The following is a 72,089-nucleotide window of genomic DNA, read 5'->3' as shown; positions in this document are numbered from 1 at the left end:
CACAGTATTCTGGATACATGAATCATACTGCTCCGAGAGGCTTCCTTTACTGCCCCATCTTACGGCTGTGGTCAACCTCTCCAGTGTCAGCAATTTTCTTCGCTAGACCCTATGTGTTACCTCAGAGCCGAAATGAGGCCATAAGATAAGTTACCCTTTACATTTCCAGCAGCCTCACCTTGTCCCTTATCTACTTGGGAGGTTCTAAGACTGGAATTATGGTGCTAGGTGAGCAAATACAACCTTTAATTGGTAGCTGTTCCTCTGTTCTTTGGGAATCTCTACTGTCTTTCGCCAAAAGAAAAATTGATGAGCTTTGTATAGTTGATCAGACACAAGTAATGCTGAGTTCACAGTTTGACAATTATAATGGCTGCTTGCTAGACATATGTTACCAAATTTTGTTGTTTCAAAGTAATTGACATTAGTGTGAGGAAGCCAGTTTCTGTTGAATTATCTATTTATTTTATATTGTTGGCAGGAGCTCCATAATTGCTAATTTAATCAATAAGTCATTTGTTGTTCATTCACTGAGAAACTCTAGTCTAAGAATACTGGGGATTCTTATTCTAAGAAACTTTAAAAATATTTTGTTTATTCATTTATTTATTTATTTGAGAGGGAATGAGAGAAGCAGAGAATGGGCATGCCAGGGCCTACAGCCACTGTAAATGAACTCCAGATGAGTGTACCACCTTGTGCATCTGGCTTTACATGGGTACTAGGGAATAGAACCTGGTCCTTTTGGCTTTGTAGGCAAGTACCTTAACTGCTAAGCCATCTCTTCAGCCCCGAAACTTTTTTTTTTATCTTGGGAATTTTTTTCGAAACTTTTTAAAGTCAAATTGTACAGTTAGTTTTATTTAGTATACATTTTTTTTCACAAAAAGAACTATTCTTGGGATTCTGTGTGCATTTGATTGCTACATCATGGATGGATAAGTGAGAAGTTTTAGCAAAGGAAATGTTATGATTTTTCATATTAAAATATGTACTTAGACTATATAGTGATTCTTCTAAGAGAAATGTGGTTCAAATGCATAATAAAAATCATCTCAGGGGGCAGAAAGATTGTAAGAGACATAGGTTAAGACATCATACTCAGAGGCATTCCCTTCCCCGCTAAAATATCTGCTGCTCCCACAACACATAACCCATAACCTCATAGGGAATACCTGCAGCCCCACTGAGGAGGGGCCTCAGCAGAATGGGGGCAGGGAGGAGGGAAAAGAGGGTGCCAACACATGATGTGTCCATACAAAATGTTAATAATAATAATAATAATAATAAGAGAAAAGAAATCATCTCAAGGAGAAAAAGTTCTACTTCCCTCCGTAGTTTAAAACAATCCCAGCACTTGGGAGGCAGAAGTTGGAAGATAGCTGTGAGTTCGAGGCCACCCCGAGACTACACTACATAGTGAATTCCAGGTCAGCCTGGGCTAGAGTAAGACCCTACCTTGAAAAACCATATATATATTTAAAGAACATAGGGGCTGGAGAGATGGCTTGGTAGTTAAGTCACTTGCTTACAAAGCCTACTGGCTTGGGTTCAATTCCACAGTACCCGCAAAGTAGCTCATGTGTCTGGAGTTCATTTGCAGTGGAAGGGGGCCCTGGTGCACCCATTTTCTCCCTTTCTCAAATAAATATTTACAAAAAAAGAAAAAGAAAAGAAGGCTGAGGTGGCGGAGGGTGCATGAAAAGAACAAAGCCGAGAACCCGGTGCCTTTGGTGTCTTGGCAATACAAAATTTTCTTATGCTTTTGCATATCATCATGCCAGGCTGCCACTGATTAATTTTGAATAGTGCAAAATCTAATTAGCTTGAGGTTTTTCTTACAGCAGCTTATATGCCTATTGGATATTTGACTCTCTTTTGTGGTGACTTGGAGGCCATCAGTTATTTACCGATGAAACCAAGTGTCTCTTTTCCTGCTGGTTCGCACTCTGGGTGATGAATGGAAGGCTTGCATGGTCCGTCTAAGAGTCAGCGGTGGAAATGTCAGCAAGGTTTGCCCACTGAGCAGGGTGTGTTGGTCAATATTCTTTCTGCTGAGTGAGGGGAGCTACTGTTATGCACCAAGCAGAACGGTAGACAGTGCGAATCTGAGGTTGATCTTTGGATGCCCATCTAAATGTTTTTATTGTGGCTATTGCAGTGTGTGTGTGTGTGGGGGGGGGGGGAATCCCAACTCTACTACATCATTTCTTCACCAAGGAAGTAAGAAAGTTAGTGGAATCTGCAAATTTCTCAATCTTTCTAAAAAGAAAGAAAGAAACAACAACAACAAAACAACCCCAGGGCTGGAGAGGTGGCTCAGTGGTTCAGGCACTTGCCTATGAAGCCTAAGGACCCAGGTTTGATTCCCCAGTACCCACATCAGCCAGATGCACAAGGTGCCACATGCACCTGGAGTTCATTTGCAGTGGCTGGAAGCCCTGGCATACCCATTTTCTCTCTCTGTCTCTCTCTCTCTGCCTCTGCTCCTCTCCCTCCCTCTCTATCAAATAAATAAATAAATAAAATATTTTTAAAAAACAGCAACAAGAAAAGGATGCCTTCCAGTATGTTATTTAAAGCCAGGCATGGTGGTACCTGTCTTTTTTCCTAGCATTTGAGAGACTGAAGTAGGGGGATTGTCATGAGTTTGAGGCTAGCCTGAGTTACAGAGTGAGAGTATTGGACTAGAGTAAGAACTCGCCTCAAAAAGTTAAAAAAAAAAAGTTCATGAAGAACATAAGGAAGACTTCGCCAAAGCTTAGCAGTGGCCTTTGGCTGAGCTGCCCTCTGGCAGGGCATGGTGTTGCAGAATGGCCCTGGGCTGCAAGAGGAGGTCACAGGGCTCTTGGGTGGAGCTACACTTTAGTGATGAGACCCGAGAGCAATGTTCCAGCCTCAGTTTCTATTTATATTGGTGACATGGAAAAATGTTGCTGATGTCCTGCACAAATGTGGGTAGTCCCAGTAGCTCCAAGAGTTCTCATTGTGCCTGCCCACTTCACAGTCAGGATACTAATAGATCTTCTCAAAGGGACATGTACAACGTAGAGAGAGGCGGGGGAGGAGGGGGGGGCAAAAAACCCAGCTATGGATCTGAATGAGATTATATTGAATGAAGGAAAGAAGTTGAAAGTGTTGAAAAGGAAAAGTCAGATTTTTTTTTTTTTTTTTGGTACATGCATGGTGTAGAATGTGATGTATGTAAAAAAAAAAAAGTATTGTAAAGGAAAAGTCAGATTTCTTTTTTGGTACATGCGTGGTGTAGAATGTGATGTGTGTAAAAAAAAAAGCATTGCAAAGGAAAAGTCAGATTTCTTTTTTGGTACACGTGTGGTGTAGAATGTGATGTGTGTGCGCACTCTGCAGATATTTGTGCATGGTTGTGCACACATGCAGAGCCAGAGGACGACATCAGGAATGCTGTGCCTTGTTTCCTTCAGACCATTGTCACACTGAGCATAGAACTCCCCATTTTTCAGCTATACTGGTTGACCATCAAGCCCCAGCAGTTCTTTTGTCTATGTCCTTCTCAGAACTAGTGTCAGAAGTGTGTGCGGTCACTCCATTTATTATGATTTATAGTCATTATTATTATGTTGTTTGTTTTTCCAGGTAGGATCTCATTCTAGGTCAGGCTGACTTGAAATTCACTACGCAGTATCAGGGTGGCCTTGAACTCATAGTGCTCCTCCTACCTCTGCACCCCAAGTGCTGGGATTAAAGGAGTGCACCACCACACCCAGCTTTTATTGGTAGTTTTTAATAAATATTTTATTTACTTAGTTGAGAGAAAGAGGGAGGGAGGGAGAGAGACAGAGAGAGAGAGAAAATGGGCATGCCAGGGTCTTCAACCACTGCAAATGAACTCCAGACGCACGCGTCACCTTGTGCATCTGGCTTACATGGGTTCTGGGAAATCGAACCCCAGGGTCCTCAGGCTCCACAGGCAAAGTGCCTTAACCACTGAGCCCTCTTTACAGCCCTATTGTTTTTCTTTAATGGGGGTGCCAGGGATTGAGCTCAGTTCCTTATTCTTGGGCAGCAAATGCGCTTGCCCATTGAGCCATCACCCTGGTCTAAAAAGTCAGATTTGATTCCAGATTGACCAAGACTACCAGAAAATGCCTCCCTCTCCAAGTGAGAGTAGCCCACCGCTACTCTCTATGAGCAGCACAACCCATGAAGGAAGTGGGCAGAAGCTGTGAGCGGAGGTTCTCAAGGTCCTCCTGCTCCCTTGTCATCTGCTACTCTTGAAAGGTCGGAGATCTATACTGGAAGGCATCTGACAACCCCCCCGCCCCCCCAGCACCTTTTGTGAGGAATTGGATCCGACTTGCTCACATGGAAAGGATTTCTATCTGAGCTGTGACAGCAAATTGAAGAGCTATCGTGACCACTTGTGTTTACTCGTTCTGTAAATGTGACGGTCCTAATTTAGTAAGAGGAAAGAACAGACACTAAAATCATGACCTATAATTATATCTATGGGATCAATTAATAAGCATGTCAGATTGCAAGCATTTTGTACTTAGTTATCTTTGGATATTAGATAGAAGTTTTATAAATAAATGTAATATACTAGTCATGAGGTAAGCCATACTCAAATTAGCTGCAACTTTAACTTAGTTAAAATACTTTTTAATTCATTTAAAATGTTTAAAAAAATTTTTTTTTGATATTTTAGTTTGTTACATAAAGACAGAGAGAGAGAGAGAGAGAGAGAGAGGGAGGGAGAATAGGTGCACCGGGGCCTCCAGCCACTGCGAAGGAACTCCAGATGCAAGCGACAACTTGTGCATCTGGCTTACTTGGGTATTGGGGAATTGAACCTGGGTCCTTAGGCTTTGCAGGCAGGTGCCTTAACTCTTAAGCCATCTCTCCAACCCTTAAAAACATTTTTACTTATTTACTTGAGAGCAGAGAGAGAAACAGAGGGGAAAATAGGTACACCAGGGTCCTTGCCACTGTGTATGAACTCCAGATGCATGCACCACTTTGTGTATCTGGCTCTACATGGATACTGGGGAATCAAACCCAGGCTGTCAGGTTTTACAAGCAAGCATATTAACCACTGTGCCGTCTCCCAGCTCCTATATTTCGTTTTTATAATACTTTATATTTCCAAAAGAATGAGTAACATTGGTATTAAAGTCACTATGTTGGAGTTGGGGAGGTGGTTCAGCAGTTAATAGCATTTGCTTGTAAAGCCCAACAGCCTGGCTTCAATTCCCCAGCCATCCACACAAAGCCAGATGGGCCTTCATTTGTAGTGTCAAGAGACACCAGCGCACCCAAACATACGCGCGCGTTTGTGTATGCATGAGCAAATGAATTAAATAAACAACTAAATAAAACCTCTGTGTTAAGGAAATAGTCCAAAAGGAATATTGTGGTCTTAATCATAATGCACTGTAGAAAATATAACTTGTAACTTTGATGGATGCAGGGTTGTTTTTTTTTTTTGGCCACTCAACTATATTAATGGCTATGAAGTAATAAGTAGAAACCAGCGTTATCCGCAGGGTTCAGTGTCCAGATCACGCACTGCGCGGCTCTGGCTTTTGCAGCCTGAGGACTCCCTCCCGTCTGGATGTCAGCTCATCACCTGGGGCGGGCGGTATCGGCTTTCTCGCATCTTGTACTCCTCATCACTCAGGATGGCTGGCTTGAATTTCATTATTTGTGCTTCGCTTTTTCTTTTCCTATCATGTGCATAGTGTAGTGTATGTAGTAGGCATGTGTTGTGCATGCACATGTATATACGCTGATGCGTGTGCCCGTGTACTACTGTGTACAGTCCAGAGGAAGATGTTGGGTGACCTCCTCCAGCGTTCTGCTGCCTTCCTTCCCCGAGGCAGCCTCTCACGGAACCACTTTTCTGGTTAGACTGGCTGACCAGTGAACCCCAGCGATCCTCCAGTCTGCACCCTCTCCTGGGTGGTCATGACTGGCTTTTTCTGTGGGTGCTGGGATTGAACCGAGCCATCTCTGCAGCTCTGTGCTTAAGTTTCGTGTCTTCTTGTTTTTATTGGGAGTGTTAAAAAAGATGAACATACAGGAATTTGATCGTGTTCCCGTGCCGTCATCCTTTTTCATTTTTTTCCTTCCGTCGTCTTTCAAGGTAGTCCTTCCTCGGTTTTGTTATGGCTTTTCTCTTGTCTTCCTCCCTCTACGTCGGAATGTTGATGGGCTCTGAACCTCGGTGGTCTCTCGTGCGGGTGTCAGTAACCAAGGTAGAGTCGTGAATACAGTAGTCAGTTCATGTGGCGACGACAGTGTTTTCGTGTCTTCTTAAAATCAGCTTTATTGCAAGCAAATCTTTGTCTACTTTACAGATTGGAAATGGAAAAAAAAACAAACCAAACAACAACAACAAAAAACAAGCCTTTTCAAGGTCAAACAGGAAAGGAGAGAGGGGGAAATAGAGGGAGCGATGGTGGAAACATCTAACATTCTGTCTTGCTTTTCTTCACTACGTGTGTTAAACGTAAGCCCAACATTGCTCTGAAGAAGCAGTGTTCTCAGATAAGGGAAAGTCTCTGCCATACTTTTAGCTAGGACTAGATCTCCAAAAAAGGGGGTGAAGGAATACTTCTGTATTGTCCCAACTCAGCCAGCAAAGGGTCTGTAAATAGTGCAGACACCTTAAAAATAAGGGTCTTTAAATAGTACACATGCCTTAAGCATAGTTTTAGATCGATGACCTCACTGAATAAAAAGGCAACAGTAAGTCTTGAAAGTTAAGGGGCTGAGAAGATGGCTCAGTGGATAAAGCACTTGTCATTCAAGCTAGAGAATCCAAATTCACTTACCAGACCCTAGGGAAAAATCTGGAAACCACGGTGGGCTGCTGGAATACCAGCACTCAGAAACCGATGGCAAAATGGGAAGCAGAGACAGGAGAATTTCCTGAAAGTGAGGACCGATCTCTCCGACCTCCACACATGCACCATGACGCACCTGCACTCAAACTCATGAGCACACATGTAAACGTGCGCACGCTCATGTGTGCGTGTGCACACACACACACACACACACACACAAATAAATAAAATAAAAAGTTATTAAAAAGTTAACACTGGGCTGGAGAGATGGCTTAGTGGTTAAGGCGCTTACCTGCAAAGCCAAGGGACTTAAGTTCGATTTCCCAGGATCCATGTAAGCCAGATGCACAAGTGGCACATGTGCCTGGAATTCGTTTGCAGCAGCTAAGGGCTTTGGTGCACCCATTCTCTCCCTCTTTCTTTATCTGCCTCTTTCTCTCTCTCTCTCTCAAATAAATAAATATTTAAAATAAAAAGTTAACATAATACATTATACACATGTATGATATTGTCAAAAAAGAGAAAGCTAATTCGAGTGAACCTAGCTTTTGGTGACCTTTGAATTCAAGAAAGGAACAAAGTTTTAAGTTAGCACCATATTCATTACAGATTTCCCCCAGGGCTTCTGAAACAGACATGCACATCATCGAAGGGAAGAGAACAAAACCAAACCAACCCCCAAAGACCTCTCAGTCTCAGAAAGGAAAGAAGTTGAAAGCATCATTGAGTTAAAAGATAGTTAAAAGCACTATCCATGGGGGCTACTAGCAAAAAAGGACCGATGATTAAAAAAAAAAAAAAGGTAGCCGGGCATGGTAGTTGGGACCCAGGAGTAGGAGGATTGCTGCGAGTTCAAGGACTCCCTACAACTACAGAGTGAAAACCATGTTAGTCTGGGCCAGAGCAAGACCCTACCTGAGAAAAGCAAATGGCACATTCATCTGGAGTTTGTTTGCAGTGGTTAGAGGTACTGGTGTACTCATTCATTCATTCATTCATTCTCTCTCTCTCCCTGCTTTTAACTAAGTAAATAAACTAAAAATTAAAAAAGGAATTGGTGACCTAATGGAGACAAAGTGGCAACCCTGTCTTTGTATGACAAACGTGTACTGTGAGCATAGCCTCAAGACAGAGAGTGGAAAAGACTGGCTGGAACACATGTTCAGTTTCACCATGAACTACAAAGTGTCGGGTAAATTAAACGTCTTGATCATATTTATAGATAATTAAGCTCTACTGTTATCCATTTTCACTACACAGAAATTTGTTCTGATTGGATCACAAAACTCATGCAAAACATTTCTTGCTCTGATGTTTTCAGATAGTATCATATTGGAAGAGCAGTTCTGCACATCAAACTGTCGCACAATGGCTTCTTACTGTTCATTATTTTTGCATTTGTAGAAAGCACTCTTCAAGACTTAGCACTATGGTCAGGCGTGGTGGCACGCACCTTTAATCCTAGCAGAGGCAAGAGGATCGCTGTGAGTTCAAGGCCACCCTGAGACTACATAGTGAATTCCGGTCTGCGTGTGCTAGAGCGAGACCCTACTTGAAAAACCGAAAGAAGAAGAAGAAGGAAAAAAAAAGAGGCCGTTTCCCTAGATTCTTTATATGTTTATGCATATAAGGAAAATATAAACAAAATTGTTGAAGTTGTTACAAAACTTGACATTCAGCGCTCAGCTTTTGTGAGTCACTTGTTACCTCTGTCTGTCGTTGATGTCTGTGGTGCAGCAGTATTGGTGACGCATCCCATTTTAAGAGCTCTCCACTGTACAGTCCAGGATTTTCTTCCAGCGAGCAGACACTATCTATTCTGCAAATTCAAGCACTTTAAAAAAAATTAACCAGATAACAATGATTTCAGATGACACCCAAGCCTTTTCCCCTTCAATAGTGTTTTATTAGATTAAAGCTTTGGAGGAGGAGTAATTGCTGAGCAGTCACTAATAAAATAACCAAATTGTTGCAGGAGAGATGGCTCAGCCATTAAAGGCTCTTGCTTGCAAAGCTTGCCAGCCAGGGTGCAGTTCACATAAATCCACCAAAAATGTATGCAAAAAGTCGCACAGGCATCTAGTGTTTCCAATAGCAAGAGGCCCTGGGTGCACTCCCTCCACCCGCAACACGCACAAATTAAAAAAAAAAAAAAGTCTGATTCTCTGACTCCCGGTTTCCCTCCTCGGGGCTTTGAGAACCAAGTGATTAAACCACCCCTCGCGCACCAGCCAGAGCCCGCGACGTGCAACCACAGAGGAACTGGCAGATGCACACGACCGCTGCTTCCAGGGCGAGCCTGACAGCCTGGGCCAAGGAAGTGGAGACAGACACCCAGGATATTCAAAATGTACCAAAGCAGAAATCCAGAAGCTGCTGGGTGAGTCAACAGTAAAGTAGACGTAAAACACAGTCACCACAGCGCAGGGGATTTTGTGGAAGAGGGGGCGGAAAGATTGCCAGAGCCACAGGGTGGGAGGGAACGTCCAGAGGCATTCCCCTTCCCCGCAGCCTCACGGCTCAGAACCCGCAAGCCCACGATGAATGCCAGCAATCCCACCGAGGCGGGCACCCCGCAGCTGAATGGCGGCTGGGAGGCGGGAAATGACGGTACAAATACTTGATGTGTCCATACAAACTGTCTATTTAACTAAAAAAACCCCAAAAAACAACAACAAAAAAAACTGGTCTAGAGAGATGGCTCAGACCCTGGCCTGTAAAGCCTAATGACTTGGTTCAATTCCCCAGTATCCATGTAAAGCCAGTCGCACAAGGTGGCACATTCTTGCGGAGTATTCATGCGGTGGCTAGAGGTCCTGGTGTATCTATTCTCTCCCTCTCTCCTCGCAAATAAAATATTTAAAAATTAGCATACTCGATTTACCATTTTCAAAACAAAATAAATAACATAATGACCAAATCATTCAAGGTTGTGGATTTTTTTTTGGGGGGGGGCGTGGGTTGGAGAGGACTAAATTTATAGTTGTTTTTTTTTTTTTTTTTTTTTTTTTTTCTCGAGGTAGGGTCTCACTCTAGCCCAGGCTGACCTGGAATTCACTATGTAGTCTCAGGCTGGCCTCAAACTCAGAGCGATCCTCCTACCTCTGTCTCTTGACTGCTGGGATTAAAGGCATGCACCACCACCTCCGATATAGCTTTTAAAATTTTTTTATTTTATTTTAAATTTTGAGATAAGATTTTGTCATGTAGCTCAGGCTACATTATGATTCTCCTGCCTCAGGCTGCTGACTGGGGATTGCCAGCATATGCCCTCATGCCTAGGATTGTAGTTTAAGCAGGCATCTTTAATCCTTAGCCATAGCCTCTCCAGCCCAGGATTGCAGTTTGCTACTTGTAGTTCAAGTACAGATTCCCAATATGTGTCAAGAACTAATGTTCTTGGCGAGTAACCAGGAGTCTGGTAGCTTTTACCTCGTTCTAACAATCTCTATTCAAAGTGCTGGGGAATCATTTTGGTTCTAGAAAATTTCTTAAAAATATTTTTATTTGCTGAGAAAGAAGGGGAGAGGAGAGAGAGGAGAGGAGAAGCAAGAATGAATGGGGGCTGCTCGGGCCTCTTGCTGTTGCAAACAAGCTCCAGATGCCTGTGCCACTTTGTGCATCTTGCTTTATGTGGGCACTGGGGGACTGAACCCAGGGTGATAGGCTTTAAAAGCAAGTGCCTGTAACTGCCTAGCCATCTCCGAAGCCCTAGAAAAAATACGTTTAGAAAAATGTCCTTGAGCTGGGGCATGGTGGCTCACGCCTTCAATTCCAGCATTAGGGAGGCAGAGGTACAAGGATCACCGTTGAGTTGGAGGCCAACCTGGAATTACAGAGTTCCAGGTCAATCTGCGCTAGAGTGAGACCCTACCCCCCAAATGGCAGCAACAACAAAACCTAAGTTGCCTCTGTTTCCCTAGAAAATTTCTTTCAAGTTTTAGTGCTTCTAATGTGACAGTTCCCTTCCTCTAAAGTTGCCGGTTTCATTAAACAATGCACAGTGCACATTCGCGCTGGAACCATCTGAACAGCTGTACCCATCTTTTGTACGTGGAAGCTATACTGCCACCTGGCCAACAGCCTCAGGAGACCTGACTTTGTATGGTACATCGTGATTCCAGAGAATGAAATAGAGGAAAAGAAAATATGCCTGAGCTGAAACACATCGTCAGTGTTACGGGATAAAAGGATTTTCTTTGCTAATTCCAAGGCTGGGATGTGGAAAGTGATTGCCTTAAAAGAAATCCTCTCTGTCTTTCTCTCTCTCTCTCTCTCTCTCTCTCTCTCTCTCTCTCACACACACACACACACACACACACACATATAGTAAGCACTGGGAGTATAGCTCACAGACTAAAGCGCTTGCCGGCGTGTGTGAGTTACTCGGATGGGTACACAGCCAGGCAGTACCAACAGTGAAAAGCAAAGCAGCTCATTCTCAAGCCAAGATGGTTGTTGTTGTTGTTATTATTATTATTATTATTTTTAACCAAAAAGCCCACAGTTCTTTAGCCTGTTGCGGTGCTGCACACTCCAGCACTCAGCAGCCCGAGAGAAGCGGATCAGAAGGCTTCAGAAGTTCAAGGCCAACCTAGGTTACATAGAAGAAACCCTCCCATCAACAACAACAACAAAAAGCTTTCCGGTGGAGGAGGCTATCCATTCTAGATAACTGATCATCTTCCTTATCACAGATTGCAATCCTGTTTAGTGGTGTGATCGATTTACATTTGTGTCCCTCACAACTCTTTTTTTTTTTTTTTAAACTACTTGTTTTTGCCCACCACTGGTTAGGAGGTAAAGCAGTACATGTAATTGAATGAGAAGTTACATATATATTTGTTACTTTTCGTAACCCTTTCCTGTGCAGTTGTAGCTTTGAAGAAATCTCTCCTTTCAAGGAGCTTCAGTTTTCTCCTTTGTCAAGTGTGGGGGATTCTTTCGTGAGATTCATTGTACGTTTGCTCCGAGGTGCAAAGCAATATTGCAGCCTTCAATCCAGCGGCCCCCGGGGAGTCTGCGTTTGAGAGGGAAGGTGGTGGTGGTGGTGGTGGGGGGGGTGGGTGATGGACCTCAGTGCAGGGCCCGCGGGGCGCTCGGTTAACCCTTCCCGGGCCGCTCTCTCGCCCGCATTCACATGTTGCTTTGCCCCTGGTAAAGGCATTTTTCATGTGGCCATATGTATCTATGCATAGTTTGGTCTGATCCAGCCGTTCGCTAACGTCTGTGCCTAGCTGGGCTCCCAGTCTCGCCCGGCCCCCCTTCCCTGTCTCCACTCCCCCTCCGGGGGGGAGCGGGCTGGAGCGGGCGGCGGGGGGCGGGGCCGGGCGGAAGTGTGTTCTGGAAGGCCGGGGAGGGAAGGGGCTCGGGGGCCGGGCGGGGGCCGGGGGGCGGCGCCGGGCTCGTGCGTCATTCGGGGGCCCTGTTTTCGCACCTTCCCTGACGTCAAGCCCGCAGTGGGGCTGCGGCGCCGTGGCCGTCGCTGTGGCCAACCCGTGCCAGCCAGCGCGAAGTGCGGTCGTGCCAGCCTGGGAGAGAGCCCGCGTCTAGTGCGGACTCGCTCGGCGGCGGCTGCGGCTGCGGCGGCGGCGGCGGCGGCGGTTCCGGGCGTGGCAGCGGCAGCGGCAGCGGCCGGAGCGGCGACGGCTCGGGGGGTCCCGGGCAGAGCGGCGGAACGGAACGCAATCGTCGGGGAACGGCGTCCCGGCCGGCCCCGCGGTCCGCAGCGCGGCCCGGAAGGAATCGAGGCGGCCCCCGCGGAGGTGAGTGCCGCGGCGGGACGGCCCGAGGTCGGGGGGCGCGGGGGTGGGGACCGCCGCGGCTTGCAGCCCGCTCGCCGGGGCGGGCCGGGTCGCTCGGGGTCTCCGGCCGCCGGGGAGGGGCCGCGGACGGCTCCGGACTCCCGCGTTCCGTTCCGCGCCCTGCCCGGGCGGACCCAGCGTGGATGCGCGGTGTCCCGCGTCCTTCCCGCCCGGGCCCCGGCCGTCGGCGAAGGCGCTGCGCTGCGCTGCGCTGCACGCGTGCGGGGGCCGGGCGCGCGTGCAAAGGGTCGCTCTGCCGTCGTGCAACAGTTGTGTAAAATGTGGCCACGTACGCCTTCGCCCCGGCTGGCTCCCGGGAAGGCCCCCTTTCCCCTCCTGTGCTCGGTTATTTGACACGATCGAGGTCCAGGGCCCCCCCCCCCACCACCCGCGAGAGGAACGCCGCACGTACTAGGACGCAGGACGGTTTTGGTCCCCAAATGTAAATGTCGTTATTTGTGTGTTTTACTGCGGTTGCACACTCGGGGAGGGGGAGTGAGGGGGTGCGGCGAGGGTGGGGGAAGAAAGCCCACACTCTCCTCTACTGGGGTCTGTTAACAATTTCGAGTGTATTGTTCACGACCCCCACCTTTTTTTTTTTTTTTTTTTGCGAATGTGTAAGTTTATAGATGTGGTTTTATATGCTTGTTTTCTATAAGCGGGGTGTTTTCTGTTCTCACTTAATAACCTCGAGGACTTCTTCCCAGTTATCATTTGAAATCAAAGCATAGGAGGGTAGGAAGAAACTCGTTAAAGATTTGATTACGTATCACTGCAGTAGCCAGCCTATTGGCTGGAAGAAAGCTGAATTCAGGGTAGCAACCGGTTTCTATAAAATATTGTTTATTCTGCCAATTAATTCGGGGCGCTGTTAATCACCCTGCAATTTTCAACCAGCTAATAAGTTGTGAAATAAATATAATGGTTCATAATGCATTTTAAAAAAATGAGATAAGAACGTAGAAAATATCGGAATGCATTTTAACGGTATTTTTTTTTGAAACCTTACGTTTTTAAACTGTGTGCGTGTATGTGTGTGTGTGTGTGTGTGCTGGTTGTGATATAAAAATGGTATTGCTTCCTATGGTCTCATGCTAAATAAAAATTTGTAGTCACTAAAGTACTCAGCACTCGGAATAATGATGCAATTAAGTTAACCATTAGTTCTGTCTTTTTTGGCATAGATGACATTGCTTATTACACCAAATTTGGTTCATAATTATTTGTTTTTATTTAATCACTAAGTCAACTGGAATTTCTAAAAATACGGAAACGTTTTCTGGCTGTTAAAAGGTTGAAGCATAATTGGCTCACATTGACCCTGGAAGATAGACCTCCCGACTGACCGAGTCTGTTTGCCTCCTATCTTATGGTGATCTGGTATTTAGATGAGACAACACATAGAAGCTGTTGACAGGGTGCCTGGCTCAGATTAAGTGCTCACGGTTAGCTATTATTATTTTATTAGGACCAAATGGAGGTGTCCAGGATGCTTGTCGCCACCCCGCCACCCGGAAGCCAGCATAGTGTGGATAATCCAAAAGGAAAAAAAAAAGCAAAGGTGAAAATTAGTTGATAGTGTTATATGAAGGAACGGACACGAATTAAAATGGTCTTCCTATGTCGTTTGGCCATATTGTCTGGTAATCGCGTACTGCTAGATGGGTAATTTAGATTGTGTCTTTTTCTTTCTTAAAAAAATTTTTTTTTGAGAGAGGAGCTCACTAGTAGCCTAGGTTGGCCTCAAACTCATGACTCCCGTGTCAGTCTCCTAAGTGCAGCTCAGATTGTTTTAAAAGAATTTTTGAAAAAAGCAAAACAAAGCCTCGGGTATCTTGTATTGCCTTTTCTTATTTTTCTGTTAAGTTGATATTGCTTTTATTAGGCAATTGAAAAATATTTCCCATGAAAATTCTGGAATTTGCTAGCTCTTATTACAGTGCCACAGTTGGCTTGAAATCACATGACAACTCCAAACCACCCCAACAGCATTTTTATGCCTGTTTCTTTACCCAGGACACATCTCAGATGTGCAAGAAATAATTCTTACAAAATAAAAAAAGCATTTCAAGTAGTGCACATATCTGTTCACCACCATAGATAGATTGGCTTATGCAATTTTTAGTGATACATAATCTAGTGAAGTGCGATAAACATTGTTGTTTAAAAACAGAATTATAATTTTTATGAAAAATAAATTGAATGCTTCAGATGCAAAAAAAGGCTTTTCTTATAAAAACGTTAAGGGATGTGATGGCTGAAAGGGGCTTGGAGAAACTTGTCAATGGTCATCTCGCATTTGGAGCCATTAGGTTCATGTGCTGCACTAGAGCAGTCAAAAGGGAAGCTTCGTGAGAGTGAAAATTACATGATTTGTGAAAAGCATAATTTGGAATTCAATTCTTAGCTTGCTTACAAAATGCTATGCAAACCCCGGTGAAGCAGAAAATCGAAACCTGACCTTAAATGTGTACATTTATGTGTTTAAAACGTCAACATTATGTGTAAATGTATTTTAAAAATTACTGAGTCACCAAGCACTGGTGCTTGTCTTGTTGGATAAGAGGGGTCACTGATAAAATGACTCAGCAGCTGTTAAACATTCTGTGTGGGAATCACATGTAATTTCATGAAAACGTTCTTATGTTATGTGTTTAAGGAAAGGGGAATAGAGTGAATGTAAAGTGCCATTTTATTTTTATTAAAGTATGGTTAGCTCTTTTTGCTATGAGACAAATGGTAATTGCAGACGGCAGGATATCAGGTGATGTTTATATTATTTCTTGGTCTTTACAATTTTATTATAATAAGTATGTCTTAAAAATAAAAGTTATTTTTTCAGGAAAAAAAGTAAAATGGGTATTTTCCTTTCATAAGCCAGCCTATAAGAGACTATAAGGAATATTGATTGTTTGAATTTAGATATTTTGAATGTTAACTAATTATCCAGTGTCTTAGGAAATGGTGCTGAGTAATTTAACAGTTATATTCCTTATCCTTTAAGTAGAAGGGAACTGTTATTCTAGGATTTCCTTAAAGTACTCCTGAATATGCCTCTTTCCTCCCCAAAAGTTCCATACTCTAAAGGCATGTCTAAATTCCTTAGTCTGGTGTTGAACCCAGCCATGACAAAATTCAACCTGCTTCTCCTGTTCACTGCCCATACATTCAAGCCAAACCTTAGGTTCAGCTGACCTTGCTGATACATGATCTCCAGATTACTTATGCCTGCTTGCCTTTTGTGCCTATGTTTGTTACTTAAGACTGTCTTTTTTCCTAACCCCCGTATAAGCAAATTCTATGCATTTACCAAAATTTCATCAAAAAACCATATCCACTTCGACATCGTTGCCCACTCCAGCTAAAGCTGTACGTGTGAAAACAAACAGTAAACCATTATCATTACCACATTATTGTTGTTTATCGTTGTGGTGATTACCGTGGCAGCAGTGGTGGTGCCCTCGCGGTCTCCTGTATGTCAGGCAAGTGTTCTACCATTGAGCTGAACCCTCAGCTGTACCACACATACTATTCTTACCTACACAAGTTCCACTTCACACTTGTGCATTGGTTTTCCAGTTCCATTTTCCGCTTCTTGATGACAAGAACGCTTGTCTCATTTTTTGTCTCATAACACTCGTAGAACAGAGTCCTGCACATAACTGGTTCATTTTTCAAAAATTTAATTTTATTTTTTACAACTGAAATTTTTTTATTTTTTATTTATTTATTTTTTTGGTACCATTGTTAGCTTCCTCCCTGTCCTCCCCCCTCTGCAGGGACCCTCCTTGTTGGGGAATATAGGTCGTGCATTGTGGTGATAATTTTTATGTTTATGTAATGCATTTTTAAATTTTTAATTTTTTACATTGACTTATAGAAATTTAGGTACTATTCATTTTGGCATTTTCAAACACAATTTGTTTTTGTTGATTCCTGTCCCCACTTCCTACCCCCAGTCTTCCTCTCCCTGCTAGCATTTCAGCAGGACAGAAAAGGAAATTTGCAGGAAAATGGATGGATGTGGAAAGAATCATATTAAGTGAGGTGTATCACTCAGATCAAAAGTGCATGTTCAACATGTCCAGCCGGGCATGCTGGCGCACGCCTTTAATCCCAGCATTTGGGAGGCTAAGGTAGGAGAATCACTGAATTGGAAGCCACCCTGAGACTACAGAGTGAATTCCAGGTCAGCCTGGGCTTAGAGGCATACCCTACCTCAAAACAGACAAACAAACAAACAAACGAAAACAAACAGCATGTTCTGTCTGATAAGTGGGTCTTAAAAATCTAATAAAAAGTGTGTCTTTATAAGAGGCAAATGTGGACAGAACTTGTAACAGGTGTACTTTGAGTAAGGAGCAGTATCACTGGCTTTGAGACTAAGTGTTGGAATTTTTCCTTTTAGTCAGTGGTCCTGGATACGGGTCAACACTTTGCCCTTAATGAAGAGGAACAAAAAAAGCCTGATCGGTCTGCTTAATTGCCCACGGGTACAGACGAATGGTAAAGAATTGACAGTAGTTTTAATTAAAATAATATGGTAGCTGTAAGATGGGTCATTAGTCCAGGACCCAGAGTTAATTTCATGTATATATTTCTTTATTTCTCATGACGCTTAACTGGTTTGAGAGCATTTTGTCCTTAACCCTGCCGGAGGCGCAGCTGTGCCTCACGTTCTTTTGCAGCTGCTGTTCCTGGAACCCAGAGATGTGAAGTGCTTGGTGGGCCACACGGCCACCAGCCATGTTGTGATGTTCAGTGATGCTAGGCTGTAGAGTACTTTGTGTTCAAAAGTTAGTATTTTCTTCTGTTATTGGGAACAATTATGTCACTTTTCCAACTTCAGTATGACTGGGGATACTTATTTGGTCAATTGTAGACACTTGAGGGACTTCAATTAAAAAAAAAATGTTTATTTTAATTTGCAGATGCTTCCCAGGACGAATACTGCTGATGAGATACCTGCTCCTTTCTGCTAAAGGTAAATTAATTGTTACTTTATTAAAATAAATCAGGTTCTAGTAGAATTCACTTCTTATACAAAGACCCACTCACTCATGCAAAGTAGTATGATCTTAGACACTGAAAATAACCATCCTTTTAATACTTAAGAGTTTTAGTAGTTCATAGAAGTGGACATTTTAATTGTACATCATATATACAAGTGCCTGCCCCTCCCCCTACTCCAGGGAGGTTAGATTTGTAAATTTCATGTGGGATCCTGGCATGTGAAATTTGAAAACATGCTTCTGATTTGTTGTAACTGATTATGTCAAGAAAAATTGACATAAAGGCCATGAGGTTTGGAATTTAATATTTTTGGGTGTGATATTAGATTCATTTTCATTTTGCCATGAATTTAATGAACATTTAAATTTTATGTTGAATAAATCATTAAAGAGTTTGATATTTTATTATTTTTAAAATTGAGATTTAAGCCCTGAGGGTCCTTTAGTCTACAATTGTCTTGTCTGTAACTATAACTTTATAAGCTTTGTTTCATTTTCTGGTTTTAGATTAAGAAATAACTAAATAAATGGGGGGAAAGATCTAGTTTTAAGTAATTTCATATATATATTATTTCAGATGCTGGTTTAATTGATTTATTTTCCTCTTAAATGTGGGAAATGAGAAATTCAAAGGTTCTCAATAAAAATTGATAGGTAAGTTCATGTTATGATGACTGTTTGATTTGGTGAAGCTTTTATATTCTCATTTGATTGATTTTATTAATTAGGCATTTTACATTGCAGGATACTGTTATTTGAAAGTACCAGTGTAACAGAGGCAGGCTTGTTGGCACAATCCTGAGTCCCAGTGATTAAGGGAGGGGCTGAGGATTAGCAGCTCACGGCCAGTCTTGGCTATATGATGCGTCTCCGTTTCAATCCCTGTTTCCCCAGTATTCCCCAGTATCACAACACATTATATAGATCATTCTGTCACATATTTTCTGACATCAGTATTGTTCACAATAATTGGAATAAAAACTTGGAAAAATGATTTGCAGTTCTAATTTTAGTTTAACAAAGTACCAAGAACACTGCTTTGAGTTTAGTCTTTTACTTACACTAACCGTGATTCACACACATACCATGTTGATAGTGTCAGCTTGTAAATTGGTTGTGTGTCAGAATTACTAGGGAATCTTTTAAAATTCTGAAATCTAGGCTCAACTCAGAATTCTGAGGATTGACTAGCATCAGCCTTGTTTGGGGTACTGCAGAGGGTAGTGTTGCAGGGTTGTAGTTTGAGGTCGGCACAAGCTAGGAAACCATCTCTATGTCAAGAAACCTCAAAAGACTAGTGGGGAAAATTCCCAGTGTTTATGTGCTTTATACAAGTGTTAGAAAAAGTCTTGTGGTTCAGAGGTTAACTTAACTGTTACTCATATTTTGAGCAAATTTGCTATATCTATTTTGTCAGTTGAGAGCAAAAACGGCCATATCATCCTGATAGAGATTTAGATGTTAATTTCACAAGAGTTAAAATAATCTGGAAATATTTTTATAGAAACATGGGAAATTAATGCGTCTTCTAAGAGTTCTTACCAAATTAGTTCCTAATCAATCATGATTTATCAGGAAATTGATCATTGTTATCATCTTCAAATTTTGATAAAAACATAATCAGTGACTTGAGTCTACTTTTTTCCCCCCCAAGTACTGTTAGAAATGGATGAGAGTGAATATTCGAAATGGAGGTGATTTCTAGACCAATCTGGGGTACATAGCAAGTTCTAGGTCAGCCTGGCTATATAGTGAACCCTGTCTCAGCAAACAAAAAGGAGTGGGATTTTGAGCTACTTTTTTTTTGCACTTTTATTTTTTTGCAGTGAGCAATCGAGGTCAGCCACCATCGGATTTGGCCAATTAAAGATGCCCAAGAGACAAGGCTACTGCAGTTACTGCCACATGCAGTACTCTAACCTGGAGCAGGTGAGAGGTCCACTGACTGCTGACATGTCAGAGCACCTGGCATTGTACTGATTGCATTCACTCAAAGGAGAGGGCATTTTCAGAACTTACTAGCCCACAAAATTTCCAAGAATATAATCAAATTTCTTTTTGCATGGGGATAAAAATATAACTAACCACATAATTTTAGTAATAATATGCTAGATTATGATTAAATTTCTGAGAAAAATAAAACAGGAGTAGAAATACTATTTTACTAGAGTGGCCAGGTAAGTAAGGATTTTTAAGCGACTTTTTTTTTTTGAGGCAGGATCACACTCTAACCCAGGCTGACCTGGAACTCATTCTGTAGCCCAGGCTGTGCTTGGATCCTTCTACCTCAGCTTCTGAATGCTGATATTAAAGGTGTGTGCCACCACACTCCATTTCAGTGACATTTTAGTTGAGATTTGAAAGGAGTCCAGTGCGACATTAACAAAACTGTGGTGCAAGAGTTTGCAGGAAGAGACCAGGGAAGCCCTGTGGTAGGAGAGGGAATGTCAGGAGGACAGGGAAGCCCTGTGGTAGGAGAGGGAATGTCAGGAGGACAGGGAAGCCCTGTGGTAGGAGAGGGAATGTCAGGAGGACAGGGAAGCCCTGTGGTAGGAGAGGGAATGTCAGGAGGACAGGGAAGCCTGTGGTCGGAGAGGGAATGTCAGGAAGACAGGGAAGCCCTGTGGTCGGAGAGGGAATGTCAGGAGGACAGGGAAGCCCTGTGGTAGGAGAGGGAATGTCAGGAGGACAGGGAAGCCCTGTGGTCGGAGAGGGAATGTCAGGAGGACAGGGAAGCCTTGTGGTCGGAGAGGGAATGTCAGGAGGACAGGGAAGCCCTGTGGTAGGAGAGGGAATGTCAGGAGGACAGGGAAGCCTGTGGTCGGAGAGGGAATGTCAGGAGGACAGGGAAGCCCTGTGGTCGGAGAGGGAATGTCAGGAGGACAGGGAAGCCCTGTGGTAGGAGAGGGAATGTCAGGAGGACAGGGAAGCCCTGTGGTAGGAGAGGGGATGTCAAGAGGACAGGAAACCCTGTGGTAAGAGAGGGAATGTCAGGAGGACAGGGAAGCCTTGTGGTCGGAGAGGGAATGTCAGGAGGACAGGGAAGCCCTGTGGTAGGAGAGGGAATGTCAGGAGGACAGGGAAGCCCTGTGGTAGGAGAGGGAATGTCAGGAGGACAGGGAAGCCCTGTGGTAGGAGAGGGAATGTCAGGAGGACAGGGAAGCCCTGTGGTCGGAGAGGGAATGTCAGGAGGACAGGGAAGCCCTGTGGTAGGAGAGGGAATGTCAGGAGGACAGGGAAGCCCTGTGGTCGGAGAGGGAATGTCAGGAGGACAGGGAAGCCCTGTGGTAGGAGAGGGAATTTCAGGAGGACAGGGAAGCCCTGTGGTAGGAGAGGGAATTTCAGGAGGACAGGGAAGCCCTGTGGTAGGAGAGGGAATGTCAGGAGGACAGGGAAGCCCTGTGGTAGGAGAGGGGATGTCAAGAGGACAGGGAAGCCCTGTGGTAGGAGAGGGAATTTCAGGAGGACAGGGAAGCCCTGTGGTAGGAGAGGGAATGTCAGGAGGACAGGGAAGCCCTGTGGTAGGAGAGGGGATGTCAGGAGGACAGGGAAACCCTGTGGCAGGAGAGGGAATGCTAGGAGGACAGGGAAACCCTGTGGTAGGAGAGGGAATGTCAGGAGGACAGGGAAGCCCTGTGGCAGGAGAGGGTATGTCAGGAGGACAGGGAAGCCCTGTGGTAGGAGAGGGAATGTCAGGAGGACAGGGAAGCCCTGTGGTCGGAGAGGGAATGTCAGGAGGACAGGGAAGCCCTGTGGTCGGAGAGGGAATGTCAGGAGGACAGGGAAGCCCTGTGGTCGGAGAGGGAATGTCAGGAGGACAGGAAACCCTGTGGTAGGAGAGGGAATGTCAGGAGGACAGGGAAGCCCTGTGGTCGGAGAGGGAATGTCAGGAGGACAGGGAAGCCCTGTGGTAAGAGAGGGAATTTCAGGAGGACAGGGAAGCCCTGTGGTCGGAGAGGGAATGTCAGGAGGACAGGGAAGCCCTGTGGTAGGAGAGGGGATGTCAGGAGGACAGGGAAACCCTGTGGCAGGAGAGGGAATGTCAGGAGGACAGGGAAGCCCTGTGGTCGGAGAGGGAATGTCAGGAGGACAGGGAAGCCCTGTGGTCGGAGAGGGAATGTCAGGAGGACAGGGAAGCCCTGTGGACAGAGAGGGAATGTCAGAAGGACAGGGAAGCCCTGTGGCAGGAGAGGGAATGTCAGGAGGACAGGGAAGCCCTGTGGTCGGAGAGGTAATGTCAGGAGGACAGGGAAGCCCTGTGGTCGGAGAGGGGATGTCAGGAGGACAGGGAAACCCTGTGGCAGGAGAGGGGATGTCAGGAGGACAGGGAAACCCTGTGGCAGGAGAGGGAATGTCAGGAGGACAGGGAAGCCCTGTGGTAGGAGAGGGAATGTCAGGAGGACAGGGAAGCCCTGTGGCAGGAGAGGGTATGTCAGGAGGACAGGGAAGCCCTGTGGTAGGAGAGGGAATGTCAGGAGGACAGGGAAGCCCTGTGGTCGGAGAGGGAATGTCAGGAGGACAGGGAAGCCCTGTGGTAGGAGAGGGAATTTCAGGAGGACAGGGAAGCCCTGTGGTCGGAGAGGGAATGTCAGGAGGACAGGAAACCCTGTGGCAGGAGAGGGAATGTCAGGAGGACAGGGAAACCCTGTGGCAGGAGAGGGAATGTCAGGAGGACAGGGAAGCCCTGTGGTCGGAGAGGGAATGTCAGGAGGACAGGGAAGCCCTGTGGCCGGAGAGGGAATGTCAGGAGGACAGGGAAGCCCTGTGGCAGGAGAGGGAATGTCAGGAGGACAGGGAAGCCCTGTGGTCGGAGAGGGAATGTCAGGAGGACAGGGAAGCCCTGTGGTAGGAGAGGGAATGTCAGGAGGACAGGGAAGCCCTGTGGTCGGAGAGGGAATGTCAGGAGGACAGGAAACCCTGTGGTAGGAGAGGGAATGTCAGGAGGACAGGGAAGCCCTGTGGTCGGAGAGGGAATTTCAGGAGGACAGGGAAGCCCTGTGGTCGGAGAGGGAATGTCAGGAGGACAGGGAAGCCCTGTGGTAGGAGAGGGGATGTCAGGAGGACAGGGAAACCCTGTGGCAGGAGAGGGAATGTCAGGAGGACAGGGAAGCCCTGTGGTCGGAGAGGGAATGTCAGGAGGACAGGGAAGCCCTGTGGCCGGAGAGGGAATGTCAGGAGGACAGGGAAGCCCTGTGGCAGGAGAGGGAATGTCAGGAGGACAGGGAAGCCCTGTGGTCGGAGAGGGAATGTCAGGAGGACAGGGAAGCCCTGTGGTAGGAGAGGGAATGTCAGGAGGACAGGGAAGCCCTGTGGTAGGAGAGGGAATGTCAGGAGGACAGGGAAACCCTGTGGTAGGAGAGGGAATGTCAGGAGGACAGGGAAGCCCTGTGGTAGGAGAGGGAATTTCAGGAGGACAGGGAAGCCCTGTGGTCGGAGAGGGAATGTCAGGAGGACAGGGAAGCCCTGTGGTAGGAGAGGGGATGTCAGGAGGACAGGGAAACCCTGTGGCAGGAGAGGGAATGTCAGGAGGACAGGGAAGCCCTGTGGTCGGAGAGGGAATGTCAGGAGGACAGGGAAGCCCTGTGGTCGGAAAGGGAATGTCAGGAGGACAGGGAAGCCCTGTGGCAGGAGAGGGAATGTCAGGAGGACAGGGAAGCCCTGTGGTCGGAGAGGGAATGTCAGGAGGACAGGGAAGCCCTGTGGTCGGAGAGGGAATGTCAGGAGGACAGGGAAGCCCTGTGGTCGGAGAGGGAATGTCAGGAGGACAGGAAGCCCTGTGGTAGGAGAGGGAATGTCAGGAGGACAGGGAAGCCCTGTGGTCGGAGAGGGGATGTCAGGAGGACAGGGAAGCCCTGTGGTCGGAGAGGGAATGTCAGGAGGACAGGGAAGCCCTGTGGTCGGAGAGGGAATGTCAGGAGGACAGGGAAGCCCTGTGGTAAGAGAGGGAATGTCAGGAGGACAGGGAAGCCCTGTGGTAGGAGAGGGGATGTCAGGAGGGCAGGGAAGCCCTGTGGTCGGAGAGGGGATGTCAGGAGGACAGGGAAGCCCTGTGGTCGGACAGGGAAGCCCTGTGGTGGGACAGGGGATGTCATAAGGACAGTGTGACTGCAGTGGTGGACTTCCGAGAAGGGTGTGAGTACTAGGTGAGGATGGAGGAGTCAGTCTGTAACACCTTGCAGCTTAAGGTAAGATCTTTGGGTTTTATCAATCCCAGAGTTTTAGTAGAAGCATGAAATCTTGTAATGTTTGCTTAGATGGATTATTTCCCCTACTGTTGGATAGAGTAGTTGGTGTGTAGATTTTTTTATGCTTATTTTTCATTGTAATATAATTCTTACACCATAAAATTTATAAAGTATCATGCAGAGAGCGTTAGTGATGTGCAAACTGGTATACTGTCTTATTGCACAATATTGCATCACTCTGAAAGATAGCCGTATACCCGTTAAACAATGGCTGTGTACTCCCTTCAGTCCCAAACCTTTGGCAACTGCTAATGCACTTTTGTTTCAGTGGATTGGCTGCCCCTGACTACAAATGAAGCAATGCTGTGTGACCTTTTCTTTCTGACTTCTTATTTAGTGTATTTTCAAGGTCCATTCATGTCATAGCATGGATTACTGCCTCATTCTTTCTATGGCTAAATATTACTCCATTGTAAAGAAAGTAACCATATATATTTTGCTTATTCATCCAACAATTAGTGGGTGTTTAGGTTGTTTTTACTTTTTTTGGCTACCATAAATTTTGCTGCTATGGATATTCATGTATAAGCTTTTGTGTGGACATACCTTTTCAGTTCTCTTGGGTATATATATATGTAGAAGTGGAATTGTTGGGTCATATGGTAACTTTAATTTTTTTGCAGAACTGCCTCACTGTTTTCCAAAGTGGTTCTACTATTTTATGTTGCCACCAGCAATGCATGAGGGTTCCAGTCTCTCCTCATTCTTGCTAACACAACTTCCTTTTAAAAAAATTGGACATTTTAGTGGCTGTAACGTGTGCCTCATTGTGACTTTGATTTGCATTCTCAGTTCACCAAGCATGTCTCCATGTTTATTGGCTGTTTGTGTGTCTTCTTTGGACAAATGCCTATTTAATCCTTTGCTAGCTTTTTAATTGATTTGTCTTTCACTGTTGAGTTGTAGCTTTTATGATGGGTTCTAGACCTTTATAAAATGATGTGATTTGTAAGTCCTCTCTCCTGTTCTGTGGTTGTCGTTCTACTTCTTGATAACATGCTTTGATGTCTAGAAGTCTGAAGTTCTGCTAGGTGTGTAAAAGCTTGCTTAGAACTCCAGGGCTTCAGAGGTGGAGGAAGGAAGGTTGCAAGTTTCAGGCCAGCCTGGGATCCTTAGTAAGAACTTGTCAGAAAAAAAAAAGTTTTAATTTTGCTATCGTGAAATCTTTGTTTTTGACAGTTTCTTACTATGTAGTCCAGGCTGCCCTGAGATGTGCAGTCCTCTTGTTTCAGCCTTCCAGGTGCTGGTAGCACAGGTGCACCCCACAGTGCCCAGCTACATTATTTCTTTTCTTTTTTTGTGTTCCTTATGTTAGGAGGATCGTTTAGTGCAAAGTTAAAAAGATTTATGACTGTTTTCCTCCATGAGCTTCATAGTTGCTCTCAAAGTGCAGTCTTCCTTATAGTGAGTTACTGTCTGTGTCCGGTGGGAGGTGGGAGGAACACAGTAGCCCCACACTGTGTGGTGAGGAGACTAGTTGTGCCCACTGAATTGTCTTGATATCTGCTGGAAATCAGCTAACTACAAATGCACAAATTTATTTCTTCACTCTGAATTCTAACCCATTGGTCTCTGTCTTGTTTTCTGATGCTAGTGCCACAGTCTTTAAAAATGAGCTTTTGCAAATGCAGAGTGGTGCATGCATCTGGAGTTCATTTGCAGTGTCTAGAATCTCTGGCGTATCCATATTCATTCATTCCTTCTCTCTCCTTATAACTAAATAAAATATTTCAAAATGAGCTTTTAATTGGCATGTGATAATTGTCTATATTTACCAGATATAGTATGATGTTTAGCATGTTTGTACAGTGTGTGGTGGTCAGATCAAAGTAATTGGCCTCCCATTCACCTCAGATACTTATCATTTTCCTATACTGAGAACATTCTTCCTGCTATGTGTTTGGAAATATACAATTAATTATTAATTTTTTAAAGATTATTTATTTATTTGAGAGTGACAGAGAGAGAAAGAGGCACATAGAGAGCAAGAGAAAGAATGTGCGTGCCAGGGCTTTCAGCCACTGCAAATGAACTCCAGATGCATGCGCCCCCTTGTGCATCTGGCTAACGTGGGTCCTGGGGAATCGAGCCTCGGGCTGGGGTCCTTAGACTTCACAGGCAAGTGCTTAACTGCTATGCCATCTCTCCAGCCCCAGTTAGTTATTATTGACCATAGTTATTCTACTGTGCTACAGAACATTAGAAATTACTGTACCTACCTACCTTTACTTCTATACCTGGTAGTCACCCTTCATCCCTGTCTTCTTAAGGTTTGGTAATCATTATTCTACCTTTGAACTTACAGATAAGAGGCTATTCAGTGTTTACTTTTCTGTGTCTGACAAATTTCACTTAACATAATGCCCTCCTGTTCCTTGTTGTTATTACAAATGACAAGATTTTATTCTTCATGGCTGAATAATATTGTTCTCTCTCTCTAGCATATTTTTGTGAGGCACTCATCTATCTATAGACACCTAAGTTGATTCTGTTTGACTGTTTGAAATAATGCTGCAGTAAATATCAGAGTGCTTCCTCAGTATCCTGATTTCATGTCCTTTGGTTTATAAATTAGCATTTTATCTTCCTGATTAGATGATAGTTCTAATTCTAGTTTTCTGAGGACCCTTTCTACCATTTTCCATAAGGACTGCCCTACTTTACATTCCTATGTGCAGTGTGGGAGCACTCCCTTTTCTCCACATCTTTACAAACATCTATTATTTTTTAATATTCTTGGTAATAGCCATTCTTACAAGAATGTGGTTTTGATTTATATTTGCCCAATGATTAGTAATATTGAATATTTTTAAATATATTTGTTTGCCATTTGTGTATTGTTTTTAGAAAATGTTTACTCTGGGTCTGGAGAGATGGCTTAGCAGTGCTTGCTTGCAAGGTCTGAGTGCCTGAGTTTTATTCCCTAGTACCCATGTAAAGTCAGTTGCACAAAGTGGCATATACACATGAAATTTCCCTGCAGTGGCAAGAGGCCCCTATGTGCCCATTCTCTCCCTGCCCCACATTTCTCCTTGCAAATAAATAAATAAAAATAATAAAAAGTAAGAAAATGAAACCTAGCATGGTGGTGTACACCATTAATTCCAGCACTTGGGAGGCAGAGGTGGGAGTATTGCTGTGAGTTTGAGGCCACCCTGGGACTACAAAGTGAATTCCAGGTCAGCCTGGGCTACAGAGTGAGACCCTACCTTGATAAACTAAACCAAAACAAAACAAAAAAAGAAAATGCCTACTACTCAGGTTATTTGCCCATTATTAAATCAAATTATTATTATTTACTGTGGAGTTGAGTCTTTTAAAATTAATCTCTTGCCTGGCTTGACATGGTAGCACACACACCTGCTCAGTACTAGGGAAGTATAATCAGCGGGAACAGGAGTTCAAGGCTGGCCTTGGTTACATAGTGAGTTTGAGGCCAGCCTGGACTATATGAGACCCTATCTCAAAAAACAAAGTTAAGCTGGGTGTGGTGGCACACGCCTTTTGTCCCCGCACTGGGGAGGCAGCGGTAGTAGGATCAAAGGCCACCCTGAGACTACATAGTGAATTCCAGGTCAGCCTGGGCTAGAGTGAAACCCTACCTCAAAAGCCAAAGAAAACAAAACAACAACAACAACAAAAGCTAAAAATCTCTTGTTAGAAAAAATAGATGAAATGTATTTTCTCCTATTCTGTAGGATGGGCCCTGACTCTACTGTGATTTGTCATGGTCCCATTTGCCCACTTCACTTTGGTTGCCTGGGGATCATACCCCAGAAATTTTCACACAGACCAGTGTTCTAAAGTTGTTCCAGGTAGTTGAACTGCAGATGCATGCGCCCCCTGTGCATCTGGCTAATGTGGGTCCTGGGGAATCGAGCCTCGAACTGGGGTCCTTTGGCTCTACAGGTAGTGGTTAACCACTGAGCCATCTCTCCAGCCCCAATACCTAATTTTTTATGAAGCAGGGTCTCACTAAAGCCCAGGCTGGCTTTGACTCATGGGGATACTCCTGTCTTAGCCTCCTAAGTGCTGAGATTAAAGGTATGAGCTACCACATTTGACTTTCATCAGGAAGAGATGTTGGATTTTGTCACATGCCTTTTTTTTTGCATGTGTTAAGGTTATACTTGTTTTATTTTTTAGTTTATGGATATGATGTATTATGTTGATTGATGTATATATATTGAACCATCCTTGCATTACTGAGATAAATCCCACTTTTTCTTGGTGTATGATCTCTTTCTCTCTCTCTCTCTCTTTTTTTTTTTTTTTTTTTTGAGATAAGGGCTTGCTGTAGCACAGGCTGATCTGGAATTCACTATGTAGTTTCAGGGTGGCTTTGAACTCACGTTGATCCACCTAATTCTGCCCTTCTGATTGCTGGGATTAAAGGTGTATACCACCACACCTGGCCTGTTAGCATTTGTATAGAGAATTTTTGTATCTGATTATCAGGGAATACTGGTATGTAAAAGACTTGATAAAAATTATCTTGGATCTGTTTGGTCTTAGGTTTTTGTTTCCTGCAGCATTTTCTAATCTTACTTCTTACTTGGTTTACTCCGATTTTCTGTTATGGTTTAGTTTGGTAGTTTGTATGTATAAAACATATCTAGATTTTCCAATTTATTGGCTTATAATAGTTCATAATCTCTAATCATCTTTTGCATTCCTGAAATAACAGTTGCATTGCCCCCCTTTTTATCCCTGATTATCTTTGTCTCTTCTCTCTCTTTTCCTCCTCATCTTGGGTGTTGCTTTACTACTTAGCTACATTTCCAGTCTTCTTTTTAATATGTGTGTGTATAAGTTTTAATCTCTATTTTTATCCTGAACTCTATGTTCCTTATTTTCTTGTGTTATATTGATATTTTGCCTAATTAATTAAAAAATTGTATTTATATTTATGTGTATTTGGGCATGCATGACACTGCATGTATTTGAAGGTCAGAGGACAGCTTTGAGGTCGTTCTGTTCCACCTTCTTTGAGATAGGGTCTCTTGCTGTTGCAAATGATCTGCCAGACTGCATACTGTGAGACTAGCTAACCCTCAGTTTTCATTTTCTGCTCTCTACTTCTATTGTCATAGTCATTTTGAGATCACAGTTGCGAGTATCACTTTGACCGTAGTGACCTCCTTCTTCCACGTAGGCACACTTCCTAAAGGCATCACAGCCTCCAAGATGGCACCACAAGCTACACCTGAGCTACATGAGCCTGTGGGGGCCAGTCCAGAGTCAAGCTATAACAGAAATGGCACCTGGCTAAAGATGAGTCCTATGTAGCCTGGGTTCTTTCTGTGGGGCAAGGCAGTGGTGTGGGAACTCAGCTACTCCCCAGATTGAGCTCGGGACCTACAAAGCTACAGGTTTCTTTCTCTATAGCATGGTTAGGGTAGCTGGGGACTTTCCTTGCCATATAAAGGCCCTCCATCTTGTTTGAGGGTTGATATTAATGGGGCAGTAGATTCTTTGAGCTTAGCTGTTTTCTACTATAGTTTGGGTTTTAAAAATATTTACTTTTTTAAATTTGCAAACAGAGAGAGGCAGAGACGAGAGACAGACAGTGAGAGAGAATGGGTGCACCATAGCATCTAGCCACTGCAAACCAACTCTAGATGCATCTGCCACTTTGTGAATCTAGCTTTATATGGGTTCTGGAGATTGAACCCAGGTTGTTAGGCTTTGTGGACAAGCGCCTTAACCACCAAGCAATCTCTCCAGTTCTAGTTTGGATTTAAATTGTCTAAAAGCCTGTGTACTGCAGGCTTGATCTCCAGCTTGGTGTTCTTGGAAGGTGGTGGACCTAGTGGATAGTCTTTTGGTCACAAAGGCATGTCCTTGAAAGGAATAATAAGACCCCAACTCCTTCCTCTTTATTATTTTACATCTGGGCTTTTAAAAAAAGATTTATTTTTATTTATTTATTAGAGATAAAGGGAGTTGGGAGAGAGAGAGAGAGAGAATGGGCACACCAGGGTCTCTAGCCACTGCAAATGAATGCCAGACCTGTGTGCCACCATGTGCATCTGGCTTATGTAGGACCTGGAGAATCAAACCTGGGTTCTTAGGCTTTGTAGGCATGCATCTTAAACACTAAGCCACCTCTCCAGCCCTACATCTGTGTTTTGATGTAGGCTTTTACCTCAATGCCACATGCTCAAAACTGGATCAACTAGTTATGGACTGTAACCTCCAAAACTGTAAGCCCAGAGTATATTCTCCCTTTTTTTTTTTTTTTTTGGTTTTTCGAGGTAGGGTCTCACTTTGGTCCAGGCTGACCTGGAATAAACTCTGTAGTCTCAGGGTGGCCTTGAACTCAAGGCGATCCTCCTACCTCTGCCTCCCAAGTGCTGGGATTAAAGGTGTACGCCACCACGCCTGGCTATTCTCCCTTTTTATAAGTTGATCTGACATAACTTGTTAGTGTAAACAACTGGCTAGCTTATCTTGTTTACAAGTCCATCAGAAGAGTCAGGTTTCATAATATCCCTGCCTTTATCTTCCTCCTTCTGGAGCTCTGCCTCACCCACTAGTGAAATAGTTGTAGGCCCCCCACCCCTCTTTCTTCCTTTCCTTCCTCCCTTAGTTTGGGTACCTGTAGTTAGTCACCTTGCTGACATCACTCTCATAGTCTTGAATATTTGTCACTTTGAAAAATACTTCTATTATGGCTGGACATGGTGTCGCATGCCTTTAATCCCAGCATTTGGGAGGCAGGAATAGGAGGATCACCATGAGTTCAAGGTCACCCCGAAACTACATAGTGAATTCCAGGTCAGCCTGAGCTAGAGAGAGAGACTACCTCAAAAAAAAACCCAAAAAGTAAAAAATAAAAAAAATCTATTTATTGGCAAGGAGAGAGAGAAGGGAGTATGGGCATGTCAGGAAAATGCATTCCAGATGCTTGCACTACTTTATGCATTTGGCTCTTACATGGGTACTGGGTAATTAAACTTAGACTGGCAGGCTTTGTAAGCATGTGCCTTTAACTGCTGAGCCATCAACTTACCCCAGATTATTGTCACTTGTATTGAGTTTTGAAATGTTGACATTGGAATCCTGCAATATTGTTCCTCTTTTATCAGGATTGTTTTGATCACACTGGTCCCTTGTATTTACACCTTCATTTTATAGTCACTGTCAATTTCTGTAGAAAGGCAATCCTTCTGACTTGGATTGTGTTCAACCTTCAGATGAATTTGAGAAGTATCCATCTTACTATTAAATCTTCTAATCCATGAACATGGTATATATATTTCCAGTCTTAGAAAGCTTTAAAGCTTTTTGCATTTTCCCCATGTACAAGTTTTGCACTGCTTAATGTTAAATTTATTCATAAGTATTTTTTATGCTCTTGCTTTCTTAAATTCATTTTGTATTTTTTCACTATAAACCTACAACATAGAGATCTTATATTATGCAAACTTGCTGTTGTGGTCAGCTTTACGTTGCTGGTAGAAAATACCTGACAAAGAGCAGCTTGTGGGAGGAAAAGGTTTATTTTGGCTTACTTTCTCAAGGGGAACCTCCATGATGGCAGGGGAAAATGATGGCATGAGCAGAGGTTGGACATCACCTCCTGACCAACATCACATAGACAACAGCAGCAGGAGAGTGCCCAGCACTGGCAAGGGGAAGCTGGCTATACCGTCCATAAAGCCCTCTCCTAACAATACACTGTTTCCAGGCGGCTTTTGTTCCCAAATTGCTACCAGCTGAGGACCTAGCATTCAGAACACCTAAGTTTATGGGGGACACTTGAAACAAACCACTACATTTGCTAAACTTGTGGATTAGTTCTGACACTTTTTTGCACAATTCTGTAAGAGAATGCTTGGATTTTGTTTTTGTATGTAAGATCATGTTATGTATTGATAGTTTTACTATTTCTTTTCTTGCCTAATTTCCTTTACTTCAACCTACAAAACAATCAATGGAAGTGTTGCAAATGGACATCCTTGTCTCTTGATCTTAGGGATAAAACTCTCATTCTATTGCCATTAAATATAGTGCTAGGTCATGTTGATTAAGTATGACCTGGTTGTCTTCTATTCTGAGCATGTTGAGTATTTATTGTGAAAGGAGGTGGCTTTGTCACATGCTCTTCTACTCTGTTAGACAATTCTGAATTTTTAAGAAAGTATTAATATAGATTACTGTTTTAACTTAGGTTGTCACAATAAAATAGGTGGCTTAAACAGCCTAAATTTATTTCTTATGGTCCCAAAGGCTAAGAAATCCCTTATCAAGGTGCAAAGATGATTTCTTTGATGAAGACTATTTGTCTCATCTGTAGATAGGTACCTTCTCAATGTGTCTTCACTTGTTGCAGTGAGAAGATGACCTCTCTCTTTCTTTCTCTCCTTTTCAAGGCAGGTTCTCACTCTAGTCCAGGCTGACCTGGAATTCACTATGTAGTCTCAGGGTGGCCTCAAACTCACAGCAATCCTCCTACCTCTGCTTCCAGAGTGCTGGGATCAAAGTCATGCGCCACCACACCCAGCTGTTAACTCTCTTTTATAAGTTCACTGACCCAATTAGGACTCCATGCTTTTGGTTTCACTTAACTATAATTACTTTCTAAAAACAAAATCTAGATATAGTCATATTTGGGGTTAGAACTTCAGCATACTGATTTTGGTTGGCTACCGAGCAATCTATACTTTATAGATTCTATAGTATAGATTGATTTTTGGATGTATATCTTACACTTCTTAGAGTTTACTTGGTTATGGTGTCTAATACTTTTTACATGTTGCTGAATTTTGATGTATTTGTCACGAATGTTGGTTTGTGGCTTTCTTTTATTGCAATGTCTTTGTGTGGTTTTGGTATTGGTATAATACCAGTTTTATAGACTGAATGAGTCGTAGTCCCTTCTCATTTGTTGGAAGAGTTCGTGAAGCATTGTGTATGGAGATTTTCACACATGTGTTTATGGAAATAGCAGCTACTGTTCCTGCCCAGAGTCGTTACTTCCCGTCGTCTTGAGGGTCTAAGCTGTAGCTCTGTCATGGGTGAAATGGTACACAATTCTGTTTTGGCTTTATAAATGCTGAACTGTTTTATCTTAGATGATATCTAAGATAAGTGTACAGTATGTACAAACTGTGTGGTGGCATTTGTCTTGTTGAATAGAAATCACTTGATTTCATTCTATAAAAAGTTTTTTTTGTGTGATTTTTTTTTTATACTTCTGTCATTTTTCAAAGAAAACCTTTTTAATGCTGGTCATACACATGAAGCACAAAATAAATCAAGACTTTTTAATATTTGTCTTCGGATTGATAATTTGTTTCATTAATTGACTGGAAGATTACTATTGAACCTTTAAGAATGGTAAAACATTAATTCTTTAACTATAGTTCTATCCAGTAAACATTTAGAGTAAATTTTTTTGGCCTAGCATTTAAAATAATCATTTTTATATATTTGGACACTTCTGCACGAAATTGGCACCTAAAAATTTTATTGATGACAACCAGGATAATTTGTATTAATGATGAAAGCTTGGAAAATATATATACATATGTATATATATATATTTCAGGGCTTTGGAAAACTATTAAGGCAGTGAAGACATATGGGGTATAGATCTGGTAGAGTATTCAATAGAAACAATGGAAGCCAAAAGAAAGAAAACAACTGCCAACCTAGAATTCTCTACTCAATAAGTATATCTTTTCAAAGTAAGGTGAAATAAAAATATTTTCAGGAAACAAAAATTAAGGGAATTTGTCACCAGCAGACCCTCACTAAAGGAAAAACTAAAAGGAGTTCTTCAGGCAGAAGGAAAATGATTCCAGATGGAAGCTCAGAGATATCAGGAAGTAATGAAGAACAATGGAAAGGTAAATATGTAGGCAATCTAAATAAATAATGTTTGTGGTTTAACAACAATGCTATGTAGGTTGGGAGGGCAGTGAAATGGAGTTACTTTCTAAGGATCTCACATTGTTGATGGAAAGAGTAAACTAACAAGTGATTTCAGACTTGGACAGTTTAGGGTTAATTACTGTCTTCTGTTCCTACCCGTAGTCCAGGAAGAATATATAATGAACAAGTTAAAAGAAAGGGGAAAATTAGAATAATAAAACATAGAAGAAGGCAGGAAAGAAGAGAAAAATACATGCAAAAGTAATAAAGATAGGGGCTGGAGAGATGGCTTAGTGGTTAAGGCACTTGCCTATGAAGCCCAAGAACTCCTGTTCAAATCTCCAGACACACGCTGATGCAAGTGCGCGATGTCAGGGGACTCGTGTGTCTGGAGTTCGCAGTGGCTGAAGTCCTTGGTGAGCCCCTTCTCTCTCTCTACCTCTTTCTATTTCTTTCTTTCAAAATAAAAAGTTTAAAAATAATAATAAAAACAGGGCTGGAGAGATGGCTAAGTGGTTAAGGCACATGCCTGCAAAGTCAAAGGCCCCAGGTTTGATTCCCCAGGACCTAAATGCACAAGGTGGCACATGCATCTGGAGGTTCTTTTGCAGTTGCCGGAGGTCCTGGTACACCAATTCTCCCTCTTTATCTGCTCCCTTAAATAAATAAATAAATAAAATATTTTAAAAACTTATAAAAACAGACTTTAAAGGAAAAATGTTAAGTACAAGTATATTCTAATGTAAAAATAGACAGTGCTTAAATTAAAACTATATTCAGTGATGTGTGTGTGTGTATGTATATTTACCTGAGTGATAGAGCACTTGTCTACCATGTATGAAGCTCTATGTTTGGTCCCCAGCAATGCAAGAAGAAAATAAAAAATAAAACTATATTTAACATTTTATCAGAAATCCTATTCTCAGAAATAAGGAAACAGATAATAGTGGCAAAAAGGCTAAAGCTGTTGTATAAAAAAAATAAAGCTATTACTTATCACACGATTCTGGATATAGACAATCAAAGAGATATGGACAAATGATTAGAATTCATAAATCAGTTTAAAAGTCTTAGAGCCAAGTGCAGTGGGATGTGCCTATGGTCCTAACTAATAAAAAGGGTGAGGCAGGAGGATCATTTGATTACTTGAGTTTGAAACTAACCAGGGCACCATGGAGAGACTTGAGCTAAAAAATACAAACAAAAATCAAAGCATAAAACAACAAGCACCACCAAGGCTTTTGGACCAACAGTAAAAGAAAATGTTTTATATGCAAATAACATGCATAAAATGAGATTGAAAGAAGATATTATTTACAGTAATATCAAATTCTAAGGACTATATTCTAAGGACAATAAAATTTACATATAAGTTCTTTGCCTACAATCTAAACATTGAAGGCTGGGGACTTATTTCCATGTTGGAGTGAATACTTAGTATACTCAAGGGCCTGAGTTCAATCCCAGTGCTGTGTAGAGAGTGGGGTAAGCTAAACAGCATTTAAACACAAGAAATAAAACAAAAACAAACAAACAAAAAAAAACAACTCCATGTTCATGGATTGAAAGAGTTAATATGAACATAGCACATTTTTTTTCCAGTTTATTGTGCTTACCTAATGAAAATCCAATCAAAATCCCATGATTTTTTTTTAATGAAAATTAAGCCAATGTGGAAGTGAAACAGGTATGGAGAACTTAATCTTAAAAATGATCAGAGCAGACTAGGTGTGGCAACCCACATGTTTAATCCCAGCACTTGGGAGGCAGAGGTAGGATTACTGCTGTGAGTTCAAGGCCATCCTGGGACTATAGAATGAGTTCCAGGTCAGCCTGGGCAAGAGTGAGACCCTACCTAAAAAAAAAAAAAAAAAAGATCGGAGAGGATCTACTCTACCAGACATTAAACGCTAGTCATTAAGACAATATAGTCTTGGTGGAGAGTTAGGAAAATCATGGCAACAGACATTTAATTTGTGGAATTTCAAAGCAGTGAGGATAAGACTTTCTTCAATAAATGATACTAGAATAATTGGACAGATATTAGGGGAAGTGAAGCTATTGTTAAATCATTCTGTGTTTAAAAAGAATTCCAAATCAATTAAAGATGTGTTGTAGGTAACACAAAAAAACCTCTTGTAGCAAATAAAAAAATGCTTCAGGAGGAAGAGCTTTCTCATAATGAAGAAGAAATAATATATTGGGCTACAATAAAATTAAATAATGGAAGATGATTGAGAAAATGAAAAGGCAGGCCACAGAGAGGACAGAGATATTTGAGACATAAGTAATTGAACAAAGAGTTGTGTCTAGAATAAATCAGGTGTTTCTACAAATTAAATAGGAAGAAAACGTGGATTCGAACAACAGAACGAAGAGCTGGGCATGGTGGGGCACACCCATAATTCCAGTGCCTAGGAGGACAAGACTGTGCCTGGACTACAAAATGGTTTTCAGTCCAGCAATAATTGTGTCTTAAAAAAGAAACAACAGGGCTGGAAAGAGAGTTCAGTGGTTAAAGGAACTTGCTTGCAAAGTCTGCTGGTCCAGTTTCAATTACCCATTACCCACATAAAGCCAGCTATACAAAGTGGCGCATGCATATGGAATCATTTACAGTGGCAAGAGGCTATCTTTCTCTCATAAGTAAATAAATAAAAAGTGGTTTTTTTTTCTTTTAGTTTTTTGAGGTAGGGTCTTACTGTAGCTCAGGCTGACCTGGAATTCACTGTGTCTCAGGGTAGCCTTGACCTCATGGCGATCCTCCTATCTTTGCCTCCCAAGTGCTGGGATTAAAGGCTGCACTGCCACACCCGGCTAATAAAAATGTTTTTTTAAAAAGAAACATCATAAAAGAGGATATCAAGAGTGCCAATAAATATGAAAATCAAGAAATCGAAAATAAAGAACATAGTATATAACATGGAAAACTTTCTACACTAGTTTTTAAAGGAGTGACAGTACCAAATGTTAATAGGTTAGCAGAGCAATGTATACAAAGACAACTGCTAGTATACTAAAACTGTAAACTCAATTGGTACTTGGATATCCTTTATGACCCAGGCATTCTAGAAATACACTCAGCAAAAATGTTTGTGTATTGGGGCTGGAGAGATGGCTTAGTGGTTAAGGCATTTGCCTACAAAGCCAAAGGACACAGGTTTGATTCCTCAGGACCCACGTAAACCAGATGCACAAGGGGCACATGCATCTGGAGTTTGTTTGCAGTGGCTGGAGGCCCTGGCATGCCCATTCTGTCTGTCTGTCTCTCTTCTCTCTCTCTCTCTGTCTTTGCTTGCAAACAAATAAATAAAATTAAATTAATAAAATACTTGTGTATGGTATTAACAGAGACAATTACAAGGTTCTTTGCAGTTTTTTTTTTTTTTTTTTAATTTCCAAATGCTGGAAACAACCTACAGCTTATCAAGAACAGAACAGAATGGATGAAGTACACTGTATTCCTCCAGTAGAATACACATGTGAAGGTGAACAGACTACAGCTAATGTGGAAGAATATCAAGAATGCAATATTGAATGAGAAGCTAAATAATGATGTCACATGACATACTTTATGTAAATCCCTGAACCTTTCAAAACTAGTGTTACGGATTGGGACAGTAGCTCACTTGGGGGAAGAGGGAAGGAATATTAGATTGGAATGGGACATAAGGATTTATAGGTGTTTATTCTCATGGCTAGATGGTTATAAGTCTGTTTACTTTGTGACAATTTAATAGGCTGTATGCATATGAATTGTACTTTGTGTGTGCTATATATCAGTCCAAAACTTCTAAAGGCACTCACCTATCATACATATGTATATGTGGTGATTATTGCAATTTATGTAAGTGCAGTTATCCATTTACATTGCCATTTTTTTTTTCTTTTTGCCTTGGCAGAAAGAGGACAAGGTTGGATTATAATTGGATCTTTATTTGCTCCCTTGTACACTTGTCAGCTTTAACTACCAGAGGCCCAGCTCTGGTGATAGGTGGGTCCTACACATTGGAGAGCTGTATAGCAAGAGGATTTTGAGATAGTCAGGTTTTAGACTATTCCTGGGGCTAAGGTAGCACTAGAAGAAAATTCTGATGTTAACATTAGAGGAAATACTTCTCAGAGTAGTAACCGTGGTTAGGAGCTACCAACTTAAGTTCTTTTAGCATGAGATACGTAAAACAAGATTTTAAAAAAGTACTGTTAAGACATGGTTATATGTCTTGTATGAGATATATATATATATATATATTTTAGAAATATGCCATTTGTGCTAGCATGATACATTGCAAAGAGTATAATTGGAGTTAGACTCAGATTCAAATCCCAGCTTTGCAATTTGTTAGGTACACAATTTTGGACTACTTACTCTTAAATCTTGTGCCCCACTCTTTTCATGTCAAAAGGGTACACTATTACTGATTAGCACTATGTTTGATATGTCATATGTTTCAGTCTGTATTCAACTTCCCATCCCATGTGTTAGTCTGATAAATAATGATATTGTTATCTAACTGTGAGTAAAGCAGAAAAATTTAATGTGCTTATCTCAGAATGCTATTTAAGCTTTTTTGAACTAATCTCTGTTCATTTTGGATACGAGGCTCCAACCTTGTTCTCTCTTGTCACAGATTCTTGTTATAAAACATTTATTGAAAAATATAAAAATCTTAAGGAAACATTTAAAAATTATACATAACCACATCACACATACAAATATATTAATGATTTTGGTATATTTTTCATGTATGTATATATTTATACATTTTGAAACTATAGTTTGAAACAAAACTATACATGTGGTTTTTATATCCCATTTTCTCCATGTTATGAAAATTTCTTTATTATTTTAGACAGTTACATGACTTTACATCTCAGGGCATGCTGTAATTTCAAGATTTTATTAGGAGTGTCTAGTTCTTGTTACATGCTGTGTTATATATCCTTTCTGGCATAAGTCAGACGATTTCCTTAGAACAATGTAAGTACTGCATGAAAGGGGGAGATGCTTCCATGGTTTTTAGATTTGTATGTTAGAAGTGCTATATGACAAGGCTACTAATATGTGCTTCGTCCAGGAACATAAAAATTAATCCATTTTTATGAATTCTTACATGGCTATTACTCATTTAGAAATATTCACTTTTTCTTTCATAGCACTTGTTCAGTGCTCAGCACAGAAACCTGACCAGACAGAGTAGACGTCGGCCATATTTCAGTGGTTTGATGGAACGTTTCCTGCAGGATGTCATGCGACATCATCCGCATTACGACCAAGAGGAAGACGGGTAAGGTAGCCATCTGTGATCTCTACATGACATATCACCCATATGCATCAGTGATTCCTACATGACACATCACTCGTGTGCATCCGTGATCTCTATGTAACACTTCACCCATGTGCATCCGTGATCTCTACATGACACTTCACCTGTGTCCATCTGTGATCTCTACATGACACTTCACCCGTGTGCATCCGTGATCTCTACATGACACTTCACCCGTGTGCATCCGTGATCTCTACATGATACTTCACCCGTGTGCATCCATGATCTCTACATGACACTTCATCTGTGTCCATCTGTGATCTGTACATGACACTTCACCCATGTAGATAGAGATATTGCAGTGCTGAGCACTCCTGTCACTTTTTTCCAGCACCATGATGCCTTCTGAGTCATCCCAAGGTCACTCCAACTGAAAAGAGAAGGTTCTCTGGTGTAATCCAGTTACCTTTTGGGATGATTTTGGTAAATTTTTTTTTTAATTAAAAATTCTTGCCGGGTGTGGTGGCACATGCCTTTAATCCCAACACTCAGGAGGCAGAGGTAGGAGGATCACTGAGTTCAAGGCCACCCTGAGACTACATAGTGAATTCCAGATCAGCCTGAGCTAGAGTAAGATCCTGTCTTGAAAAACGAAATGAAGTAAAACAAACAAAAATACTTATTTGAATGCAGAGATAGATAGAAGAAAGAGAGAATGGGAGTGTCAGGGCCTCCAGCTAGCTCACAGGAACTCCAGGTGCATGTGCTACTTTGTGCATCTGGCTTTATGTGAGTCCTGGGGAATCTAACCTGGGTCATTATGCTTTGCAGGCAAGCATCCCAAGTGCTGAGTCATTTTTCCAGTTCCCAAATTAGAATACTTAATGAGTTACTTCCCTCCATTTTTTTCAGATCAGCAGAGAACGAGAATCCTGAGTCACCTGATGTGGTTTTTCTGGATGAATTTATTCCTGAAGATCTAGATGATGATGATGATGATGATTATTTTGATTTTGATGATGATACTGATACAGACAGCTGTGACGAGTTCTTCTCTGATGTTTCTGATACTGAGTCTTCTGTTGAAGACATAGATTTTGAGCCTAGTGACCCTCAGGAATGTGAAAGGGAGCTTGCAATTCGGCCATCAGTTATCCAAAAACTGGAGAAGGGACAGCAGCAGTCCTTGGAGTTTGGTTATAGAGTTGAGAGTGGTATGGAAAGTTCAGTAGATGGTGGTCAAGGCACAAGTAGTGGGAAAAGCATCATACGCCCCCCAGTCATTTGTAATGCTCCTGCTAGTTGCTTACCTAGTTGTTCTTATGATAGAGGAGTCACAGCGAGCACTTCCTCTTCTCGGTTGGTATTAGCCATCGCTTCAGAGTCCTTTCCAAGTTGTGACACAGACCCAGCTGAGCCAGAGGAGGATCCTACACCATCCTCTCATGACCAAGAGAATCAGCCAGCTAAGCAGCCTTTATGTCTCGATTTAGATAAATTGATCGCACAGAATAATCTCAGAGCCACAGGTACAGACTTTACACCTGCTGTTAGATTCCGTGAACTTAGAAATGCCATGCTTGCTGTAAGAGTTGAATCTTCATCTGAAGAAGAAGATGAAGCAGCAGGCCCCAGTTACACTGAGGCGCCTCCTGCCGCTGCCGAGCACTGCGAGGATCTGCACTCGGATCTCTATGCAGCCGAAGAAGAATACCCGGCGCTTTTGCCACAGCAGTGCTTAGTGAGTTCTGAAATGGATGGCGATGATTCTGATCAGCTAGCATCTGTTCCGCCCCAGTGGGCTGTGCAGGACTTATGTCTTTGCCAGGAGGACGAGGACGAGGACGAGGACGAGGAGGAGGAGGAGGAGGAGGAGGAGGAGCTTGATGATGATGCTGAAAGCTGTGGATCTGAAATTTCTGATATGAGTTTTGATTGTGGCTCCTCTTGTAATTCGCTGTTTGCTGTATCTGAACTGTTTGACAGCGAAACAAGTGATTCAGATGACACTGATGATGACTTACAGTCTTCAAATAACACGTCCAATGCTTCTGGAACACCTTCAGCCAGTGCTTCCAGTGATTCTGTTCAGGAGATTGCCAGCGATTCTCAAGTGATTGCTGAAGAAGAAGTACGTCTTCAGAATACGAAGCGCACCAGCCTGGTTGATGAAAGCTATGATTCCAGTAGTTCTGAAATGAATTTCGATGCTGGTGCCTCATCTCAGTCAACTCAAGATTGTCCCCCAAAGCCTGCAACAGCAGTGAACCTTTCCAAGAGGGAACACAGTCATCTGGTTGATCCAAGCTATGGCAGTAGCAGCCAGTCTGAAGGAGGTGATGAGTCTACCTCTGCAGGTGGTGAGCCCCCCGTGGTGAGAAGAAAAAGACTTAGGAAGAAGGCTCACGCTAGCTTGGTTGACGAGAGCTATGGATCAAGTAGTTCTGAAGCAAGTTCTGATACTGATACTTCTCTGGATCGCCCTCAAACGTCTGCCAAAGGAAGAAAGATGAAAGGTAGACCTGTCCACCTGAAGCATAAGAAACGTAAATTCAGTAATGCGAAAGCACATCTTGATTGTGACGTTTCTCTTGAGACAGTGGCTGATGAACCTGGGAGGAATGTTGAAGACATAAATCTTCTGAAAGAGAAGAATGCTGACCTTGTGGATATGAACTGTGAGTCTCATGGTCCTGAAATGGGTTTTCATGCTGATGCTCAATTAGTGGCTGATGAATCTCAAGTAGCAGTTAAAGAAGTAAATCATCAGGAAGTAGATATTGACCTAGACAATGAGAGTGTTCGATCTAGCATTTCTAATCTAAGTTTTGATGCTTTCCTTGATCAGTCAGCTAATGATCAACCTCAAGGGGCTTTGGGTGAACTAAATCTTAACGAGTTAAATGTCGACATGGAAGTTAAGAGCAATGGGTGCTCCAGTTCTGAGTTGACATTTGATTCCGATTCCCCTCTTCTGTCAGTTTCTGAGCGGTCTCAGCTGGATGTTGAAAGACTATGCGAAGATGGCATTAACGTGGAAGATGAGAGCTGTGAGTCAAGTAGTTCTGACATAACTTTTGATTCTGATATTCCTAATTGCTCAGTAGTTGGCCAACCTGAAGTAGCTGTTAATGAGGAGAAACCTGTTGATCTGGAAAATAAGAGTAATGAATCTTGTGTTTCTGAAATAACTTTTGATTCTGATATTCCTCCTCATTCAGGAAACGATCCACCTGAAGTAGCTGTTGGAGTAGTCACTCAGGAAGAAGAGCACGCACACTTAGCGAGGAACAGTGACACGCCCAGTGACTCTCAACTGAGCTCCGACTCTCTTGCCCCTCTTCATTCAGGGACCAGTCCCACTGAGGTAACTGTCCAAAAGATGCATTCTCAAAAAGAAGATCAGGCACACACAAGAAATGACAGTGAGCCTCCTAATTCTGAACTAAGTGTGGACTATGATTCTTTTTATCCAAAGACAGGACATTTGGAAGATCCCACTAATGACATAAACTTCCAGAAAGAACAACATGTACACTTAGAAAACAAAAGTAATGAATTGAGTGTTTCTGAAACAAGATTGAATTGTGATATTCCTCCTTTTCAGTCAGTTATTCGCAAATGTGAAGTAATTGTTAAAAATACATGGCTTCAAAAAGAAAAACATGCTGAATTACAAGGCACATGTGCTGAATTTAGAGATTCTGAAGTAAGTTCAGACTCCAGTGTCTCTCATGCAGTGACAGAACCTCAACTACCTGTTTTGAAGGAGGACCATATTGATCCAGAAGGTGAAAGTACTGAACTTCGAGGTTTTCAAACAAATTTTAATATTGATGATTGTCTTCATCCAGTCATTGACCAGCCTCAGCTAAATTTTCTGAAGGAAAAACATGACTTGAAAGACAACATTGACCAACCTAGTTATTCTCACACAACTTTTAGTTCTGTTCTTGCTCATCTTCAGTCATTGACTGAACGACATCTTGAAGTGATTAAAAAAATGAACCTGTGGCAAGAAGAGTCTATAAGCCTGGAAAATAAGATCAATGAATCTAATGGTTCAAAAGTACTTTATGATTCTGATGTTTCTTCACATTCTTCAGTGGATCAACTTGAAGTAGCTATAAAACAAATAAACCTTGAGAATAAAGAACAAATGTGCTTGGGAAATAAGAACAACCAATGTAACTACTCTGAAACAAATTTGGACTCTGATTTCTTGGTCCAGTCAATAGGTGATCAACCTAAAGTAACTACTTTGGAACCAGAACACATTGAGCTGGAAGCTAAGCACGGTCATTTGTGTGATTCTGATGACTCTCTTCAGTCAGCGGCTGCCCAGCCCAGTGAAACCAACACAAACATAAGTCCTTGGAAGGAAAAAGACATTGAGTTGGAAAGTAAGAGGGATAAAGCTAAGGATTTTGGAATTACATATGATTGTGAGGTCCTTCAGCCAGTGGCTTGCCATACTGAAGTTATTCAGATCAACCATTGGAAAGAGCATGTTGACTTGGAAGATAAGATTGTTGAATCTAGTGTTTCAAAGGTAAATTTTAGTTCTGATGAGCTTGTTCACTCTGTGACTAATACAACTCAAGAACCTCTTAAAGAAATGAATGTACCAAGGGAGGAACATGCTAGTTTGAATAATAAGGGCTATGAGCCCCATGGCTCTGGAATCATTTATGGTACAAATGTCTCTCTTCACTCAGTGATTCAGCCACCACAAACTTTGCAAAAAAGGCATGCCAGTTTGGAAGTTAGCAACGGTGATCCTTATCCTGAAATGAACTTTGATTCCAATGACCCTTGTCAGTCAAGAACTGGCCATCTTCCAAAAACTGTCAAAGAAATGAATCTGAAGGAAGACCACATTTATCTGGAAGATAAGAGCTACAGACTGGTTGATTTTGAAGCAAGTTACGATTCTGATGATCCTGTTCAGTTTGTGACGGATCCATCTGTGGTGAACGAGTCTGTCAAAGAAGTCAACTCACCAAAGCAGGATCAAAGTGACCTGGAAAATGAGAACTACCAGCCTTGCAGTTCTGGACTCAGTTATGATTCTAGTGTTCATCTGCAGTCAGAAGTTGATCCATTTCAAGTGGCTCAGAAAGAAACAAACCTTCAGAAGGAAGCATTTCTTGACATGGAAGAAAAATCCAATGAATCTAGTGATTCTGAGATGTATGCTTCTGATGTATCTTTTCAAATAGTAGTTAACCAGTGTCAAACATCTGATGGAGAGGCAGATTCTCCACAGTTGGTCTTTGTGGATGTGGCTAGTGACAGTGATTGTGACCGTGAAGTAATTTCTGATCCACACATTTCTCTTCAGCTAGAGACTGATCCACCTCAGATGACCATCAGAGAAACCGATGATGCAGAACCTACTGGCTCTACACTGGTAGGAAATCACCACTGCGAATTCTGTGGTTGTAAATTAAGATACGATTATGAATCCTCTCTTCAATCAGTGACAAACCAATCCAAAGAGAGTTTCAAAATAATAAACCGGAAGAATGACTATATTATCCTGGGAGACTCCACTTGTCAGTCTTGTGGTCATGAGATAAATTTTAACATTGATTCCTCTGATCCATCTATGACTTACCAGTCACAAGGGCCTGATCAAAATTATATTGATCCAGAAAATAGGAGCTGTGAATCTAATTACCTTGGAGAAAATTTCAATTCGGAAGACACTTCTCAGCCAGTGACTCAACAACTGCAGAAACCTAATGAAGAAGCTGATCTTGGTGAAGAGGTAAGAGATGTTGGCCTCCAAGATAAGAACTGGGAATCCAATGTTTGTGCAGTAAATCGTGCTGCCTTTACTGTGTCAGTAATCCGCCAAACAAGACAACCAGATGTAGAAAATGTGAGCTATCAGTCTTGTGATTCTAGGTTGGCTTTTCAGCATGATGCTTCTCTCCAGTCTTACACTGCTCATCCTCAAGAAGTGGTTAAGAAAATACGCCAACGTAAGAGAGTGACTTTTGACCGGAGAGTAAAGAGCTATGTAATCCCCTCATCAGATTCTACTTACATATTTGATTCTCGAAGTAACCTGGAACAAATAGAGTTCATGGAAGATGATCCTGATGAACCAGTCCTTGAAGCCTTACCTCACATACCTCCTTGTGAGGACAAAACATGGCCTCAAATGCAAGAAGATGGTAGTGACTCTAATACCAAAAACGCTCTTTTGGATGAAGGAACGCCTCCTTGGTCTGACTTTAGTCAAGACACTGTATCTGTTCAGTATCCCCCAGATCAGGAAGATAGTAGAGGCAGTACTGAAGGTGTTGATGACTTTCCAGGGATCTCTGGCAGACCATGCTCTCCTTCCCAAGCAGAAGGACTTCATACACAGCATTGGCATGTGGCTTCTCAGAGCCAGACAGCAACAGTCAGCCATGAAACTCAGAGTAGTTGTTCAAAGCACATGTTGAAGAAAAGAAAAATGACTGGACAAGAAGAGACACCTCCCAAAAGGAAGCATTTAGAAAGTGGCAGTAAGGAGGGAAAAAGAGCCCAATTTCAGACTGCTGAAGTTTCTGCATCACAAACAGAAATTTTAGAAGCTCCATCACTTGATTCCCTAATAAGTGCTTTTAATTCTTTAAGTATCAAACCGAAGGAAAGCAAATCTTTCAACTCTCCTAAAATGAAGCACTGTAGTTCGGATGACAACTCACAAATTTTATACACATGTAAAGCAGATAACCTTAATGGCCCACTGCGTAAGAACACTGTAATTAAACCTCCACAGAATCAAATAAAACCAGACTTGTACAAGTGTGAGATGATTGACATTGATCTTAGTAGGAATGACCTGAGTGTAGAAGAGAATGCTGGTAACAGACAAAACCTTGCTTCAACATCTTTTATGACAACACCAGAAAGATCTGTCCTCCATAGGACCAGTCAACCTTATGCATTTCGAGAAACTTCAAAGAACGTGAATGCTAGTGAGATTCCCAAGGAGAATTTCCAACTAACTCTTTCAAGTCATGATGGTGCCAAAATCTCTTCCCAATCAGTTAGAAGTGAGTTTTGCAAAAAGAAAAGTAAAAAGAACATTTGGACAAAGAAGACGACAAGTAAGAAATCACATTTTACCAAAAATGCTTACAAAGAAGTTACCCACCAGCAAGAATCCAGACTAGCTGCAGAAAAACTGGCAATTTGGACTCAGATAAAAGCAAGCGATATAATTAGAAAGTATGTTTCCAGGTTCTCTGGTGTTTTGTGTCCTGTTAGACATCCATCCAGGACCACTCTTGCTAGGATGCAGCTTAGACAGTCCTTGGCCAGGAGCATACAGGAGGCAGAGGGACCACCTGAGGCACTTGTGAACTCCTCAGCCCCACCAGCTGGTGCTGAAGAGCATGTCGTGGCTGTGGCGGGTCCTTCTCATCAACCAGTTGAGTCTCTTTCCAGCACTGCAGGTATAAAGCACGGTACTAAAAAGTACCGTCGCAGAAAGAAAAGACTTATAACACCTGTTAGAGAATATGATTTGAGAAGTTCATGTTACATACCAGATTCTGATAGAATGGTGACTCGGCTTGCAAGCAAATTGAGAAGTAATGAGGTAAAATAGGATTGTGCATGTGTCATAGCTCATTGAGAATCCAGTACTTCACTTGAAATACATTTGGAACTTTAGTGCACATAGTTTTCCCAACTTTGCTGGGGAAACTGACCTTAAACTATTTTGCTATAGATATTATTTTTCAGAAATTTTATATCCATTTAAAATTAGTGTTTAGGGTCCTTTTTTTAAAGATTCAGAAGCAGCCTGTGTCCCGTTTCCATAGAAGAGCTTAATCTTAATTTGTCACTATAATTTAGCGTAGTATGTAGAACCTTTGTTCCTTAAATCAAATGTCTTTATTTAATGTTTATGAAAATCCTTTGTGCCAACAAGTTATAACACTGGGAGAATGAACATAGCAAATTAATGAGATCTCTTTAAAAACTGAACAAATCTATATGCACCTAGGTTCTCCATTTTGAACTGGCATCATTAATATAGTATTCTACACTGATAATTAGAAGGAACTGTGTGTGCTATCTCAATTTTTGAGCATGATTAACTTAATCACAAAAGTAGTTCTCTTTTAAAACCATTCCACAGAGTAATCTTTAATCTAGTTTTTAAAAAGTGCCTGGTGATTTTATATACTAACACAAATTCTTTCTCCTTCATTTAAATTGGATCCTCAAGTCTGTAGCTTACCTCATTTGGACGTATGTACTCATAAATCTCTTACTTAGCATTATTAGGTCGTATATGGAAGTCAATTTTGCTAATGTGATTGGGCTTTTAAAACCACCTTTATTCCCTTGTACTTGAAGGGCTGGTGGTTTATTGTGAAAATCCAGGCAATCTTATGGCCTTACTTACTAATACTCCAGGCATTATTGAAATTACTGGCTTGGTAGTATTTGGGCAGGCCATTCATTAATTGCTGTAAGTCAAAAACTTCAACATTTTAAAAGATTGAGTCAAACTAGTCACCTTAGTAGAGACCCATTTTGCAAGTGAAAAACCGTATTTGTACATTAGCTTATTTTAAACTGTCTGATTATTTTAAACTAATCAGATAGTTTAAGATTAAACTAATGCGATAATTTAACTTAAACTACCTAATTGATTTAAAGAGTTCAGATAACGGACACACCGATACGCAATGTAAGCCTAGCGTACTTGAACATACTCAGATCCTTTTATTCAGGGACATTGACTGAGCTGGTACAGATGCATCCTGTTACCCTGTTCAGCTAAGGACCTGGATCTTTTTCTGTCATTGATGTTAAGGGGAAATATGAATTTTCCCTAGATTGTGTAACTGCTATATTTTATTGAGACTAGAGTCAGTGTTAAGATGTATCTTCACTTCAGAGACAAAAATGTGTTTTCTTAGGATTAATGAAATATGAATGTGGTTTTATTTTAGGAGCTATTTTTTAACCTGTGGTGATAAATGGACAATTGTAATTTTAGTTGCAAAGTAAGACATGTATAGCATTTTTTTAAACCTTGCCTCCTTATAGCAAAAATTTTAATTTCCTTTGTTAAAAAATTTCTGTGAGCTATTGGCTTAAAAAAAGCTCCTTAGAATATTAATTTAGGAAGAAATCTCTGCTTACCAATTAGCAAGTAAACAGCCAGTATATAATCTCTTCTGTTTGTAGGTATTACTGTCCTTGTCCCTAGGAGTGGACACATCATTCTCTTAGGTATTAGTAATACACATTCTGCATTCTTTCAGTCCATAAGCATTAAAACAACATGTGAATATGACAAAACATGCATTGCGATTATGTCACACAGCAAGGAGTCAAGTGATCAAAATTTAATGTTAAAAATGACACTGCCTTTTACATTGGAAACTTGTAAGTACCATTTTTAACAGAGAATAAGGAAATTTAAAATCTACAGTACCGAATATACTAGAGTATAATACAGAACTGATGATTTTGTTTAATTTTTTGTAGGTGTTTTAAGTTCTTATAGCCATCGTTATTTTAGGCAAGCTTGAAAACTTAAAATTGTAAAACTGAAGTTAAATTGGAAATGAATTACTTTCAGAATAATTTCAATAAGATATAAGATTTGCCCGTGTCTAAATAAATGTTGGCCTAATTTTCAGATTAGATTAAAACAATCCGTGATTTTGTGCAGCAAAGAGTGCATTGTATTCCTTTCATAGTAAAGAGTTAATTACAACCATGAAGAATATTTTGTTAATCTTGTCCCTTTCAGTATCTTGCATAGATTTTTATTGTAATTGTCCTGTTGAATAACAGTGTGAACAATATTGTGTAAAGAGTGTATTTTGCATTTGTGGATTTAAATTATTTATGTAACTAGGGCTCTGAGTAACACTTTTTTTTGCTTAAAGAAAAGCTATATTTAAATATTCAAATAATTATATATTTCCATGTAAAACTAACGTGAAGACTGATGTATTTTTTATAATGCAATTTAAAGTGTAAACTTGTTTTTGATGTTCTCAAGATAAAATTTATTAAATATTGAAGTTTGTGTCTACTCTCCTCATGTTAGAAATTTTTTCTGGAATATTGAAAAAGAATCAGAATAATGGAAACAGAAGTTTCTTTTATAAATTGCTTGAGAGATGATAAATAATGGAATATAAATGTTCATACTGGTGAGAAAATAGTTTAACCAAAGATACACAGATTATATTCAAATTAGTAGCTATTTCAAAAGAGTAAAATTAACCACTTAATTACCTGGTGGCTTGGTGGAGTAGCAGCTTTTTGCTCTGTGCACCTATATTGAAAGGATTGAGTTTAAGAGGCAGTACTCATAACATTATCAGACACCTCCATCTGTATCTCCCTATCTTCTAGTACCATAGCCCGTGTTAGAGAAAACACTGTCACATGGAAGAATATGTGAAAATAGCGAGCGAGATAGGTTGTTTGAGCCACAGTATTAATGACTTAAAGAATTTGCTGCCCTGAGATGTTGTCACTAGGGTAATCATAATCTATAACAAAACTTTACTGTAGTGAAAATGTGACCTGAAGGACCCTTTTAGCCAGTGACTTTTATGGATAGAAAATATGGTTAAGCACTGGAAAGTCGTGTAGTTACAGAATTACACACCAAAATGCCAGCTGAAGAAAAGTGAAAGGAAGGTAGGGGACTCAGCATCTCCTTATCTCTTAGTTAACTTAACCTAGACGTTAGGGAAGTACCTGCGTAACTTAACATTTTTGTTTTGTTCTTATGCTTTGTGTTATTTTAAAGTTCTAAGTATTTTAAGCTGTTTTATTTTTTTCTCAAAGCTATTTGCCTTGATTGAAGAATAGGTTTAGGATGAAATACAGTTTGTTGCTGAGTCTTTAAGTAACTATACCTTTAACATGCATGTTATGAAAAAATTATTTCTAAGTTTACTTATTTTAATAAGCCTTAAAATAATCCTGGAAAATTTATTTCCCAGATTTTCAAGTTTAGTCTATGTATGACCTTAAGTGCTTTCCCTGCACAGGACCTTGTTCTTAGCTTTACCTGTAGTATTTCACTTGATCTTCAAATTTGGAAGCCTTATGAGGTAAACACCATACTTACTACTGTAAGGTGAGAAAACTGAGGCATAGGGTACTCCCTACCCCTAGTTATGGGCCACCACTCTTCTAGTTTGTCTTTCTGCTTTAGTCTTTTCCTGGCATTTACTATACATGGAACTACAGAGCATATAGTCTTTTGTGTCCATCTTGTTTCATTTATCACAATGCTTTTGAGTCACATGTGTTATGGCATGCATGACTTTTTAAAACATCCTTGTGTAGCATTTACAGTTTTTGTTTTTTATTTTATTTTTGTGGTTTCTGAGGACTGAATTCAGAGCATTGTGCATGTTAGGCAAGTATTGTACCACTGAGTTGTACCATCAGCCCAGGTGTTGGTTTTTATAGCAACACTACTAACAGAACCTTTGTTTCCTGATAACAAGTGATAAAACCATTAGATGTAAGGCCATCTGTTCCTTTGATGCCAATCATTTATCCTCAATTTACTTGCCAAATCCAAGAATGGATGGTCTAATTGCCTTTTTGAGTGTTTTAAGCTACATGTGAGTGTAGGATATTCCTTGTATCATTGACTCTGTTCCTCTGTGACCCATCAGGCTTTCTTTTTCCTGTACTTAGTCTATTCTCATTTTCATTGTCAACACATTACCCCATTTTCTCAATCCTTTCATGATGGCTTGCTCACAGGTAACTGAAATCTGAGAATCATATGTAGGTTGCCCATTTTAATCTGGATGTGCCACAGCATCAGGAAGTGTTGATGGGGTTCTAGTTGTGTGAACACTTATTTAACTCTTCCTGTACATGCACAGTGTATACTGTCAAAACCAGGAAGCCAACATTGACATGATTCTGATTTTGCAGATTACCCCCAAATGTCCTCTGTAGGTCTTGGATTGGACCCAGGATTATTATGTACTTCACGGTCATTTTGCTTTCTCCAGTGTGGAGCAATTCTTTGCCTTTGTACTTGGTAGCATGGCATTTTGAAGATAAACTGCTTTATTTGTGAAATATTTCTCAGTTTGAATTTGTCTGATGTTTCTTTGTAATCTATGCATTTTTGGGAATTCTGTGTTCTTAGTGTGTATTAACAGAAGCCATGTGCTGTCAGTTTGAATAAATGTGATTAAAAAATATTCAGTGTTGGTCCTTATCTTTTTTTAAAAAATTTTTATTAGCATTTTCCATGATTATAAAAAAATATCCCATGGTAATTCCCTCCCCCCCACTTTCTCCTTTGAAATTCCATTCTCCATCATATTACCTCCCCATCTCAATCATTGTACTTACATATATACAATATCAACATATTAAGTACCCTCCTCCCTTCCTTTCTCTTCCCTTTATGTCTCCTTTTTAACTTACTGGCCTCTGCTACTAAGTGGTCCTTATCTTAAGGGGAGAAACTTTCTGTAAAAGAAATGGTGGTGGATGGGGGAATCGGAAATTTCCAACTAATAGTTCACAATATTTTGCAACTAATTTCTGTGGCAGTTGTGAATAACCTTTTTTTTTTTTTTACTTAAACTTATTAGCTCATAATACAAACATAAAACCCAGTGTGGTACATGCCTATAATCCCAGTTACTTGGGAGGTTGAGGCCAGAGGATTATGAATTTGAAGGATAGGTGGGGCTACTTAGATCCTGCCTCAAAACAAAACACATCAGTAACAAACCTACAGACTAGGTGCAGTCGGGTGTCGTAGTGTACCTGTCATCCTGACATTCGAGAGACTAAGGCAGCAGAGACATTCCCTCCCTCCAAAAATACCTGGCTGCTGCTCTCACAATGCACGTAACCCACAACCCTATAAGGAATGCTTGCAACACCACTGAGGAGCATCCTCAATGGAATGGGGGGGGGGTGAGGGAAAAGAGGGCACCAACACATGATGTATTCATATGAAATATGTTGTTAATGATAATAATAACAAACAAAAGAGACTAAGGTATGATCATTGTGAATTCAAGTTTAGCCTTGGCTACATAGCAGGACCCTGTCTTCAGAAAACCAACTAAATTAAAAAAAAAAGAAAACCCTGCAATCATATAACACCATAGCTTATATATACACTTAAACATACTATGGCTAGTACCTACATGCCTGGCCCTATGGTGGGTGCAGGGAGCCAAGCATCACTTGGGCTTCTGGTTGCTCACCCTTATACACTGATATGAATGAAGGAATTTCAATGGTGGGAAGTGCTATGACTTGGGTGTAGTTTAGTATGGCCCCTAAAGGTTCATATGATTGGTGGCTTGGTCTTCAGGATGGTGGTATTGGGAGGTGATAGACCCTTTAGGAAGTAGAGCTAGGTGGTTAGATTCATGGGTGTTTAGTTACCTTCTTGGTGCTGCGATAAAAACACCTGACAAGAGCAGCTGATGGGAAGAAAGGACTATATTTTAGCTCACAGTCTCAAGGGGGAAGTTTCATGATGGCAGAGGACAGCATGGCATGAGCAGAAGCTGGGCATCACCTCTGTCACAGCAGGTGGCAAACAACTCTAGGAGAGTGTGCCAAGTTCTGGCAAGGGGGGCTGGCTATAACACTGCTAAGCCCACCCCCAACAGCACACTTCCTTCAGTATGGCTCCACCTCCCAAATTGCCACCAACTGAGGACCAAACACACAAAACACATCAGTTTATTGGAGACATCTGGTACAAACCGCCACATTCCACCCCTGGTCCCTATAAACTGAGGACTATCCATGATGTAAAATCTAACTTAATTGTGAGCCTATAAAGCCAAAAGCAGTGCTACAGAGTAAACATTCACATTCCCAAAGATGACATTGTGAAGAAACATTGAACCAATGCAATATGTAAAACAAACAGGGCAAGCATCAAATCCTGAAGTTCCAAGAACAACATCTGTAACCAGTGATGAAATTCGGGGGTTCCAATTTTGCCCTTCCAGCTGAGCTGCCCACAGCCTAGGAAAACTCCATGCTAAGCCTGCAGCTCTCCTTGGCAGCTATCCCTTGTCCTGGAACCTCAAAATTTCTAGGGTCTCTACTGCAGCGCATGGCTCATCCATGTCATGGCCCCCAGTGGCCTCTATTCAGAGACTGTCCCTGCTCCATGTCACCTAGGTGCCATCTCTAAATCGTGTTGCAAATTCAATGGCCCCTGGCCTTCTTGCATTTGTTATTGTTACAGTCAGTTTCACATTGCTGGCAGAAATCACCCAACCAAGAGCAGCTTGTGGGGAAAAAGGGTTGATTTTGGCTTATAGACTCGAGGGGAAGCTCCATGATGGCAGGGGAAAATGATTGCATGAGAAGAGAGTAGACATCACCCCCTGGCCAACATAAGGTGGATAGTAGCAACAGGAGAGTGTGCCAAATACCTGCAAAGGGAAACTGACTATAATACCCATAAGCCCACCCCCAACAATACACTGCCTCTAGGAGGTGTTAATTCCCAAATCTCCATCAGCTGGGAGCCTAGCATTCAGAACATCTAAGGTTATAGGAGACACCTGAATCAAACCACAACATTCCATCCCTGACCCCCATAAACTGTTAACCATCTATGATGTAAAATGCATTTAGTCTAACTTTAAAGGTCCCCACATTTTTAATCAATCATAATGATATTCAAACATCCCCATAATCCAAGGTCTTTTTTTCCTACAGATTTTTAAAAATTATTTTTATTTATTTGAGAGAGGGAAATAGGCAGACACAGAGAAAGAGAGACAGGGAGAGAATGGGCATGGAGAATAGGCCTCCAACCACTGCAAATGAATTTGAGACATGTGTGCCCCCTTGTACATCTGGCTTAAGTGGGTCCTGGGGAATTGAACTGGGATCCTTTGGCTTTGCAGGCAAATGCCTTAACCGCTAAGCCACCCCTACAACTTAATCCAAGGTCTTTTAACTGAACCATGATGCCAAAAATTCCCCAAAAAGCTCACAGTGGCACAGAATAAACATTCACACTGCAAAAGATGGCATTGGGCATAGCAAATAAATATTCAGACAATACATGATTTAAAATAACCAGGGAAAACATCAAACTCTGTAGCTCCTAGTCCCCCAACTCTAGCCAGTGACAAATCTCCCAGTCTGATAATTCTAACCCCCAGCAAATCTCTGTAGTTCCAATTCCACCCCTCCAGTTAGGTTACTCACAGTCATGGAAAGCTCCATCTGGGGCGGACAGCTCTCCTTGGCAGCCATCTTGTGGTCCCAGTATCTCCTCTGGGTCTCCATTGCAACACATGGTTCATTCTCACAGCCCAATGGGTCTCCATGCAGGCATCCAGACAACCAGTTTCACACTGCCCATGGCCATTTCCAAAACACAAGACTGCATTGCAGCCTCTCTTTGCTGCATTTCTTATACTCCACAATACCAGGTAGAGTGCCAATTTGTTAATCTATGGGGAATAAAACAGACTTACAAGAATAGGACAGTCCTTGAGCACACTCAGGCACCTTCAAAATAGGCTACATTCTTCCTGTTGCTCCAGTGCAAGTCAGCTAGCCCAATATCAAAGGTTATAATCTCTCATATAATTGCAGCCAGAAGGGCAGCCGTTTCGGCCCAAAGATTTCTTTTTGTGGCATATCCCTCTGCACACACCAGTGCATTTCTGTGTACTGCAACCCTGCACAAGTTCTCAGGACATGGGCATAACAGCAAGCCTCTCACACAAACTGCTTCTCGCCCAGTCCACACAAAGCTCCTTTTCACCCTCATAAACCAAATTTCATAGTCCATACTTCTATTGCAGTCAGGTCATGCAACTCTGACCAGAATAATCCATCAAGCTGTACTTACAACACTGAAAGTTGTCTCTTAGGCCAAGGTTTCAAATTCATCTGCATCCCTCTTGAAAATCAGCTCCAAAAGGCCAAAGCCACACAGTCAGGTGTCTAGCAGCAATCCTACTCCTCGGGACCAGCAGCACTATTGCAGCCAGGTTCACATTGGTGGTAGAAATCACCCAACCAAGAGCAGCTGGTGGGGAAAAAATAGGTTTATTTTGGTTTACAGACTCGAGGGGAAGCACCATGATGGCAGGGGCAAATGGTGGCATGAGAAGAGGATGGACATCACCCCTGGCCAACATCAGGTGGACAACAGGCACAGGAGTGTGTGCCAACCACTGGCAAGGGGAAACTGGCTGTAACACCCATAAGTTCACTCCCAACAATATACTGCTTCCAGGAGGTGTTGATTTCCAAATCTCCATCAGCTGGGAACCTAGCATACAGAACACCTAAGTTTATGGGGGACACCTGAATCAAACCACCAAGGTTATACTTCCATAACACTTGGTAGGCTACCAGTTTGTTACTCTGGGTGGAAGTTTCATGATGGCAGGAGAAAGCATGGCATGAGGAGTGGCTGGACATCAACTCTGCCACAGCAGGAGAATAAGCTGAGCTCGGGCAAGGGGGAGCTGGCTGTGACATCCCTAAGCCCAGTCCCGACCACCACACTTCTCCAGCAAGGCTCCATCTCACACCTGCTGAAGACTAAATATACAAAACACGTGAGTTTATGGGGAATAGCTGATCCAAACCACCACAATAGGCTTAGGAGGACGAGGGACTTTTTTTGTTTTTTTTTCCAGGAGTTTTTGAAGAGAGAAATCTGGCTCCTTCCACTTTTCTTCATGGCTAGAGTTGTAGTCTTCCTTTGGTGTACAATCCCATCATTATCTGCTGTGAGGTGGTGCAGCCCAAAGGCATGCCTGACTGAGTTTGGACTCTGCCACTTTAGTTTTAAAAATATTTTTATTTACTTATTTATGAGAGAGACAGAAAGAGGCAGATAGAGAAAGAATTTGGGCATACCAGGACTTCTAACATCTGCAAATGAACTCCAGATGCATGTGTCACTTTGTGTATCTAGCTTTTATGTGGGTACTAGGGAACTGAACCCAGGTCTTCAGGCTTTGTTGGCAAGCACCTTAACCACTAAACTGTCTCTCCACTTTTGAATTGTAGAATTGGGAAATAAATAAACCTCTTTTTTTTTTTTTCACTAAGTCTCTGATATTTTGAAAAGCTGATTAAGTAAGGCAGCCAGCCTGCAAGATAACTTGATGCATTAAAAAAAAAATCATTAGTTAAAAAAATCCAAAAGCAAGACTAAATTCTAGCAAGCTCCATGTCCAGTATCTGGGATTCATGATGGATCATCCAAGCTCCAAAGGAATTGGGTTGCCCGACAATTTCAGCTCTGCTGCCTGCAACACACAAAGCCTTTCTCATAGGGGAACTTGCCTCCATGCCTTCAGCTTCCCTTGGCAAATATCCCACAGTTCTGGCTTTGCCAACATCCTTGGGTCTCCACCAAAATTTAGGATACACGTTCATAGCTTTAAGGCCTCTCTGTTAGGACTCTGACCCTGCTCTACATTGTCGGGCTTCAGCAGCTCTCTGGAACCCGGAGCATGTACTCTCTAAGTCTTGCTTCCAAAACCAGTACCTCACCGGTAGTGCTGCAAGCTTGGCGTGCAGCCTGGCTCCTTGGGATCACAGCTGGGGCAGTCTCCATGAGACTTCAAGGCTGACTTTGGTGAAATCATTCCCTAAATGGTTGTGTTCCAGCATGGAGCCCCTTCTGTTTAGGCTCTTTTAAAAATGAATTTGGGGGCTGGAGAGATGGCTTAGCAGTTAAGCGCTTGCCTGTGAAGCCTAAGGACCCCGGTTCGAGGCTCAGTTCCCCACGTCCCACGTTAGCCAGATACACAAGGGGGCGCACGCGTCTGGAGTTCGTTTGCAGAGGCTGGAAGCCCTGGCGCGCCCATTCTCTCTCTCTCCCTCTATCTGTCTTTCTCTCTGTGTCTGTCGCTCTCAAATAAATAAATAAAAATTAAAAAAATACCTTTAAAAATGAATTTGGATATTCACAAGGTGGAGTCTTTGATGGGTGGGGTCTGTCCCTCAGGACACCTTTCCTCGTGGCCCAGTGCATGGCAGGAGGTGCCAGTGGTGCTGATCTCCTTCACAATTACTAGCCACTTTCTCAACAACAGGCTGAATGTTATTCTGTCTTGAGATTTCCTCTGTCCCTCACCAAATAGTCCGTTGCTTTTGATTTCAGTGTTACTCAAGTTCTCACTAGGTAAGCAGAAGGCAACTAGTTTGCCAGCATGTGACATGGAACTGCCTCTAGCTTAGTTCCTAATGGAGTCTTCATTCTCTGAAAACTTACAAACTCAGCCACCACAGTCTACATTTCTCTTGGCATTCTGGCCTTCCAAACTCCCACCAGAATGGCCCATTAAGCTCTGCTCATGTAATCTTAAGGACTTTTCTAGCCAAAAGTTTCAAATGCCTCCACATTCCTCCCACAAATAAGTTCTGTAAGTCTACAAAGTACATGGTGAAGTTTATCATAGGCATAGCCTCACTTCTCAGTCCCATTTTTTTTTGTCATAAGTTTGTTACTTTCTCATTGCTGTCACAAAATAGTTGTCAAAAATAATTTAAGGAAGAAGGGTTTATTATGGCTTACTGTTCCAGAGAATGTAGTCTATCATGGCAGGGAAGACGTAACAGTAGGAGTGGGAGGTGGCTGGTCGCACTGAGTCTACAGTCAGGAGAAAGAGAGTGATGAATGCCACTGTTTATCTATTTTTCCTTTTTTGGTTTTTTGAGGTAAGGTCTCACTCTAGCCCAGGCTGATCTGGAATTCGCTATGTAGTCTCAGGGTGGCCTCGAACTCCTACCTCTGCCTCCTAAATGCTGGGATTAAAGGCTTAAAGGCATGTACCACCATGCCTGGCTCTTTCTCCTTTTCTATGAGAGGGAGAGAGAAAGAATTGGCATGGCAGGGCTTCTAGCCACTGCAGTTGAGCTCCAGGCATGTGTGCTAACTTCTGTGCATGTGCCACCTCATACGCATGCATCTCCTTGTGCATCTGGCTTAAGTGGGTTCTGGGGAGTTGAACCTAGGTCCTTAGACTTCACAGGCAAGCGCCTTAACCACTAAGCCATCTCTCCAGCCTCTCTTTCTCCTTTTTATGCAGTACAGGTCCTCAGCTTGTGAAATGGTACCACCAACATTTGGGGTGGATCTGATCTATTGCAGAAAATTCTTCACAGACATGCCCAGAGATCTTTCCACGATGATTTAAGATCTTATTGCTGACAACTGAGATTAACCAACACAACTGGCTCCTCAAATCTTGTTTCTATGCAATTTCTATACCTTGTGATTGCAATTATGCAATTTTAAACCCATTCAAACAGATCTATGTTTTCCCCTTTGATTCTGGGGATTGAACTCAAGATATCTTGCATGCTAAGCATTTACTTGGCTATTCTAGCCCTAATTTAAGTATATTCTTTTTCCTACATATTTTTCAGTCATAAAGTAGCTAATTTCACTTGCCATAGTTGAAGCTTATTGACAAAAATTTCCATTAGTTACATGTAAGTATGTTGTGGCAAATTTTTATATAACAGCTCAAGTGCTTAAGGTATTGCTTGTATAGATCTAACTAGTTTAAATTACTGTATAGAATGATCACAAAACCTGATTTCTTTCCTCACCTCCTGTGTAGTATCATTACTTTGCATTCAATATGTAAGTGTTCTTTTGGATTTGCATTATATAGCACTTAAGAGTTTAACATTCCATCCCAGAATAATTTCTTATCCTCCTAAATTATATGTAAATAAATTCCAGAAATACTTGCTGGAAATAGGGAGATGACTCAGCTTGCAAAGCCTGTAGGCCCTGGTTCAAATCTCCAGCACCCACATAAAGCCAGATGCACAAAGTGACACATGTGTTTGGAGCTTGTTTGCACTGGCAAGAGGTTCTGGCATGCTCATTCTCTCTCTCAAATAAACAAACCAACAAACAAATAAATAAAATCTTTAAAAAAGAAAAATTTGCTGGAAACTCCAATGCATAATGACAATGGTAACCGCAGGCATTGATGTCATCCATTCTTTAAACAGAGTTCATTTTACTAATACATTACCCTAGCTTCCAAATGAACATCCACGGTATGGTTAGAGAGAATAATAGAAGCTCCTGTGATTTCTGTTGTCTTTTATTTCTTTTATATGTTTTCAGGTTGAGTCTCACTCTAGCTCAGGCTGACCTGGAATTCACTTTGTAGTCTCAGGGTGGCCTTGAACTCACTACAATCTACCCACCTCTACCTCCCAAGTTCTGGGATTAAAAGCAATGTACAACCAAGGCTGCTTTTCCCAAATTGAAACAATTAAGTATCCAATTTATATACACACAATGAAATACTATTTAGCTGTAAAAAAAAACAAAACTAGCAAATTCATTTGTGACAACTTGAATCAACCTACAGGACAATATGCTAAATGAAAAAAGCTAGGCATAGGGAATATATATATATATATATATATATATATATATATATATATATATATATATATATATATTTGTGGTAGGGTCTCACTCTAGCCCAGGCTGACCTGGAATTCACTATGTAATCGCAGGGTGGCTTCCAACTCACAGCAGTCCTCCTACCTCTGCTTCCTGAGTGCTGGGATTAAAGGCGTGCACCACCACACCCAGCATGTGCATATATTTATGTCATGCTATAACTTTATACCCCATATATAAATTGTTAAATAACCCACCCCCCACTAAAATTAATGCATATCTCAAATAGCGTAAGATTTTAAATGTTCTCACCACAAAGATGATTTGAGGTGATGAATGTGTTACTCTGATCATTCTACTAATGCATACATATACATTTTTGCCAAGCAGTCAATTTATACTCCATACTTCATTCCATATGTATATATGTATGTATATAAATTATAATTTAAAACAAAATAAGCACTAAACCCCACCAAGTTATATTTAAAACAGATTGTTTGTGGAGCATAAGCTATACCTCAATAACTTTGAAAATAAATTCTCCCATACGTTTTGTCTCCACTCTTGTGGCCACCAAGTTGTTTTCGGCTTCACCTTGTGCCTAATTTATTCCAGAAGGTCCTGGAACTTCTGGAATGATAGAGTGAATAGCACTATAGATCTACCTCTTCATTAAACAAAATAAGCTATAGATAAAGGTTAAGACCAGCTTCTTATATCTCCAGAAATTAAGCAAAGGCTTGTAATAATCTACGGAGTGGTTATTAAAGAAAAATTGCTAACTTTCAGTTAAGTACTGTGGGCCTTGTGGTATTTTAATATGTACTGCTCCCTCTCTGTACTCTTGGTCCCACTCTAGCATTGAAAATCATTAGCATAACAGTGTGGTGGTCTGAATGTTCCCATACTATCCTATGCTTGCCATTCTCTCTCTCTGCTGTGGATGCATGACCAAGTGAGCTAGCTTCCTGTACTATGATGAAGCTTCCCCTGGAAACTGGAAGCCTGAAATACACCCTTTTCTCCCATAAGCGGCTTTGTGTTAGGTTTCTGTCCCAGCAATGTAAAGGTAACCAATCGTCACAGTTGTAAAAACCAGTAACTTTGGGCTGGAGAGATGGCTTAGTGGTTAAGGTGCTAACCTGCAAAGCCAAAGGACCCAGGTTTGATTCCCCGGTACCCACATAAAACCAGAGGTACAAGGTGGCGCATGTATCTGGAGTTTGTTTGCAGTGGCTAGATGCCCTGGTATACCTATTTTCTCTCTTTCTTTCTTAAATAAATAAAATATATTTTAAAAACCCAGTAGTTTTGCAGCTATCAAAGGTAGTAGATGGTATATGGAGTGCCTCCAAAACCCAGTACCCAGAACACTATTTGACTTGCTATGGCACTCCCTGGTAAAGCCCTGTTTGAAGGAGATATTTTTCTTTATTATTTATTTATGTGTATGTGTGTGTGAGAGAGAGGGGGATGGTGCTGGTGAGAATGAATAGGTGTACCAGGGCCTGTTGCTATTGCAGATGAACTCCAGATACATGTGCCACTTTGTGCATCTGGCTTTACTTGGGTACCAAGGAATAGAACCTGGGCTCACAAGCTTTTTGCACGCAAGTACATTTAACTATTGAACCATTTCTCCCCTTCTCCACCTTCTCCCACTACTCTTTCTTCTTCTTCTTCTTTTTTTTTTTTTTTGTCCTGAAACAGAGTCAACTACCCTGAAAACCCACTTTGTATGTGTTTGTTAAACAACATAAAAAATTCCTTAATCACAGCTTCCTGTGACATGTCAGGTAGGGCCCACAAGAGCCTGGCCAGAAGTTGAAGATCTGGGGAAAGAGTTTTCAATGGAGGTTCTGAAAGGCTTTGATACAGTCCCAGTAATTTCAAAGATTGTGCAAATGTTACAAGGTCAGATACATGCTTAATGAAAAACCTGAGAGGGGCCACAATTTCTCAGCTCCGGTGGAGTAGAGACCCTACAAAAGCCGGAAGTGAGGGGTAGGGTAGATGCAAGTTGTATACGTACACCAGATTGGCGTATGATGAGGTTGTAACTGCAAATGCTCAGACTGTGGAGATTCCAAGTATGTCAAAGGTACCTGGGGAAGTGGGAGGTGGGGAAATGGGAGCTCAGGCCTACTCACTACATTTGCATGCACTCTTCAGCACGTGTGGGTCAGGAGCTAGGGAACCAGGAGCCAGGAAGCTGGAGAGCCAGGGGCAAGAGGCCAGCTCCTATAGCGGCCCATGCACCCGCTGGATCAGCGGAAAAGGGATTTGGGTACCCAAGGATCAGTCAGTCAGAAACCCAAGCAAAAAGGTCCCATGGCAGCAGCAGTGGTACGGGGACCAGGGAACTGGGAGGTGGGGAACCAACCAGGAGCTCTGGCCTACTCACTAGGGGATCTGGGAGTTGGGGACCCAGGGGCACTTCAATCAGGAAAGTGAAGCAAGGGAAGGGGCCTGCTCCTACAGCAAGCTCACAGGGTCCAGGCCGCCCCAAGCCAGCAGCAGGGGACCGGGGACCAGGGAACTGGGAGGTGTGGGGCAATAGGGAGATCTGGCCAACTCACTTCCTGTTGCTTTTATTTTTGACCAAAAAACTTCTTTTTATAGGTGATGGTGACTTTCTTAGTTAGGTTTATTCCAAGGTACTTATTTTGCTTTATTTTTGGTTTTTCAAGGTAGGGTTTTGTCGCTGTAACTTGTAGCCCAGGCTAACCTGGAATTCATTATGTAGTCTCAGGGTGGCCTTGAGCTCACAACAATCTTCCTACCTCTGCCTCCCGAGTGCTGGGATTAAAGATGTGTGCCCCCCATGCTTGATTCTTTCCTTGTTTCTTTCTTTCTTTCTTTCTTTCTTTCTTTCTTTCTTTCTTTCTTTCTTTCTTTCTTTCTTTCTTTCTGTGTGAGAGAGAGAGAGAGAAAGAGAAAGAGAGAGAGAGAGGCGATCATGAATGGAGTGTTTTCCTAATTTCACCCTCACCATGTTCATTATTAGTATAGAGGAAGACTACAGATTTCTGTGGATTGATTTTGTATCCTACTACTTATCAGCTCTAACAGTTTGCTAGTGGAGTCTTTTGAACCCCTTCTGTATAGAATTACATTATTCGCAAATACTAATAATTGGACTTCTTCCTTTCCAATTTGTATCCCTCTTAATTAGTGTTTCCTGTCTTATTGCTATAGCTAAGACTTCCAGTACTATATCAAATAAAAGTGGGGAAAGCGACACCCTTGCCTTGTTCCTGATTTTAGGTGAAATGCTTTGAGTTTTTCCCCATTTAATATAATGTTGGCTGCAGGTTTGGCATATTCTTCATTATGTTGAGATATGTTCCTTCTATTCCTAATTTCTTTATGACTTTGAAAGCATCATGAAGGGATTTTGGATTTGGTCGCATGCTTTTTCTGCTTCTATTGAGATGATCATGTGATTTTTGTTCTTCAGTCCATTTATATGGTTCATTACATTTATCGATTTGTGTATGTTTGAACCATCAATGCATTTCTGAGATATGACCCACCTCATCAAGGTGAATCATGTTTTTGATGTGTTGCTTTATTCTATTTGCTTGTATTTTGTTGAGAAGTTTTAATTTTTTAAATTTTTTTTTCGAGGTAAGGTCTTGCTCTAGCCCAGGCTGACCTGGAATTCACTATGTAGCCTAAGGGTGGCCTTGAACTCACAGCTATCCTCCTACCTCTGCCTCCCAAGTGCTGGGATTAAAAGCGTGTGCCACCATGCCCGATAAGAACTTTTGCAACTATATAAAAGACAGTCTTAAATTTAATAATAGCTTTCTTTTTTAATATTTTATTTATTTATTTGAGAGAGAGAGCAAGAGAGGGACAGAGAGAGAGAGAGAGAGAGAGAGAGGAAGAGAGAGAAAATGGGCATGTTGGGCCTCTAGCCACTGCAAACAAACTCCAGATGATTGTGCCACCTTTTGCATCTGGATTTATATGGGTCCTGGGAATCAAACCTGGGTCCTTTGGCTTTGCAGGCAAATGCCTTAACCACTAAGCCATCTCTCCAGCCCTCTTTTATTTTGGTTTTTCGAGGTAGGGTCTCACTCTGGCCCAGGCTGACCTGGAATTCACTATGTAGTCTCAGGGTGGCCTCGAACTCACAGCGATCCTCCCACTCTGCCTCCCAAATGCTGGGATTAAAGGAGTGTGCCACCACGGCTAGCAGAAAGACTTTATTACTATAGTTTAGAGCTTTACAAGGGAGAGCTTTAAGAGAAGGGAATCTTAAGGGAAGGAATGGAGACACAGTTCTTGCCCAAGGAGGCAAGAGGGGGTGTGAGGAGCTCATCTTTTGATGTTAACCCCCTGCATGGGCAGCTGATCTAGTCAGTCCAACCCTGATGCCAGTCTGCAGTCTGGATTTCTGGAAAAGGGCAATCTTCCAAGAAATCTTAATTCTATAGGAAGGGCCTTTTCCTAAGGGGATTGAAGGACTCTCTAAGGGGTCAGAGATGAAGAAACGCTAGACGCTTCTGATGTTTCTGACCTGTAGTGAAATATAATGACCTAGATCTTCCCTACAGGCCTAAGGACAATTCCCATGTTTATTTATTTTTATTTTATTTATTTACTTGAGAGAGAAAGAAAGAGGGAGAGAGAGATGGAGCAAAGGAGGGAGGGAGAAAGAGAGAATGAGAGAGCTAGAGATATATAGAGAGAATGGGCATGCCAGGGCCTCCAGCCACTGCAAACAAACTCCAGACACATGTGCCACCTTGTCCATCTGCCTTACATGGGTATTGGGAAATTGAACCTGAGTCCTTAGGTCTCATAGGCAAGCACCTTAATCCACTAAGCCATCTCTCTAGCCTCTGTGTTTAGCCATGAAAAAGCTATGCACTTTGGGGTCCTGTGACCCTAAACTGCACATTATTCCTACTGCAAGTAAGCATACAGAAGTCTAAAAGTTTGTTTTTTTTTTTTTTGCCATCTTTATCTTTATTTATTTATTTTTTTGTAGACAGAATTATGACTTTATTTGTCATGAACACATGGCAGAACTAGAAGACATGTAACCTTTGTGAAAGAAAAAATGTGCTAAAGTTTGCAAACATTTTAATTAAAAAAATTGTTCATTTTTATTTATTTATTTGAGAGCAACAGACAGAGAAAGAGGCAGATAGAGAATGGGTGCACCAGGGCCTCCAGCCACTGAAAATGAACTCCAGATGCATGCACCACCTTGTACATCTGGCTTGCATGGGTCCTGGGGAATTGAACCTCAAACCAGGGTCCTTAGGCTTCTCAGGCAAGCGCTTAACCATTAAGCAATCTCTCCACCCCAATTAAAAAACAAATTTAACTTCTGATGTCTACTGTGGTTACTTGGTTACTGGTATGTTGCAGTTACTTTCTCATTGCTGGGACAAAACACATGACCAGAAGCAGCTTATGGAAGGAAAGGGTTTATTTGTGGCTTACAGTTTTGTTTCAACATGGCAAAGGGGACTAGATTATAAAATTCCAAAGCTCTCTCCCTAGTGACACACCTCCCCCAGGAAGACTCCACTAGCTGAGGATCACATATGAGGCTTAATCACACATATGGAGGACATTTTACATCCAAACTACCACACCATGCCATATGTAACTTGGCTATGGTGAGGTATTAGGAGTCTGTTGTCCCTGGGGAGAATGAGCACTAAATCCACCTATTCAGTCAGCCAAAGGTGAGTGAGTGAGTGATCTCCAAATCCTGTAGCATCTGTGGGTTTCCATCTATCCCAGATGCTGCTTGCCACCTTCTTGCCATATGCTGTACACACTGTGGCTCCATCGGGCCCATTGTATAGTGACTCTTATGGGCATAGGATTGTGTTGTTTATTACTGTTTGGGTATGTTGTAGTCACGACAGCAGGCTCCTCAGCCCTGTAGTATTTAAATACTACACTTATCCTTTTATCATACCAACCATCTCCAAAACAGTGAAAGGTGTGGGCTGCACTTTCATGAATTGAAAAGCTGGCAAACGAATGACCCTTGTCAGAAAGATTCATCTCTTTAATCCATCCAAATGGTGAGGTCTCTCTTCCCCCAGCTTATCTGTCGTCCCAGAAGCAATTCCTCCACAGTCACTGCAGTGGGTTTTGGAATTGACTGCTTTTTCTGCATCTTAACCCTCAGCTGCTTAGTGTGGTCTTCTCATGTGTGCTTACGTGGAGGTGGTCCAGTCGGTTCTGATTTCTCACTGACCTCCCAGAAGCACAATTGTACTCCCCACATCCAGCCTGTGACAAAAGATACAAAACCAAGCCGGGAGTGGTGGCGGACACCTTAAATTCCAGCACTCGGGAGGCAGAGGTAGGAGAATCACCTTGAGTTTGAGGCGACCCTGAGAATACATAGTGAATTCCAGGTCAGCCTGAATTGGAGTGAGACCCTACATTGAAAAACAAACAAACAAAAAGATGCAAAACCTTTACCTGTTAACTATCCAGGGTGCAAGCAAGTGTCAATTTGATATCTTCTATAGCAATAGCTGGACTCAAATCTCCAGCAAATGAAACACATGGAAGTAACTGGTAGTATTTTTTAATTTTTTTTTTTTTGTTGTTGCTTGATGGTGTTGCCTGGCTTACTTTGACCGCTTTTTCCCAAAATTTTCTCATTCACAGACGTTAATGCAATAGCTTGAACTATGTTCATAAAATTCCACAAAGCAATATGAATTATTATTTGTGTGGCATAGTCCACCATGGTATGACAGAGCAACCCCAAGGATGAGGGTCAGGACAAAGCTAGGGGTAAGGCACCAGTGGAAACAGAGAGAAAAAAACAAAGGGCCTTACTCAAGACAATACATCACAATCATGGTGACAGACTGTGGGTGAGGCTCGAGGGGACCAGCTCCACTGTGTCACGCTGGCTGGCAGCTTTGCTCATAGCCACATAGGCTGTTCAGGCACAGACTGATTAAACTCCCTGAGCGTAAGGGGAGAGGTTTTTAACCTGCCGCTGTGGGGTCAGCTCCCGTACGTTTCTTCCTTCCCATGTGTATGTATGTGGGCACATGTGTGTGTGCTCACGCCTGTGGAGACCCTCAGTTGGGTGTTTTCCTCAATTGCTCTCCACTTTGAGAAAAGGGCTTGCACTGACCCCAGTTGGACTAGCTATCGGCAAGCCTAGGGATGTTCCTATCTCCACGTGCCCAGTTATGGGTCCTGGGCTCATGCTACCGTGCCTGTCTTTTACATGACTGCTGGGGATCTGAACTCAGGTACCCATGCTAGAGCAGCATGCGCCCTACCCAGACAGTCATCTCCACAGTCTCCTGTGAGTTTCTTGGAATCTTAGGACGGATAAAATTTTTTTGCCTCCCTTCCCTGGAATAGCTGCAGACCTTAAATTCAAACCTGGTGCTTCGCAGCCAAAAGGCATCCAGGGCTCATGTGCAGTTGGGGTGACAGTGGGTTTTTATTCACATATCTCACAACGTTGATTATTGCCAGTTTGGAATTTCTGCCTAATTATAAAGGTTGATTTAGCATCTATAGTCATGTACTATATTTAAATGATCTTTCATACAAGATATCACACCACTACGTTTTTTGAATAATATGCACACATCACTCTAATTTGGACCAGTGATTTTTCAAAGTGGGTTTATAAATGGGACGTATAAAAGTTAGGGGGGATTAAAGTTCTAGTTTAGCAGGGTGCATGTATGTATTCAAGTACAATTTTCAACCAAGTACTTTTAAAAAATTTGCTGGTGACTAATTCACCAATATCAGAGTAAACACTATCAAGTACCCAAATTTTAAAGTTACAGCTAATATTTCACTTCACACCCATATGTACAACCATAAACATTCCATTTTCAATATGTAGTAACCAAAGCCTGAATACATTATACCATGTACATATAGCATCAGTTTCAAGTTCATAAATCCAGTAATAGTATTTACTAGAGATGTAAATTAGCATTTTGCTCTTCAACCACATTTACAAATAGCCTAGTATTCACAATGACCAATGCAAAAAATATAACAGGCTGAACTTATGTTACAGTATTTAAAAAGTAGCAGTGTGTTGAAAAGGACAGTGATTTAACCAAACAATCATTCTGGTCTTACAGAAAGTTATCTTAACATCTTGGACATAGCAAGCTATTTCCAGGTATTTTCTTATAGAACTACAGGTAGTTTTCTGATGGTTTCAATGTATTTGAATATGTGCTACTCTGCTTTCATTATTTTAAAGCAAGGTCATCATTTAATGTTCATTTTCATATTCTGTAATGTCATGTCATTCAAAAAATTTAGAGCACTGACCTTTTCTTATTTTTATGTTTTATGATTAGATTTTTCTTAGTTTCTTTCCACGTGTAATTTATATAACAAGCTATGGAAATCCAGAGTACCAGGAATTGCTTGATAGTACTATATATGAAAGAATTGTCAAATTACTGAATCACTTGGGAAAAAAAAATCTTGGTACCAATATACAACACACTTTTCTATAATCTTCCTTCCTTCCTTAAGAAGCCTACAGACATAAGCAGGTTCCCACAGCAGTTTCTGAGAAGAGAGCAGAAGGATGGCTCATTCAAAGGTCACGTCACTGAGCCCTCTCCCCTTGGGTTTTGAGTCATTCCTTTTACTGCGTGGGTCGCTGATGGTGAAGCTAGAGCTCACAGCAATCCTTTGTCTGTGTAATAATAAACTGTCGAAATCTCAAAAGGGCTGTGCGCTCCGCCGACTGGACCTGTCGGGCAGGCTGTAGTCACGGCTCCACGAACGGGCGTTTTACAGGACCCGGGGCCGTCATCTCAGATGGCTGTTCCGTCAGTCCACAACCACGGCTGCCTCCCTTGGCTATGGCTTCCCTTAAAACCCACAGAGTTGGAACACCAGGTCCTGGTTATTTCTCTTAGATAGCATTTAATTTTGGAGACTTTTAGTATCGAGTGTGCTTTTTGTTTTGCTTTTTCCTTAATTGCCAAAGTTGAATACTAAGATTGAAAGGACAAAATTTATCTAGGACTTGAAGTGGTAGCTTACTGCTTTTTTTTTTCTTTTATGATTGTTCAAGAAAGTGATTTATATAAAATTATGAATATGCTACAGATTTGCTAAAATTCAAACAAAGCACTAGAATTCTGGAGTTTTACTACCTTATAAATTCCCACACAGCTTTAGTCCTCTTGGTATGCAGGACATTTCTTTTGTCCTTCCTGCACTGAGTTTCAGTTAAAGAGCCTTCCTCATGTTTTGCCATTTCAATTGTCCTGTCAAAGGAAGAAGAGATTTTATATTTGACTCTTTCTTACACTGGCCCATAATAAGCCAAGGCCAACATGTGTGCTGTCAAACTGACAGGCAATTCAATTCCGCTGAGGAAAAAAAAAAAGTAATATAGCACACAGGCTGATCTTTTTATTGTCTAATCTGTGCCCTTAAAATATAAGTTCCGTAAAGAGAAGCTCGGCTCCTGCTTCATTTGCTGCTCTTTTCCCAGTGTGTAGAACAGAGCAGGTACTCAATAAATAATTGCTCAGGCCCCCGGGACGTGACTCAGTAGTTAATAGCACTTGCTGTTAAGACTGACAACATGAAGTCAAAGGCTCAGAACTTACATAAAACTGGATGCAAGTAGTACAGACACCTATACTCCTCCTAATGCACCCACAGAGTCAGGCGAATCCTAAAGCTTGTGGGTTAGCTCACCTGGCATGCACAGTGGCAAACCTCATGATAGAACCTGTCGATCAGCAAGATGGACGGTGAGGACTGACCTCTTGAAGTTGTCTTTGACCCTCCCACATTCCTGCTCCTTCATGCGCATGTACAGACACTCACAGCGACACACATATACACACGATTGCTCAATAAATGAATGACCCTGGGCTTACTGTAAGTGCAACACCTAACTACAAATCAAGATGATGAAGGAGTACTTTAGTTGCATGATGTTAAATTAAAGCTCATTTATTTATTATATTGATTTGTTAAAAACAACAATTATTAGGTACTAGTTTAGGTTCTTCAGAAAACAGACTCTGGAAAGAGAAGTGCAAGAGATTTATTTTTTTAATATCAAAATCACCTACTTCATATATCCAAAGATTCTATATCCGACCACAGGGATACCTGCACATTCATGTTTATTGTTGCTGCATTCACAACAGCAAGGAAATGGAAGCAGCCTGCATATCTGTCAACTGATTAATAGATAAGGAAAATGTGGTACATATACACAATGCAATTTTATTCAGCCATAAAGAAAATGAAACTTGCAGGAAAATGAATGGAACTGGCAACTTTTCCATTAAATAAGAACCCAGGATCAGAAAGACAAACACTGTATATTCTCTCTTATATGCAGATCCTATCTTAGAATTTTTATGTTTTTTCTATTTGTAGAGGCCAGGAAACTAGAGATGGACCCATGATAGGGGAAAAAGAAACTTTAGGGGGGGGGAGTGGATAGTAAAACACATGTAATATATGCTGTAGGTAGAAAGGCTTACTTAATTGAGGATAAGGTGAGCAGGGAGGTAGCAAACCTGATACTTGGTAAGTAAGCTAATTAAAAAAAAATAAAAGAAGGGCTAGAGAGATGGCTCAGCAATGTAAGTGCTTACCTATAAAACCTAACAACCCTGGTTCGATTCCTCAGGACCCACGTATGCCAGATACACAAAGTGGCACATGCATCTGGAGTTTGTTTGCAGTGGCTGGAGGCCCTGGCGCACCCAGTTCTTTTCCTCTCTCACTCTCTGCTTGGACATATATAAATAAAATATTAAAAATAAAGTATGGCTGAGGAGGTCATAGGATCTAATGGGGAAGCCTGCTGTCATTTTACTAATTTGACATGATGTCCCTGCCAGATTTCCTGCTAGATATTTTGGTGTATACCCATGGACTAGTGCTGCTGACAGCTTTTGTCTGAGTCGTTTTTTCTTTTTCTTTTTTTTTTTTTTTGCAGTTGTTGGTGGTAACTATTGAGACTGGAATGTGATCAAAGTGCTAAGAAGAACTGACTGTTGAAAGCTGAGCCCTAAATGGGTTATCTATATCACCTCTGCCAAGGCTCAGGGAACAATGGAGAAGGGGAACAGAAAACAATACAAGAGCTGGAGGGAGGGGTGGGACATTGTGATATGCTTTTCAGGTGCAACCTGACATGGCCACTGGCAGGACGCATATCCATCCACACACGACCTGCACGAGAGCGAGAGCCAGCCGTCCACATTCTGTTAGGACGATGTGATGTCAAAGCCCCAGCCCTGCCCTCGGGTTTGTGGGCAGTTAAGGGTAGGTATAGGCAGGAGGGTCATCTAGCCTACATCCCCCCTGGAGGATCTATAAAAAGTTCATCCTTGCTGGAGGGAAGGAGAGAGATTTTCTTTTTTCAGTGGTATAGCCACTGTTCCCCAATACCCGTGCACTCATGAGTAACCCCTTGGCCATGTTTCTGTAAGCAATCCTAAAACATACTGGATCACCAAAACAAAATAAAAACAAACCCCAAAAGTAGTCGGGCTGGAGAGATTGCTCAGTGGTTAAGGCACTTGCCTGCAAGGCCTAGGAATCCAGGTTCGGTTCCCCAGTACCCATGTAAGGCCAGATGCACAAAGCGGCACATGCATCTGGAGTTCATTTGCAGCAGCTGGAGGCCCTGGCGTGCCCATTTTCTCTCTGTCTGTCTTTGTGAATAAATAAATAATATTAAAAAAAATAAAACAAACAAACAGAAAAACCCCAAAGCAATGAAAGAGGACTGATCAGGAATAGGCAGGGGATCTGCAGGAGTGGGGTGGGGGGCAAGAGAGAGTAGGAGGGGATGAATATGAATAAAACACATTTACATGTATCAAAATGTCATAACAGAACCTGTTACTATGTGGAGTTAATATGTGGTAATAAAATTTAAAAATGCAATCTTCCTGTGAAAGGAAAGGAAGAGAGTGTACCTGGAGAGAATATTTTGATGCAGTGTGAGCTTGGCATCTACGAAAGGAGAGGGGAGGGGAAGAGAGTTGGGTGGGAAGTCTTGCAGACTATGGTGGCTGTCTTGGAATGTCTCAGCTCGTCATCAAGAGAGCTCCGCTGGGATGATCACTGCCCACAGAAGACTTCCAAATTGACAGTGCTGGCCTAGCCATTGGCTGGAGACTGCCCCCCCCCCCCCCCCCCCCCCCCCCCCCCGTAGATCCCGAACATGCTGCAGCCGGAGACTGTCAGCTCCTGGTCCCAAATAGCAAGTTCTTCCTGAAGCCGGGCTGAACGAGGAAGTTTGGCACAGCAACGCCCTCGTGAACCCCACAGATCCAGGGTCCATTGTATCATGCTACCTCTAAGCTTGCACCTTGGCAGGCCGTTTCGCCAGCCAGCCAGCTGTACCGCAGGCTGATGGCATTTCGGATGGCGTTATATATGACAGGATCTGAGGCTCCCATGGCCATGGGCCCGTTATTTTGCTTCCTTGGCTGAGAAGTGAATTGGATGCCATTTTGTTTGTGTTTTCTTGCCTGCAGTTCTGCCAACCGAAACGACCAGATCATGGTGCTTGCAAGAAAGATGTAAGAAGGAAGGACAAGCCCATGTTTCCGTAAGTGTCTG

The 72,089-nt window shown here is 41.9% G+C and overlaps 1 protein-coding gene across 1 annotated transcript; it reads left to right on the top strand.

Annotated features, from left to right (window-relative positions):
- Positions 1-12,949: 12,949 nt before the first annotated feature.
- Positions 12,950-48,959, top strand: Zdbf2 (zinc finger DBF-type containing 2). The gene is given in 9 exon segments (XM_045147092.1): positions 12,950-13,073; positions 14,100-14,192; positions 17,563-17,615; positions 19,470-19,572; positions 33,610-33,717; positions 33,719-33,745; positions 38,928-39,058; positions 39,950-41,553; positions 41,638-48,959. Coding segments are annotated over 6 exon segments (6,945 nt in total). The 5' UTR covers positions 12,950-13,073; positions 14,100-14,192; positions 17,563-17,615; positions 19,470-19,512; the 3' UTR covers positions 46,653-48,959.
- Positions 48,960-72,089: the final 23,130 nt, after the last annotated feature.

Source organism: Jaculus jaculus, chromosome 4 (genome assembly GCF_020740685.1).
Source record: "Jaculus jaculus isolate mJacJac1 chromosome 4, mJacJac1.mat.Y.cur, whole genome shotgun sequence".
In the NCBI taxonomy this organism is placed as follows: domain Eukaryota; kingdom Metazoa; phylum Chordata; class Mammalia; order Rodentia; family Dipodidae; genus Jaculus; species Jaculus jaculus.
This window is presented reverse-complemented; position numbering and strand designations above follow the sequence as displayed.